General features: G+C 56.7%; 4 protein-coding genes across 4 annotated transcripts; all 4 read left to right on the plus strand.

Annotated features, from left to right (window-relative positions):
- Nucleotides 1-15,858: 15,858 nt before the first annotated feature.
- Nucleotides 15,859-18,329, plus strand: LOC138718502 (forkhead box protein J1-like). The gene is made up of 2 exons (XM_069853011.1): nt 15,859-16,362; nt 17,547-18,329. The coding sequence occupies exons 1-2, from the start codon at nt 15,859-15,861 to the stop codon at nt 18,327-18,329; spliced, it is 1,287 nt and encodes a 428-aa protein (XP_069709112.1).
- Nucleotides 18,330-36,082: 17,753 nt separating this feature from the next.
- On the plus strand, nt 36,083-38,550 carry LOC138718557 (forkhead box protein J1-like). Its single transcript, XM_069853063.1, has 2 exons — nt 36,083-36,586; nt 37,771-38,550. The coding sequence occupies exons 1-2, from the start codon at nt 36,083-36,085 to the stop codon at nt 38,548-38,550; spliced, it is 1,284 nt and encodes a 427-aa protein (XP_069709164.1).
- A 7,178-nt stretch (nt 38,551-45,728) lies between these two features.
- LOC138718503 (forkhead box protein J1-like) lies at nt 45,729-48,197 on the plus strand. The gene is made up of 2 exons (XM_069853012.1): nt 45,729-46,232; nt 47,418-48,197. The coding sequence occupies exons 1-2, from the start codon at nt 45,729-45,731 to the stop codon at nt 48,195-48,197; spliced, it is 1,284 nt and encodes a 427-aa protein (XP_069709113.1).
- Nucleotides 48,198-64,728: 16,531 nt separating this feature from the next.
- On the plus strand, nt 64,729-67,200 carry LOC138718504 (forkhead box protein J1-like). Its single transcript, XM_069853013.1, has 2 exons — nt 64,729-65,232; nt 66,418-67,200. The coding sequence occupies exons 1-2, from the start codon at nt 64,729-64,731 to the stop codon at nt 67,198-67,200; spliced, it is 1,287 nt and encodes a 428-aa protein (XP_069709114.1).
- The last annotated feature ends 1,432 nt before the right edge of the window (nt 67,201-68,632 follow it).

Below are 68,632 nucleotides of genomic sequence, written 5' to 3' on the forward strand. Positions count from 1 at the left end.
GTGAAATCTAGTTTTACTCATTACAACAATAAATGTAATAAATGATTCGTAGGGATTAACAGCGTTAACAGTAACAGCTTTCCAGGCAACTGTCACGGTCCACTCGTGGACGCGTGATGGTTCGTTTCATTTATGGTTTCAGAGCGCAAATAATTCAAAGAGTCAAGGGAGTCAAATTTCAATCTAACCTGGCACTTTATTACTTATGCCTGTAAAGCAACCTACGATGGAAAGAGACAGAGAACAAGGAAAGAGATGGGGAGAAGAGGGAAGGAAAAGGGGTTCATGGCTACCACCACGGGTCCCCAGATGGTCCCCACGGGTCCCTTGTCTCTGGGAGAAAAGGTCCAGAAGGCGTTCTGCTGTTTTGGTCTTTGATGGAGGTGATCCCAGGGTGGGGGGGTCTTCTTCTGTCTCGGTCTTCTGTTCCCCCCTAATTCAGCTGCTCCAGAGCTGTCTTTTATGCCAGTCAATACACCTGTGACCCACCTTTGCCTGTGGAGATGTGCCTTTCTCCACGTAGCAGGCCACAGGTGCCAAGAGAGGAGTGTCTGCAGGTCTCCTCCCCTTGCGCGTGTGCTCCTCCTGGCGCCAGTGGTCAACCTGGGGTCTCCCAATGAAGGCCAGAAGTCATCATCACCTTGCACGCATGCTGTGTTGGTTATGGGTCTGTGGTAAGTCCCGTCATTAATCTTCCTGTCTTTTCCTCCTTGCTTCATGGATCTTTCACAATGGTAGGGAGCAAGGAGGTTTGAAGACAGGTACAAAACATTGTTGAGATAAGGAGGAAGGTACAGGTAGTTAGGTACAAAGTATTCGTTCCGTGCCAGCTCTGGCCGTTTTCCTGAGGCCTGAATTTGTGATTTATACAGTCAAGTTTGGAGGTTAAAAATGAGAAAATGTTGAGACAGAAATCGAACATTTGACCAAATCTTACAGCAACGTGCCCAATCATTGCTACAAGAGACCAACCAGGTTCCAGCTTTCATCCAATGGAGGCATTTTCTTGAGGAGAGCTTCACTCCTGCCCGGCCATCCAGGGCCAGCAGCACCGCGCCCACCGCTTCCGTGGTGACGTTGGCTGCTCCCCTAGAGCTCTCAGAATATGGATGTTCTGAGTTGCCAGAGATGAGACGGAGAGCTGGGGATCTTTCTCCAAAACCTGGAGGGCTGCGACAAAGGAAAGAGAAGGGAGCTGAACCCCACCTCTTTGCAGAGACCCTCAGGCATCTCTGCCAGACCTTGCCAGCCCCACCCTTCCCTTTCCCTGGCCGGGAGGAGCAGGTGGGACAAATACCTCGGCTGGCAGCTGCTGCTCAGGAAGGCCCCCAATGCCCCCGAGATGTTCCTCTGCCCTCGAACCCTGAAGCAGGGCAAGGCGCAGCAGCTCGCTGCCCAGGCTCTGTCCCCTGCCCCAGCAGCCCCGGCACGCACAGCACTGCCCCTACTCACCCTGGCAGATCTCAGGCAGCTTCTCCTCCCGTTGGTGCCTCAGGTGGCGCGCGGCAAGCCCTAGGCACAGAGCTCTGTCAGCCGCCTGCTCCCCAGCGTGCTCCCAGCAGCACAGCTCCCGGCTCTGCCGGTCTGGCTGCAGCCCCTGCTCCCCCCTCAGCAGGGAGACCCCAGGGAAGGGCAGTGCCGGGCTGGGGTGAGGGACTGAGCGAGGCTGCAGCCAAGCCCAGCGTCGTGGGCAGGGGTGGGAGAGGGAGGCACCGAGCCCTGGCTGCCCAGGCCCGTCACGGGGCACCCAGGGCTCTGGCAGCCCCAGGGCTCCTCTTGCTGCCAGCGCAGCGGCGGGGACTGGGGCCAGGCTGCAACAGAGGGACCCCGGGGGCTGTGGCTCACCGACAAACCGCACGGCCGCCTCTCGCAAGGTGTCCTGAGCATCCTGCAAGTATGCCAGGCTCTCGTGCAGGTATTCTGCAGCTCTGCCTTTGGCCTTCACCAGCTGGAGAGAGTAGAGGGGCACAGAGTGTCACGCAGCCTTCCCAGGCAGCTGGACCAGCATCCCCTTTACCCCTGCCACCTCAGGCCATTCCCATCTCCCAGACAGGAGCCCTGTGGCGCTGAGGCACAGAGACAGCTGCAGGCATAGGGGTCTGGAGGTCCTGTGACCCTTCTGTCCCGCTGCCAGGGCCCAGACAGCCTAGGGTCTCCTTCCACACCATGAGAGTGGGGAGGGGAAAGGGGCTTGGAGAAGCAGCCCCGGGGGCTCTGGGCCCAGGGGAAGGGAAGGAGGCTCCAGGCTCTGGGCTCTGGGCTCTAGGCTGGAGCAGAGCAGGAACGGCTGTCCCCTTGTCCAGACTGGGCTCTAGGGCTTGGGGCTTGTCCTCACCAAGTACTCCCCAACTCGGAATATCTGCTGCGTCTGGGTCAGGCGGGTGAGATTTCTCAACTTCAGCAGCTTTGCAGCAACGAGGAGGGCTTCCTGAGCTGCCTGTGGAGAAGGACAGGGGCTGGGGTTCCAGGGACTCAAAGCCCTGGCCTCCAGCACGTGCAGGGACAGCCAGAAAGTCTCTAGGGACTCTCGTGCTCAGGTGTTGGTGGCCATGGACTGCTGCTGAGCCCTGCTGGACCACGTATTGCAGGCGTGGGAGATGTCCGTGCCAGCTTCTCCTTCCTTCCTTTTGATCCTCTCTCTGGGTGCGCTGGAGGAGAGGTGAATGGGGGAAGGAGGGAGAAACAGGAGCCCATCTTCCTCGCCTCTGTGGCAGGAGGCCACAGGAAGGCAGTGGTGGGATCCATGCAGGGAAGCAGGGTCTGCCCCGTCCTCAGTGACTCCAGCTCTTGGACCCTGAGACCACACAGACTCCTCGTGTCGGACTGCCAGCAGCCCTTTTCCCTCCCTGGTGCCCAGGCCACACTTGTGGCATCAGCTCAGCCTTCCCCGCATCCCTGCTCAGGTTCGTAATCTGTACCTTGGCCACGCTCTTGGTCTGGTCACTCATGCGAAAGAACAGTGGGATCAGGCTTCTCCACACATGCTCCTTTGTCTGCTGCTTGTTGTTCCCCACCACCATCTGCATCGCATCTTTGAAGAGGCAGATGGAGAGCTCTCGCAGCTGGCTGCACTCCTGGAAGGGAGGAGGACAGGAGACTTGGAGCGAGAGCCGCTCCCAGAGCAGGGTCGAGGGCAGGGCTGCTGTGAGAGGAGATGCTTTGGAGCCAGACTCCACAGCCAGGAGGGAAAACCCCGGCCCAAATAGCCCTGCGGGGCTGGGCTGATGGGCAGTTGTCCTTGCAGAGGGCCGAGCGGTGGGGCTGAGGCTCCCACAGCAGCCTTACATCATCAAAGACCGGCCGGAGCTTCTCCAGCAGCTGCAGAGCCACGGGGCTGGCCTCCTTCCTCCCCAGATGACGCAGCACGTTCTGGACAACCAGCAGAGCCTTCATCTTGTCCTCAGAGCCGGCATTCTCCTGGGTGCCCATGACGTCCGGCAGCAGGTCTAGCATTTTCCTTGCCTGTATCAAGCACAGAATTCCCTTTCGCAAAATGGGGAAAGAGCACCCTAGCACAAATTCTCTGGCCACTGAGCACTAGCCTCCGCGTTACCCACAGCCCCAGCCCCAGGCTGCCAACGTGGCTGCAGCCTGTCCGTGCCCCACTCACCGTCTCAGGTCTCTGCGACAGTGTCACCAGGCTTCTGAGCTCCAGTGAGAGCAGACCCGGGCTTGTACGCTGCAGGAACCTCTGGGTTTGGTCCTGGCCAGCAATCTCCTCTGCGTTCCCGTAACCTGAGGCCAGCAGCTGGAAGAAAGAGAGCAGTGGGAGACTGGCAGGAGTTGCAGGGTTCCCCACACCGTGAGGCTCCCTGAGGGCAAGGGCTCCGGGGCCCACGCAGCGTGGGGTGGCCCTGGCACAGTTGGCGCAAAGGAACCCAGTGCTGGGCCGGTCCCTGCCGGCCCCAAGGGGCCGTGGCCGTATGTCCTGGAGGAGGTGACCATCTGGAGGCAGGTGGGAGGGGAGATGGCCGGGCCCCTTTTCCCACAGAGGCAGATGCAGCCCAGAGAGCGAGCAAGGACTGCTCTGGCCACTCACAGACAAACGAAGGAAGCAGGCGACCTCCTCTGCGTTGGAGCTGAAGACGCCGTGCAGCCACTTGACCTGGAGCTGTCGGAGCAGCTCGCTCAAGGCCTTCTCCACCGTGTGGGGCTGGGAAAGCAGCACATCCCAGATGGCCAGAGCAGCCCTGCAGGACCAGAGCGCTCTGTCAGCAGAGCTGCCTCGACACCGCGCGGTTCCTGGGACAGCCCGCAGGATCCAGGCAGTCCTGCAGCCCCGGCCCCTTCCAGACCTTTGCTTGGGGGCCGGGTCCCTGCCTGGGTGAGCAGGAGGGGTCTGGGATAGCGTTCCTGTTGCTGCTGGGCATGGAAGAAGCTCACAGGGACTGTTGGGGTCAGTACCTGTCACACGACGGAGACAACCCCAACAGGATCGTGACCACTTCCCTGGGACACCAGTCGGTCACCAGCAGAAGCAGCGAGTCCAGGCTGTGCCGGGCTGATGCCGTGCAGATGCACTCCCTGTTTTCATAGATGCACCTCACGATGTCCGGAACCTGGAGGGCACACAGGGGAGGTTGGGGCTGCTGCTGGAGTGCAGCCATTTCCCAAGAAACCACTGCCCTTCCCATCCGACTGTGCTGCCAGGTGCCTGAGGTGCCTGGGTCAGGGAGAGAGGGATACAGGGACACACAAAGCCTGGAAGCGCTCAAGGGAAGGGCACAGCAAGGCAGCCACATGCCACTTACCTGCGCTAGCCATGAGGCGGGCTCTCCCATGGCCACATCCAGGATGCTGCTCGCCGCCTCCTTGGCATCCAGGCTTGAGTCTCTCAGGGCCTTAATGGCCATGAGGACGAGCTCTGTCTTCTCAGAAGGCTCGAGGTATCTTCCAAGTGCCTGCGGGCGGAAGGAAGGCAGGGAAGACACGTCTCACCGAGTGCCCGGATGGTGCTACTCCGCTGAGCTGGGGGAGCAGCTCTGGGCACAGATGTCCTGGCAGCAGTGCCCGCAGGAAAGCTGGCAGCAGGGGCTACAGTCGGTGCACAATGGAGCACGGGGACAGAGAGCCCTCAGCATGGGGGAGGAAGGGTGGAGGCTGTGGGCACAGCGCTGGGCCCGCGGAGAACCGGGGCTTGCTGGAAGCCAGGAGAGCTGAAGCTGCTGCTGGGTCCCTGCTCGGGGACAGCAGCAACCCCCTCACTGGAGACAGTGAGGCCATTCCACCCCGCTCATTCTGGATCCCTTCGCTCACACGAGTCTCCTGCTGATGTGCTCATTACCATGGCAATGCGGCTTGCGCTTGGTGAAGTCAGCCAGGTGTCCTCAGCTTCCCGCTCCCTTTGTCTCTCTGGATGTTCTGGATCATCCTGTGGACGTGCCGTGCCTAAACACGAGGGGATCACGGAAGAGTGGATAAACGAGAGGCAGGGGACGTCTGGAAGCTGGCAGGCTCTCATGGATGACTTCCAGAAGCACCGGAACAGTCCCTTGCAAGACTCGGGGAAACAACCAGGTGTATGAGGAGAGGTCTGTGTGTGTGTGGAGGGAGGCAGCCCACCCCAGCTCCTCTTACATTTTTGCTGCTGGAAGAATCTGAAGAGGTAATGAAGAGCATCCAAAGCCCCCGATCTGATCTCCCAGTTTTTGCCAAAGCAGCAAAAGATGAGACGTCCCAGCAGCTGTCCCAGGAGGGGGATACGGATCTCTGTGAGGCAGGCACGGCTGTCATCGTCTCCTTCGCAGGTGCTCCAGCCCTGGGTGTGGGAGGCAAGAGAGGTAGAAGGGCTGAGGGGCAGCAGGTGCAATCAAAGTCCTGAACCCAGGAGCTTCCACAAGGAAATATCCCCAGTGAGACAGGATTTGGAGGACCCTCCCAACGGTGCTTGTAGGGCAGCAGGGCAGGGAGAGCTGCAGACCTGGCCTCCCACCATGCTCCTTGGGCAGTCCTGTCCTGCACAGGCCTGGGGACTGAGACGAGTCGTGGCAGAGAGGGCACTGGGGAGAGGAGACCGTGGGAATAGGAAAGAAACGGAGACCTTCTCTCCAGGGCAGAGCCTCACTGAACACCTCAACCAGACTCGCCTCACAGGCATCTCCGAGCTAGGGGCTGCTCCGGTGTGCAGGGAAGGGAAGAACCCCCAGCTGGAGGGTGCCTGTCTCCTTACCTGTGCTGAGGAACCGCTGGCCAGGAGGAAGTCACTCAGCCTCACAATCCGCCCCACCACCCTCTCACACGCAGCTGTGCTCTGGCAGGTGGTGAAGGGCAGAAGCATCTGGGAGGAGAGAAACTGCTGGTGTGTCCTGGGAGCCGGCACCCGCGCCAGCAGAAGAAGCGCTGCCCGTGTCCTGGTGGGACTCACGCAGGTCCCCAGGGCAGCACCTGCTCCTTGTCCTGCCCTCCCCAAAACAGAGCCCTGAGCGCCCTCTCCGTGGAGGCTGGACTTTGGGACAGGAGCCTGCCTGGGGGTCTGCAGAGGGGAATGGCAGTCCAGCCCCCTGAGAAGCCAGGAGTGCAGGGCTCCAGGGTTGGGGTCCCTGTGTGGGACAGGAAGGTCCCAGTGGGTTGCTGCCCAGCAGATGTGGAGAGGAGAGAACAGGGGACCGCGAGGCAGGGGACGGGCAGCACCAGCTGCCGCTGCTGCGGTGCCTGAGGAGAGGGATCAAAGGCCTCCCGCTGCCTCGGTGCAAGGAGAGCTCTGGGGACAGAGCTGGCCCAGAAGTGCCGCGGGCAAGGCTTTGCTGTGACGCAGCAGTGGGATGCAGAGGGGACATCACATGGACTGTGGGCAGGGGACGCTGGGCTCCCAGAAGAGCGTGATGGGCCACCCTTGGCTGCGTAAGGGAGCTGGGCACCCTCCCTGCAGAGTGCTCTGTGTGTGGTACTGGGCTGGGGACCGTCCCCTTAGGACGGTCCCCTCAGGAAGAGGCCTCGTGAACCCCACTCTTTGCCAATGCCAGACCTGTAAGATTGTCTGCAGCTCCACAAAAAAAGCGGCGGAAGAACGGAGCAGTATCTGCAGCATGGTGTCCACGTCCTCCAGGGCCTGCAAGGAGGACAGAGGGTGGTGGCAATCTTTCTGCAGTCCCTCTCACCCCAGGGACAGATCTGACAGAGCAGCCTGCGGTGCTGGACATGGCCAGACCCGTGGGAAGGGGATGAAGGCTTGAGGGTCGGAAGGTAGAGTTGAGTCCCTGCCCTGCCTTGACTGTCTCTCAGCAGGCGGTGTCAGGGAGAAGATCAGAGGGGCGAGGGGCTCCCGTAGCTCAGCCAGCGCTTACCCTGAAGTAGAGACCTTTGAGAGGGGCCGGCATGTCCATTTGTGGTGGAAGGAAGAAGACGCTGCTGAAACAGGCCTGCAAGAGGCGTTTCATTTTCTCGTCCAGCACCATCTGCACTTGGCTGCAAAGCGAGACAGGGCCATGTTGGACACTGGTGCTGGGAGCGGTGCCTCGATGCCTTGGGCAGGTGGACAGGGACCTCTGGAGGAGGGATCACCAAGAGGGATGGAGGCTGTGCGGGAAGCCCCACCAAGGGGCACCTCCTCTGTCCCTGGCATTGCCTTGGCCCAAGGACATCCTGGCAGGCAAGTCTCCTGCCTCCGTCTGTGGGGAACAGCTGAGACCGGGCGTGGAGCTGCAGGATCCCTCTGCTGTCCGCAGAGTTCCCCTCCTGGCACCACTGGGCTCTGCTGGCATGGGGGATGCTCCCAGACGGGGCCGGGGCCACGGGCTGTTGAGAGGTGCTCGCGGAAGCAGGGGCTGGGCACGTACCTCAAGGCAGCGTCGCAAAGCATGGCTTGCTGCCGCATTGCTGTGTTCAGGTAGTTCTTGGGCTCCTCTTTCACCAGCATCTGCAGAGCACAACCACAACGGTTCCTGGCAGCCGCCAGCAGACCCAGCACCAGGCGGTGGAGCAGGAGGAGACCCTCTGCCTCTGCCCCCAGAGAACCCTCCACCACCCCCAGTGCCAGGCTCTCTGCTTGCAGGGCTTCACAGCGGCACCCGAGTCCCCTCGTAGCAGCTCAGTGTCCACGCACACTTGTCCCTGCCCTCCTCACAGTGTGCCGGTGCCCGGAACATTGACCCCATCCCCAGACCCGCTGCCTGTCCGCTCACCTCGAAATTCTCTGCCGGCTCCAATTTGCGGCAGTAGGCGTTCAGGTCCTGGGGCAAGTCCTGGCACTGGGCAGGTTTGCACAGGGTGCAGAGGGACTGTGGAGAATGCATCGTCTGGGCCTCCTCCTGGCAACCAGGGACAGAGAGGCAAACGGGGAGCGTGAGAAGGTTGGCACACGGCCAGCAGGACTGGGGTGCTGGGGCTGCAGTGCTGCCCAGGAGAGCCAGGGGAGACGCTCTGTCCGGCCAGCAGCCCCGGCAGCAGAGCCGGCGGCCCCGTCGGGAGACACGGGCACAGCTCCCATGCAAAGGGATGCGAGTACCTTCACTGAGAAGGTTAGAGACCCGAGGATGAGCTGCACGGGTTCTTCTTGCCCTCTGTCCTGAGTCACCAAGCTGGACGCAGCAGAGGAGTCACCTAGCAAAGGAGGAAAGTAGGGAGGGCTGTAGAGAGGGGCTGCAGGTAAACGTGAGGAGAAGAAGGAGCTCTGCCCTCTGTCCAGACCTGTCCCTGCTCCCCTGGCCCAGTTTTCCCGTGGGTGTCTCATCTGGAGGGTGCCTGGCAGATGGGTTGCAATGCTGGAGCACAGCGTGGAAAGCCACCTCCCGCCCTGGGGGAGGCTGTGCTGGGTTCGGCAGGGCACGAAAGGTAAAGGTAAAGCTGCTCCTGGCTCTTTACGATGCACAGCCAACCAGCTGCTCTGGTACGCTGGGGAAATCCTTCAGCGATGAATGTCAGAAGGCTCAGATTTCTGCCAAAGCTTCCTGGCAGCTCGGCACAGCCTTTTCTGCAAACAACTCCTTGGCTTCCACAGAACTGAACGCTGGGATGGGATGTGCCCAAAGGGACATTAGGAGGATAGCAATCCAAGGCCCCCAGGAAATGAGCCCTCTGCAGAAGTCCCTGTCCCATCACCAGCTCCAGCACCACCCAGCTCCTCTTTCCTAAATCTGGTGCCGATAACATGGTCACAAAACCACACTGTGATGTGGAAATGAGGAGCTGAGCATGAGTGAGTGTCAGGTGGCTGCAAGGGCAGCAGAACAGCCCCCTTCGATGTTGCGGGAAGGAGACTGATCACATCTACATTCCACCAAGGCCAGCAGCATCCCAGTGATGCTCCTCTGATAAGGTTTCTCCTTCCCATTTCCAGGGGCATTTGCTGAAATGCCCTCGCGTGCCCCTTCAAGCTTGACTAAAATTGAAGACCCACAGCTCCAGGAAAGAGGAAGATTGTGAAGTGGAAGAAGTCTCTGGTCAGGTGAGGCAGGAGATTTGGGGCTGGTGTCTGCATAGGGTCACTTGTGGACCAGACAAGAGCCCGTTCCCAGCCCCAAACACGCACTGCTCATCACTGTCCATCAGCTGTGGGTCTTCAGTTTTAGTCAAGTTTTGACTAGTCGAAAATAACAGCCTGGGTTGTTCACTATTGGATCCACAGTTTTTCAATGTTATGGATATTTAAACAATATATGATACCAGGCACATACAACACTTAAAATATGTACATGCATTATCTAATAAGGCTTACATCAATTGTCTAACAAGCATTTCAAGTCCGGTAAAATATTGTTCTCCATTGCTTTGTGAGTATCGTACTTTGCAGTTTAACAGCAGTCATGATTTTTGTAGTTTCCACGTCCAAAGAGTCACGGACTGGTCAGTTGACCCAAAGCCTCCGTCTCCCTATATGCTACTTTCTGCATGGGGTTCAATTGCTGGCAAACAAACCATCTGAGTAATTCTTGTGCCCTTTGGTATAAAGCGAGGAGGCACACGCAATCCAAGCCATCGTTTGTATTGCTCTCGTAAAGTCGGCATCAGTCAATTCTGGTAAAACCAACAAACTTTGTGACAGGTGATCCTGCAATTAACTGTGCACTAAGCCTGGGTTTGCATTCTCTAAGGCTAATTGTTTAAGCATAAACTTCTCGAGTGGCGATATTGCCCGCCTGCCTATTTAAGGCCTCTTGTAATTTGTCTAGAAATATCATGTAATAAATGCCATTTTGCCAGATTTCTTTTTGATCACACATACAGGTGTGTTCCAAGGACTGTTAGTTGGGACTATATGCCCTTGATCTGTTTGCTCCTCCACGAACTTCTGCAACGCACCCAATTTTTCACTCCTTCATGTTTCCAATGCCTTTTCCCATTGCACTTAACACATCTCCCCCCCACAAGATTAGGGGAACGCCCTTGCCCACTGTTGTTCCTGCGTTTCCTCCCTCTGTTAGGCTGCCCCCCAAAAGAAGTCATGTTTGTTAACCCCCCGTGGGAGTCCTTTTCTTTAGGGAGGCAGAGGGCAAAGGATAAGGCACTCATTGAGGGAGAGGGCATTGAGCCTCTTGGTCCCCAGGCTTTCCAGCACTGAGAAGACGGCAGACCCTCATGGGTCCTGCATGGATCCCACCACTGTCTTCCTCCTCCCCCTGTACCTCCTGCCACAGAAGACAGGAAGGTGGCGTCCTCTCCCTCCCTCCCTCCTCTCCCCATTCACCTCTCCTCCGGAGCATCCCAGGGGAAGGATCCCAGCATACCCATCCCAAGAAAGGACAGAGACGCAGGCACAGACGTCCAGTAGGGCTGAGCAGCAGACCACGGCCACAAAGACCTGACCAGGAGAGTCCCCAGAGGTTTTCCAGCTGTCCCTGCTGGTGTTGCAGACCAGGGCCTCGAGTCCCTGTCCCCCCGATCCCTGTCCCACTCTGCAGGCAACACCAGCCTCATCACAAGGAATTTCTTCCTCATGTCTACTCTAAGTCCTCCCCTTTCAAACCTGAACTCACTCCCACTCGCCCTGTCACCATGTGCCATCCCCAGCTTTATTGTAGCCCCTTCAGGTGCCACAAGGCCACTACGAGGTCTCCCGAGAGCCTTCTCTTCTCCAGGCTGAACAACCCAAACTCTCTCAGCCTGTCCTCGTCGCAGAGGTGCCTCAGCCCCAGTCCGTGCTCCAGCTACAGCCACGGCAGGAGGAGCTGCGTGACAGGAGCTGCTCACATCAGCCGCGTTTGCACCTGGCAGGAGACACGGCTGTGCCCCATCCCCACGCCAGTGCTGAGCCCAGCACCAAGGGCCTTCCTCAGCCTTGCCTTCCTGGGTGGTGAGATGTCCTGTCCTGACACCCAGGACATCCTCCTGTGGCCAGAAGGAAGGACGGAGCCCATCACTTGTCCCACAGGGGCTGCACGTGTTTTTCTCGCCTCGCTATTCCCTGCTGTCGGCACAATAAATCTGGACAAGTCTGGTGTCCCACAGGCTCCCAGATCCCATCTGAGGGTGCAGGGGAAGGCTCCTTCAACTCTCACTAAGTGCTGGCACAGCCCTTGCGCTGGCAGACCCCTCAGGGTAGGACACCCACCCCCTGCCCCACGACGCTTCCCCACAGCTGGGACAGACCCCCACCATAACCCCACTAAAACCCCACCCTTTTCAGCAGCAACCACAAGCCATCAGAGATGTCCAACCAACAAGGCTGGGGACATCGAGGACAGTGCCTCTGCTCCCAGCCCCCATCAGCCCCGCCTGCACCCTGCCTCAGCCTCCTCCCTCTCAGGGCAGATGTTCCTGACCGGCACCTCCGGCATCTCCTGCCGGGTAGAGCCAACACCACCAAGAAGCAGGAGGCCTCCCTGCAGGATAACATCCCACTGAAGAAAAAAAAGACAAAGCCAGTGCGCCGGCTGGCCAAACACTAGAGGAGCCTCTGAGAGGTGAATCTGGACAAGGACGGAGCGGCGGTGGGCAGTGCTGGGACACAGAGAGATCCAAAGGCCGGTGCCTGCACTCACCCTCTCCAGCCCCAGCCCTCTCCCAGATCCCTGTTCCTTGTTTAATTCAGTAACAGGATTGTGTGTTCACTTGCCAGCACCTCTCTGCTTGCAGAACTATTTGCATTGGGAGAGGGGGATGAGGGTGTTAACGCAGCCCCTGCCCAGCCCATGGTGACTGAGCTGGGCTTGGGACTGACACTGAGAGGTTGGGGAGACGGGGCATCACTCCAGGTGCTGAATACCCCTGGGAGCCCAGTTTTTACCACAGATTGCCTTTTTTTTTTTGTGTGTGTGTGTGTGAGTGTGTGTGTGTTCTAAGTCCTCCTCTTGCAAAGCTCGTGTCCTGCAAAGACAGCTGTGCCAAGGTCCTGACCTTGCCTCCCAAACGGACCAGAGAGTGGAGAAACTCCAGAAGCTGTGGAGTTGGACAGCCAGGGGCCTCCCAAAAGGTTCTCCTGGAGCTCTGCAGAGAAGCAGCAGCTGTCCCACCAGCGTGCGCAGCCTAAGGGCTCCCTTCCACACGCATGTTCCTTGGCTTTCCCCAAGCTTGCTGCCCCCTGCTAGCAGAGGAGATTCCAGGGAAACAAGGGCTGTCTTTGCTCAGCACTTGGAGCTGCTTCTCTCCACTCAGCTGAGGCACAAAGGCTGCAGCCCTCCTCCATCATGCAAACCTTGTGTGCCTGTCCCACAGGTCCCCCAGACATCGTGTGCAGGGAATTCCTTGGGAAGGACCAAAGGCTGGGGAAAGGAATGGATCTAGGTGGATGGGGGTGGGAAGCAGGGTGGAAAAGAGGAGCACGGAAATCATACGGTCACCAGTTCATGCAAGTTGGGAAGGACGGGGTGGGTAGTCCTTTAGACCTCAAGCTCCAGCAGTGCCAGTGATGATGTCAGGCCAAGATGCTGGGGGGGTTCATCCAGTGGGGTCTAAAAAGCCTCAAAGGATTGAGGCCTGACATCGCACAGCTTCACATCTTCGCGTTGTCCACTCTAGGAATGATGGTGGCCGTAGCGAAGTGTCTCTCTCCCAGCCACCTTCTCTTTAAATCACTATAAAGAGCTTCCACATAGCAGAAAACGGCAGTTGGCTGCAGTTGTGAGACACGGTGACATCAGGAAAGCAGCTCAATCAGCAGCTGGCGTGAAGAAACCCTTGTGGAAGAAGAGGAGGAGAGCATGGCAGAGGGAGAGGTGTCTCAGCCGGCTTCGTTGTGGGGAATGCAGACCTTGAAAGACAACATATCAGACAATAAAAGCTGATCTCCTATGGCAACTGTTATTTTCAAGTTGGGGGATGTCACTCGGACAGGATCAGGGGTGGCAGCGGTGGCAGAAAGCCGCGGGGAGCGTTGGACTCTCTGGGGAGGGAGATGGGACGAGCCCATGGGATAGCAGTGCTGAGGGCTGAGCCATGTGGCTGGAGCGAAGCCGGCTGTCAGGAGCAGTGAGTTTGCACAGAGGATGGTTATTGTTATCACTCTTTTTCTTCTTTGAATTCCCCTGTGCCCCAATCCAGACCACGGCAGCGAGGGCTTCTGGGATCTCCCTTACTGTGGGCACAGGAGCTGGCAGGGGCCGGGTGGTGACCGGCTTAGACCCTGAGGGCTTAGACCCTAAAAACGCAGCCTTGGATCCTAAAATGAGGATTTGGAACCTAAAATCACGTCTTGGGAATTGAGAATGCAGTGAACGTTTCTGCCCTAAAAATGAAGCTCTGCGCCTAAAAGTGAGCTTTGCAAACTAGAAATTAGGCTACATAAATTAGATTTTGACCCGCAGGAAGAGGGTGTTTGACCCAATTACTGACTGTTTGGACCCCCTAAAATTCAACCTCAGACCCATTAAACCCAGCTTCTGACGCATTTCTGAGTAAGAGGCTTGGAATCTGTGGTGTGCTGGAAGCCAGAATGTCTTCCTAGCAGCTCCAATCCCTGTGAACTGTCACCCTCTGGCAGTTCAAGTTTATGGCAGCCAAGTAATGCACAGTCAGACCCAAACCCCTCTGCTTTGTTAAAAAACACCTCCCACAACAGCCTCAACCCTGCGGCTCTAAAATGAAGCTCTGCAGAACAGCTAACCCTTTGTGCCCTTAAGTGATGCTTTGAACCCTCAAACACAGGCTTTTGAACCTCATATTACACTTTGGGCACTGAAATGAGGGTTTCAAAACTAATTATGCTCCTCTGGGGCACAAAACAGAAGACCTGGACCTTAAGGAAAGTGTTTTGGAACCCCATCATTCCCCCCCATGCAACCTAAAAACAAAGCTTTGGCTTCTAAACACAGGGTTGCGGGGGCTCAAAAAATGGGGTTGAGGGACTGAAAATGGATCTCTAGAAACAAAAACTTAAGCTGCGGGGCCTAAAACTGGGCTTCAGAGGAGATATCAGAGGACAGTCCTATGGAAAGTCCTTGGAACAATGCACACACCCACGAGCTGGTACCAGTCACTGGGGCTACACAACACTACTGCACAAATAACCAGAATCTCTAAGGGCTTTAGGAGGTGGGGGAGGATCCTACAGCGCATGTACTCACCTGGTGAAGAGGTGACACCAAACCGCAAGGAGAAGACCAGCCTACGTACTCCTAGCACAGGAACAACCTCCCCCCACACTCCTACTGCTCGAGGAGGCCTCAAAATGGCCTCTGGCAGGGCTGCCTTTAGGCTCAAGGCAGAATGGGATCATGGTCATATATGGTCATGTTGGCAGCTGGAGGGTCCCCAGGCAGCACCAGGGTGGGGTCTGTAAGCTGAGCCCCAGCTCCCCTGCACCCTGCCTCAGCCTCCTCCCTCTCAGGGCAGATGTTCCTGCTACAGGAAGCTTTCCAGAAAGTTCTCCTGGAAGTATGCTGGACACTTTAAAGACAGTCCCCTGGAAAGTGCCTTCTCAGATGTTTTGAAGCGTCCTGCAGAGCGTTTGCCGGCTGTCAGGAGCAGTGGGTTTGCACAGGGGATGGTTATTGTTATCGCTCTTTTTCTTCTTTGAATTCCCCTGTGCCCCCATCCAGACCACGGCAGCGAGTGCTTCTGGGATCTCCCTTAGTGTGGGCACAGGAGCTGGCAGGGGCCGGGTGGTGACACTGGGCACCAAGCTTCGGAACAAGGTGTGGCTGCCCTGAAGCTTCTTTTGGGGAGAAAAGCCTGTTCTGTGGGAGCGGGGCAGGTGGTTCTGCTGGCCCCGCCCCCCGCTGACTGTTGGGCGCAGCGTCATTCGAAAGGAGGAACCTCCAGCCCCAGCCGCCCCGCGCAGCCCGTGCAGAGCTCCTCGTCCCCGGCCGGCCTCGGCGGGCTCGCTCCTTGCCCAAAGACACGGGATCGCAGGTTCGTAGCAAAGCAGGGAAGGCAGACACTGCATCCCCAGCCTGGGAGTAACGGAGGGCTGAACGGGCAGCTGGCTCTGCGTGAGGGTGTGCCTGGGGTGGGTCTGCGCGGTCCCCCACCGCGTTGTGTTGGGGTGCCAGGAGCAGGGAGGAGCAGGAATAACGTGGAAGAGAGGGAAGCTGAAGGCGTTTTGTCCAGGTCTTTCATCTTGACATTTTGTCCTGCTTAGCAACGTGTGGGAGAAACGCCCACTCTGTTTGGGACGACAGGGCTGGATGTTGGTTACGTAAGGGGTGGTTTTAGTCGTTGTTGTTTTATTGATTACTTTCCGAGTCCATGACTTGCTGGGCCCACGAGGGTTGGGTGATACTGGGATGTAGGGGTTTGAGTGAATTTTCCCAAGCTTCCGGGTTGGTAGATCATCCAGGGGAGGTGTCACGGCTCTGGTGCGCAGCAGCCCGGGGATGGATCTCACTCAGCGGCACTGGGAGCACCCAGTCCCAGCCTTGCTCACAGGCCAGAGAGCAGCTGCTCCTCAGAGAGCCTCATCCCTTCCCTGTTGTCATTGCAGGATCTGCTCCGTCCCCTCCCTCCTCTTCAGACGCACCCCGTGAATGCCAGAGCTGCCGATGAGGCATGGCTGAGGGGTGGCAGAGCCACGAGGAGACAGGGAAGGACAGAGGGCAGGAGGGCAGCAGGAGAGACTCGGACGATGTGGACGACAGCCTGCCCAACCTGACGTGGCTGCTGGACTTCTCCATCATCAGCGCTAGCATGGGCAACTCCTCCTGCTGCCCCAGCAGCCCGGACCCCCACAGCTGTCAGGGCATCCCCAGCTTTGCCGCACCGTGCTCACCCCTGGGCACTGACTCAGTGCGCATGGAAACGCCCCACACTCCCCGCATGCCCATCTCCTCCTCCAGCTGGATGACGGAGCACCACGTTGTGTCCACGCACCCTCAGCTGACGGAGGGCATTGACAACCAGACCAACCCCTACATCAAGCCACCCTACTCCTACACCACCCTCATCTGCATGGCGATGGAAGCCAGCAAGGAGCCCCACGTCACCCTCTCCGACATCTACAAGTGGATTACCGACAACTTCTGCTACTTCCGTCAAGCTGATCCCGTGTGGCAGGTAGGACATTTGAGAACTCTTGCCCTGCCCCATCTCCCCTTATGGCTGGGAAGGGCCTTTCACAGCTTCCATCGTGTAAGAGAGAGCTCAGGGTCATTTTTGGAGTGGAAAGGTCCCCATTGCGCTGTTGGTCCCTGCATCTCCTCTTGACTCTGGAGTGAAGGTGTCTCTGTCTCCCACTTCAGCTTCCTGTAGCTTGCTGCCCTGCTCCATCTCAGAGGACACTCTCCAGCACGGGTGGCTTTCTAGAATGTGGTGGGGCAGGAGGCACCTGGGTTGCTCCTCCCTCTGCTCTAGTTATTCCCAGCCCAAATCCAGAGCGTGCCAGCTATCCTGCACCACTGCTCCCCCAGGCAGGGCTGAGCTAAACCTTTCTTAGCCCCCCGCCCAGGAACTGTCCACCACCTCCCTGGGCAAGTGGGTGTCTGGAGGCTATTGAAGCCCACCAGAGAGAAAGGTAGGGAAGCCCTTGGTCCCTCTCCAGGGCCACAGGTGTTCCCCAGACTCCCCGTGCTGGGAAACTTATGGGAGGGACTCTATGGGAGAAGCTGAGTACCAGAATCTTGACTTTCTCTTGCAAACTCATGGCTGGATATTCACCACACTTTTAATTCAAAGTGTTCATTGACAGAAGGAAGAGATGCAGGAGGTACACAAGGTTCTTGCAGGGAGGAAGGATTAATATATTAACCCACCAGGAAATATGGCTGGAAAAGCAGAAAATCCTCTCTTTCTTTCTTTCTCTTCCCCATAGTCTTCCCCCCACCTCCTTTAAGCAGTGGCTGATGAGGATGCAGTGATTTTACCCGGAGCTCCTCTGGGCCAGAAGGCACCTCTGGGGACACACAGGGCTGGGGTGGGACAGCCCCCGTGCCTCTCCAGTTTTGCCCGTCCGGTTTGTGTCAGCCTGGCAGCAGGCAGACATGTGCCTGTATTTTAGCAAACCGCTTTCCCCGCAACACTAACAGGAGGTGTGGGTCAAGCTGGGGATGCGAGGAGGGCCCTGATGGTGCTGTCCACCATGGTGATGCCACATGTTGCCGCTGGTAATGGGGCCACATGGATGTAAAGACCCTCCTCTTCCTCCTGGCTGCAAAGATGCTTCTCCACCAGCCTCCCCACGCAGATAGTTGCGGCACCAGCCGATGATTGTTCCACCTTGTTTTTTTTCTCTTTTTTCACAGAACTCCATCCGGCACAACCTCTCCTCAAACAAGCGCTTCATCAAGGTGCCTCGAGAGAAGGACAAGCCAGGGAGAGGTGGCTTTTGGAAGCTTGACCCGCAATACGTTGAGCAGCTCAAGAGCGGTGCCTTCAAAAAGCAGAGGATGCACCCAGTGCAGATCCACCCAGCCTCCACTGCGAAAGCCCAGCAAGAAGCACAGCGTGGTGCCTCCCTGGCTGCTTCAGCTTGTGCCTCCAATAAAGTCCTCTCTGTCAACCTGGAGTCACAGCTGCTGCTGAAGGAGTTTGAAGAAGGTCTTGGCAACCAGAACTGGAATCCAGTGGATGGCAAAAGAGGGCTCAAGCGCAAGCAGCCCTTGCCCAAGCAAACAGCCAAAGCGTGTCGGCTTTCCAATTCCGCCTTGCTGAGCCAGGAGGAGCAGACCCAGCTGGGATCCCTGAAAGGGGACTCTGACCCCAGCCTGAACAGAGAGGTCTCCACTTTTGGGGATCTGGAGCTCTTATCTCCAGTCAGCCTCAAAACGCTCAACCTGGAGTTGATGGCACAAGGGCACCACTTTGAATGTCCCCAGGGGCCGGAGCAGGTCCTCACTGAGTCCTCCCAGAACAGCCTGAGCCTGGACGAAAGCTTCGTGGCCACTTCTTTCCTGCAGCATCTCTGTGATGAAGGGACAAGCGATCTCCTCTCGGATTCTGCCAATGCGGAGCAGTTGTTTGAAGTCAGCGATGCATCTGTAATAGCGGATGAGAGCAACTGGATCACTCTGGATTCCCTCTTGTAAGAGGCCAGTCACCGATCAAAGCCCACGTGTGCTTTAGCAGGATGCTTCCCCCACGCTACTGGGACTTCCAAGAACTGGATTCTTCACCTCTCCTTCGCTGTAGGTTATTAGAGATAGAGTAGGCATCAGGTAGGAGTGAGCAGAAGCTGTAGTGTCAGTGGTTTGCCTTAGACTTGTTGAGAAGTCAAAGATTGTAGAGAATTTCTGTTTAGTAACAACAGCATTTAGGACCTTTAATGTTAGCCGCAATATTTATTGAGAGAGGTTGTAGCTTATGAATTAATAAAGAAGCCTTTAAAAAATCCCATTATCCTTGTTGCAATTTGTACTCAAATTTGGGGAGGGGGTGGGAGTGTGGAAGTGGGAGAATCATAGAATCATAGAACCACAGAATCGTAGAATACTTTGGGTTAAAGGGACCTTAGAGATCATCTAGTTCCAACTCCCCTGCCATGGGCAGGGACACCTCCCACAAGATCAGGCTGCCCAGGGCCCTGTCCAACCTGGCCTTGAGCACCTGCAGGGATGATGCAGCCACAACTTCCCTGGAAAAGTTCTGCATTCCTTCCCGAGTAAAGCACGAGGCAAGCTGAGAATTGAATATCTTCCGGTCACGCAAGGGGCAGAGCAGGGCCTTGGGCTGTTGCTTTGTCCAGGTGCCACCGCCTGAAGTCCCCTGGGATGCCACCACATTGGTGGGGATAGTGTCCGGTGGGCACAGGGCTACAGGCTCTGGAGTGTGGTGTGGATGTATTTGTCTGTACTGATAAGGCCTCTCTTTATTTGCTGTTCTCATTATATTTCCCTCTGTTGGGGCCTCCATACGGTGCCAAAGGGCTGCAGAGATTTGTGTGTGATTTCACCTTTTAATGGGATGTTATTTACAATTAAAAAGAATAAATAAGAACAAGCCTTTTGCCTCCTTGTTCTCCTCCAGCCCCTCCTGACCCTGTCAGACCCTCTCTCCTGGAGGTGGGGGGACATCTCACCAGCCCAGCCCTGCCTGTACACCCGGCCCGGATACACAGATGCCCTCACGCCGCTCCGCAGCAGCACAGTGATTCCTCATGGGAAAACTGATGCACAAACAGCCAGCTGCGTGACAACGGCTACACGCTCTCTGTGGCACAAGGGTGGCTCTGTCCCGAGGCCTGGGAGCTGCTCCCAGCCCCTGGAGCATCCTTCCCTGTCCCTGCGCGGAGCTCCTGGGCGTGACATGGTGTAAGCACTCGACACTGTCCTTCTGCTCATGCCATGTTCCTACCTGCGTATTCACAGAATCACTAGGTATGGAAAGACCTCCAGGCTCATCTAGTCCAATCATTCCTATCAACCACTAAACCGTGCCCCTCAGCACCTCATCCACCTGCCATTTACATGACTCAATCCCCTCACTGGGCAGCCTCTGCCAGTGCCCAATGACCCTTTCTGTGAAAGATTAGTTGTAGAGAGCAACAAGGTCTCCCCTCAGCCTCCTCTTCTCTATCCCTCCACATGCCCTGTGAAACACAAGTGGCCTTGGAGACCTGGTGGGCACAGGAGTGTGAGCAGAGCTGCACAAAAGCTGCAGAAACAACCAAATCCTTGCAAAATCAACTAAGCTGAGAAGCAGTCGGGCTCTGCCAGGGCTGTGCAGAAAATCGGCACACGCTCAGCTGCTGGGGCAGGCGCGGTGGGGGCAGTGGGTCAAGAGGCAGCAGGTTTGGGAAGCTCCGAGGTGTTTTAACACAGGGTGCGCAGCACAAAGTGCGATCAGCATAAAAGCCCAAACTCTCCAATACTCTGTGAAATCAAGTTTTACTCATTACAACAATAAATGTAATAAATGATTCGTAGGGATTAACAGCGTTAACAGTAACAGCTTTCCAGGCAACTGTCACGGTCCACTCGTGGACGCGTGATGGTTCGTTTCATTTATGGTTTCAGAGCGCAAATAATTCAAAGAGTCAAGGGAGTCAAACTTCAATCTAACCTGGCACTTTATTACTTATGCCCGTAAAGCAACCTACGATAGAAAGAGACAGAGAACAAGGAAAGAGATGGGGAGAAGAGGGAAGGAAAAGGGGTTCATGGCTACCACCACGGGTCCCCAGATGTCCGGCGTCTCTGGGAGACAAGGTCCAGAAGGCGTTCTGCTGTTTTGGTCTTTGATGGAGGTGATCCCAGAGTGGGGGGATCTTCTTCTGTCTCGGTCTTCTGTTCCCCCCTAATTCAGCTGCTCCAGAGCTGTCTTTTATGCCAGTCAATACACCTGTGACCCACCTATGCCTGTGGAGATGTGCCAATCTCCACCTAGCAGGCCACACGTGCCAAGAAAGGAGTGTCTGCAGGTCTCCTCCCCTTGCGCATGCGCTCCTCCTGGCGCCAGTGGTCAACCTGGGGTCTCCCAATGAAGGCCAGTAGTCATCATCACCTTGCACGCATGCTGTGTTGGTTATGGGTCTGTGCTAAGTCCCGTCATTAATCTTCCTGTCTTTTCCTCCTTGCTTCATGGATCTTTCACAATGGTAGGGAGCAAGGAGGTTTGAAGACAGGTACAAAACTTTGTTGAGATAAGGAAGAAAGGTACAGGTAGTTAGGTACAAAGTATTCACTCTGTGCCAGCTCTGGCCGTTTTCCTGATGAGAAATGAGAAAATGTTGAGACAGAAAATGTTGAGACAGAAATCGAACCTTTGACCAACTCTTACAGCAACGTGCCCAATCCTTGCTACAAGAGACCAACCAGGTTCCAGCTTTCATCCAATGGAGGCATTTTCTTTAGGAGAGCTTCACTCCTGCCCGGCCATCCAGGGCCAGCAGCACCGCGCCCACCGCTTCCGTGGTGACGTTGGCTGCTCCCCTAGAGCTCTCAGAATATGGATGTTCTGAGTTGCCAGAGATGAGACGGAGAGCTGGGGATCTTTCTCCAAAACCTGGAGGGCTGCGACAAAGGAAAGAGAAGGGAGCTGAACCCCACCTCTTTGCAGAGACCCTCAGGCATCTCCGCCAGACCTTGCCAGCCCCACCCTTCCCTTTCCCTGGCCGGGAGGAGCAGGTGGGACAAATACCTCGGCTGGCAGCTGCTGCTCAGGAAGGCCCCCAATGCCCCCGAGATGTTCCTCTGCCCTCGAACCCTGAAGCAGGGCAAGGCGCAGCAGCTCGCTGCCCAGGCTCTGTCCCCTGCCCCAGCAGCCCCGGCATGCACAGCACTGCCCCTACTCACCCTGGCAGATCTCAGGCAGCTTCTCCTCCCGTTGGTGCCTCAGGTGGCGCGCGGCAAGCCCTAGGCACAGAGCTCTGTCAGCCGCCTGCTCCCCAGCGTGCTCCCAGCAGCACAGCTCCCGGCTCTGCCGGTCTGGCTGCAGCCCCTGCTCCCCCTCAGCAGGGAGACCCCAGGGAAGGGCAGTGCCGGGCTGGGGTGAGGGACTGAGCGAGGCTGCAGCCAAGCCCAGCGTCGTGGGCAGGGGTGGGAGAGGGAGGCACCGAGCCCTGGCTGCCCAGGCCCGTCACGGGGCACCCAGGGCTCTGGCAGCCCCAGGGCTCCCCTTGCTGCCAGCGCAGCGGCGGGGACTGGGGCCAGGCTGCAACAGAGGGACCCCGGGGGCTGTGGCTCACCGACAAACCGCACGGCCGCCTCTCGCAAGGTGTCCTGAGCATCCTGCAAGTATGCCAGGCTCTCGTGCAGGTATTCTGCAGCTCTGCCTTTGGCCTTCACCAGCTGGAGAGAGTAGAGGGGCACAGAGTGTCACGCAGCCTTCCCAGGCAGCTGGACCAGCATCCCCTTTACCCCTGCCACCTCAGGCCATTCCCATCTCCCAGACAGGAGCCCTGTGGCGCTGAGGCACAGAGACAGCTGCAGGCATAGGGGTCTGGAGGTCCTGTGACCCTTCTGTCCCGCTGCCAGGGCCCAGACAGCCTAGGGTCTCCTTCCACACCATGAGAGTGGGGAGGGGAAAGGGGCTTGGAGAAGCAGCCCCGGGGGCTCTGGGCCCAGGGGAAGGGAAGGAGGCTCCAGGCTCTGGGCTCTGGGCTCTAGGCTGGAGCAGAGCAGGAACGGCTGTCCCCTTGTCCAGACTGGGCTCTAGGGCTTGGGGCTTGTCCTCACCAAGTACTCCCCAACTCGGAATATCTGCTGCGTCTGGGTCAGGCGGGTGAGATTTCTCAACTTCAGCAGCTTTGCAGCAACGAGGAGGGCTTCCTGAGCTGCCTGTGGAGAAGGACAGGGGCTGGGGTTCCAGGGACTCAAAGCCCTGGCCTCCAGCACGTGCAGGGACAGCCAGAAAGTCTCTAGGGACTCTCGTGCTCAGGTGTTGGTGGCCATGGACTGCTGCTGAGCCCTGCTGGACCACGTATTGCAGGCGTGGGAGATGTCCGTGCCAGCTTCTCCTTCCTTCCTTTTGATCCTCTCTCTGGGTGCGCTGGAGGAGAGGTGAATGGGGGAAGGAGGGAGAAACAGGAGCCCATCTTCCTCGCCTCTGTGGCAGGAGGCCACAGGAAGGCAGTGGTGGGATCCATGCAGGGAAGCAGGGTCTGCCCCGTCCTCAGTGACTCCAGCTCTTGGACCCTGAGACCACACAGACTCCTCGTGTCGGACTGCCAGCAGCCCTTTTCCCTCCCTGGTGCCCAGGCCACACTTGTGGTGTCAGCTCAGCCTTCCCCGCATCCCTGCTCAGGTTCGTAATCTGTACCTTGGCCACGCTCTTGGTCTGGTCACTCATGCGAAAGAACAGTGGGATCAGGCTTCTCCACACATGCTCCTTTGTCTGCTGCTTGTTGTTCCCCACCACCATCTGCATCGCATCTTTGAAGAGGCAGATGGAGAGCTCTCGCAGCTGGCTGCACTCCTGGAAGGGAGGAGGACAGGAGACTTGGAGCGAGAGCCGCTCCCAGAGCAGGGTCGAGGGCAGGGCTGCTGTGAGAGGAGATGCTTTGGAGCCAGACTCCACAGCCAGGAGGGAAAACCCCGGCCCAAATAGCCCTGCGGGGCTGGGCTGATGGGCAGTTGTCCTTGCAGAGGGCCGAGCGGTGGGGCTGAGGCTCCCACAGCAGCCTTACATCATCAAAGACCGGCCGGAGCTTCTCCAGCAGCTGCAGAGCCACGGGGCTGGCCTCCTTCCTCCCCAGATGACGCAGCACGTTCTGGACAACCAGCAGAGCCTTCATCTTGTCCTCAGAGCCGGCATTCTCCTGGGTGCCCATGACGTCCGGCAGCAGGTCTAGCATTTTCCTTGCCTGTATCAAGCACAGAATTCCCTTTCGCAAAATGGGGAAAGAGCACCCTAGCACAAATTCTCTGGCCACTGAGCACTAGCCTCCGCGTTACCCACAGCCCCAGCCCCAGGCTGCCAACGTGGCTGCAGCCTGCCCGTGCCCCACTCACCGTCTCAGGTCTCTGCGACAGTGTCACCAGGCTTCTGAGCTCCAGTGAGAGCAGACCCGGGCTTGTACGCTGCAGGAACCTCTGGGTTTGGTCCTGGCCAGCAATCTCCTCTGCGTTCCCGTAACCTGAGGCCAGCAGCTGGAAGAAAGAGAGCAGTGGGAGACTGGCAGGAGTTGCAGGGTTCCCCACACCGTGAGGCTCCCTGAGGGCAAGGGCTCCGGGGCCCACGCAGCGTGGGGTGGCCCTGGCACAGTTGGCGCAAAGGAACCCAGTGCTGGGCCGGTCCCTGCCGGCCCCAAGGGGCCGTGGCCGTATGTCCTGGAGGAGGTGACCATCTGGGGGCAGGTGGGAGGGGAGATGGCCGGGCCCCTTTTCCCACAGAGGCAGATGCAGCCCAGAGAGCGAGCAAGGACTGCTCTGGCCACTCACAGACAAACGAAGGAAGCAGGCGACCTCCTCTGCGTTGGAGCTGAAGACGCCGTGCAGCCACTTGCCCTGGAGCTGTCGGAGCAGCTCGCTCAAGGCCTTCTCCACCGTGTGGGGCTGGGAAAGCAGCACATCCCAGATGGCCAGAGCAGCCCTGCAGGACCAGAGTGCTCTGTCAGCAGAGCTGCCTCGACACCGCGCGGTTCCTGGGACAGCCCGCAGGATCCAGGCAGTCCTGCAGCCCCGGCCCCTTCCAGACCTTTGCTTGGGGGCCGGGTCCCTGCCTGGGTGAGCAGGAGGGGTCTGGGATAGCGTTCCTGTTGCTGCTGGGCATGGAAGAAGCTCACAGGGACTGTTGGGGTCAGTACCTGTCACACGACGGAGACAACCCCAACAGGATCGTGACCACTTCCCTGGGACACCAGTCGGTCACCAGCAGAAGCAGCGAGTCCAGGCTGTGCCGGGCTGATGCCGTGCAGATGCACTCCCTGTTTTCATAGATGCACCTCACGATGTCCGGAACCTGGAGGGCACACAGGGGAGGTCAGGGCTGCTGCTGGAGTGCAGCCATTTCCCAAGAAACCACTTCCCATCCGACTGTGCTGCCAGGTGCCTGAGGCACCTGGGTCAGGGAGAGAGGGATACGGGGACACACAAAGCCTGGAAGCGCTCAAGGGAAGGGCACAGCAAGGCAGCCACATGCCACTTACCTGCACTAGCCATGAGGCGGGCTCTCCCATGGCCACATCCAGGATGCTGCTCGCCGCCTCCTTGGCATCCAGGCTTGAGTCTCTCAGGGCCTTAATGGCCATGAGGACGAGCTCTGTCTTCTCAGAAGGCTCGAGGTATCTTCCAAATGCCTGCGGGTGGAAGGAAGGCAGGGAAGACACGTCTCACCGAGTGCCCGGATGGTGCTACTCCGCTGAGCTGGGGGAGCAGCTCTGGGCACAGATGTCCTGGCAGCAGTGCCCGCAGGAAAGCTGGCAGCAGGGGCTGCAGTCGGTGCACAATGGAGCACGGGGACAGAGAGCCCTCAGCATGGGGGAGGAAGGGTGGAGGCTGTGGGCACAGCGCTGGGCCCGCGGAGAACCGGGGCTTGGTGGAAGCCAAGAGAGCTGAAGCTGCTGCTGGGTCCCTGCTCGGGGACAGCAGCAACCCCCTCACTGGAGACAGTGAGGCCATGCCACCCCGCTCATTCTGGATCCCTTCGCTCACACGAGTCTCCTGCTGATGTGCTCATTACCATGGCAATGCGGCTTGCGCTTGGTGAAGTCAGCCAGGTGTCCTCAGCTTCCCGCTCCCTTTGTCTCTCTGGATGTTCTGGATCATCCTGTGGACGTGCCGTGCCTAAACACGAGGGGATCACGGAAGAGTGGATAAATGAGAGGCAGGGGACGTCTGGAAGCTGGCAGGCTCTCATGGATGACTTCCAGAAGCACCGGAACAGTCCCTTGCAAGACTCGGGGAAGCAGCCATGTGCATGAGGAGAGGTCTGTGTGTGTTTGGAGGGAGGCAGCCCACCCCAGCACCTCTTACATTTTTGCTGCTGGAAGAATCTGAAGAGGTAATGAAGAGCATCCAAAGCCCCCGATCTGATCTCCCAGTTTTTGCAAAAGCAGCAAAAGATGAGACGTCCCAGCAGCTGTCCCAGGAGGGGGATACGGATCTCTGTGAGGCAGGCACGGCTGTCATCGTCTCCTTCGCAGGTGCTCCAGCCCTGGGTGTGGGAGGCAAGAGAGGTAGAAGGGCTGAGGGGCAGCAGGTGCAATCAAAGTCCTGAACCCAGGAGCTTCCACAAGGAAATATCCCCAGTGAGACAGAATTTGGAGGACCCTCCCAAAGGTGCTTGTAGGGCAGCAGGGCAGGGAGAGCTGCAGACCTGGCCTCCCACCATGCTCCTTGGGCAGTCCTGTCCTGCACAGGCCTGGGGACTGAGAGGAGTCCTGGCAGAGAGGGCACTGGGGAGAGGAGACCGTGGGAATAGGAAAGAAACGGAGACCTTCTCTCCAGGGCAGAGCCTCACTGAACACCTCAACCAGACTCGCCTCACAGGCATCTCTGAGCTAGGGGCTGCTCCGGTGTGCAGGGAAGGGAAGAACCCCCAGCTGGAGGGTGCCTGTCTCCTTACCTGTGCTGAGGAACCGCTGGCCAGGAGGAAGTCACTCAGCCTCACAATCCGCCCCACCGCCCTCTCACACGCAGCTGTGCTCTGGCAGGTGGTGAAGGGCAGCAGCATCTGGGAGGAGAGAAACTGCTGGTGTGTCCTGGGAGCCGGCACCCGCGCCAGCAGAAGAAGCGCTGCCCGTGTCCTGGTGGGACTCATGCAGGTCCCCAGGGCAACACCTGCTCCTTGTCCTGCCCTCCCCAAAACAGAGCCCTGAGCGCCCTCTCCGTGGAGGCTGGACTTTGGGACAGGAGCCTGCCTGGGGGTCTGCAGAGGGGAATGGCAGTCCAGCCCCCTGAGAAGCCAGGAGTGCAGGGCTCCAGGGTTGGGGTCCCTGTGTGGGACAGGAAGGTCCCAGTGGGTTGCTGCCCAGCAGATGTGGAGAGGAGAGAACAGGGGACCGCGAGGCAGGGGACGGGCAGCACCAGCTGCCGCTGCTGCGGTGCCTGAGGAGAGGGATCAAAGGCCTCCCGCTGCCTCGGTGCAAGGAGAGCTCTGGGGACAGAGCTGGCCCAGAAGTGCCGCGGGCAAGGCTTTGCTGTGACGCAGCAGTGGGATGCAGAGGGGACATCACATGGACTGCGGGCAGGGGACGCTGGGCTCCCAGAAGAGCGTGATGGGCCACCCTTGGCTGCGTAAGGGAGCTGGGCACCCTCCCTGCAGAGTGCTCTGTGTGTGGTACTGGGCTAAGGGGACGGTCCCCTCAGGAAGAGGCCCCGTGAACCCCACTCTTTGCCAATGCCAGACCTGTAAGATTGTCTGCAGCTCCACAAAGAAAGCGGCGGAAGAACAGAGTAGTATCTGCAGCACGGTGTCCACGTCCTCCAGGGCCTGCAAGGAGGACAGAGGGTGGTGGCAATCTTTCTGCAGTCCCTCTCACCCCAGGGACAGATCTGACAGAGCAGCCTGCGGTGCTGGACATGGCCAGACCCGTGGGAAGGGGATGAAGGCTTGAGGGTGGGAAGGCAGAGTTGAGTCCCTGCCCTGCCTTGGCTGTCTCTCAGCAGGCGGTGTCAGGGAGAAGATCAGAGGGACTCGGGGCTCCCGTAGCTCAGCCAGCGCTTACCCTGAAGTAGAGACCTTTGAGAGGGGCCGGCATGTCCATTTGTGGTGGAAGGAAGAAGACGCTGCTGAAACAGGCCTGCAAGAGGCGTTTCATTTTCTCGTCCAGCACCATCTGCACTTGGCTGCAAAGCGAGACAGGGCCATGTTGGACACTGGTGCTGGGAGTGGAGCCTCGATGCCTTGGGCAGGTGGACAGGGACCTCTGGAGGAGGGATCGCCAAGAGGGATGGAGGCTGTGCGGGAAGCCCCACCAAGGGGCACCTCCTCTGTCCCTGGCATTGCCTTGGCCCAAGGACATCCTGGCAGGCAAGTCTCCTGCCTCCGTCTGTGGGGAACAGCTGAGACCGGGCGTGGAGCTGCAGGATCCCTCTGCTGTCCGCAGAGTTCCCCTCCTGGCACCACTGGGCTCTGCTGGCATGGGGGATGCTCCCAGAAGGGGGCGGGGCCACGGGCTGTTGAGAGGTGCTCGCCGAAGCAGGGGCTGGGCACGTACCTCAAGGCAGCGTCGCAAAGCATGGCTAGCTGCCGCATTGCTGTGTTCAGGTAGTTCTTGGGCTCCTCTTTCACCAGCATCTGCAGAGCACAACCACAACGGTTCCTGGCAGCCGCCAGCAGACCCAGCACCAGGCGGTGGAGCAGGAGGAGACCCTCTGCCTCTGCCCCCAGGGAACCCTCCGGCCCCACCAGTGCCAGGCTCTCTGCTTGCAGGGCTTCACAGCGGCACCCGAGTCCCCTCGTAGCAGCTCAGTGTCCACGCACGCTTGTCCCTGCCCTCCTCACAGTGTGCCGGTGCCCGGAACATTGACCCCATCCCCAGACCCGCTGCCTGTCCGCTCACCTCGAAATTCTCTGCCGGCTCCAATCCGCGGCAGAAGGCGTTCAGGTCCTGGGGCAAGTCCTGGCACTGGGCAGGTTTGCACAGGGTGCAGAGGGACTGTGGAGAATGCATCGTCTGGGCCTCCTCCTGGCAACCAGGGACAGAGAGGCAAACGGGGAGCGTGAGAAGGTTGGCACACGGCCAGCAGGACTGGGGTGCTGGGGCTGCAGTGCTGCCCAGGAGAGCCAGGGGAGACGCTCTGTCCGGCCAGCAGCCCCGGCAGCAGAGCCGGCGGCCCCGTCGGGAGACACGGGCACAGCTCCCATGCAAAGGGATGCGAGTACCTTCACTGAGAAGGTTAGAGACCCGAGGATGAGCTGCACGGGTTCTTCTTGCCCTCTGTCCTGAGTCACCAAGCTGGACGCAGCAGAGGAGTCACCTAGCAAAGGAGGAAAGTAGGGAGGGCTGTAGAGAGGGGCTGCAGGTAAACGTGAGGAGAAGAAGGAGCTCTGCCCTCTGTCCAGACCTGTCCCCGCTCCCCTGGCCCAGTTTTCCCATGGGTGTCTCGTCTGGAGGGTGCCTGGCAGATGGGTTGCAATGCTGGAGCACAGCGTGGAAAGCCACCTCCCGCCCTGGGGGAGGCTGTGCTGGGTTCGGCAGGGCACGAAAGGTAAAGGTAAAGCTGCTCCTGGCTCTTTACGATGCACAGCCAACCAGCTGCTCTGGTACGCTGGGGAAATCCTTCAGCGATGAATGTCAGAAGGCTCAGATTTCTGCCAAAGCTTCCTGGCAGCTCAGCACAGCCTTTTCTGCAAACAACTCCTTGGCTTCCACAGAACTGAACGCTGGGATGGGACGTGCCCAAAGGGAACAGTAGGAGGATAGCAATCCAAGGCCCCCAGGAAATGAGCCCTCTGCAGAAGTCCCTGTCCCATCACCAGCACCACCCAGCTCCTCTTTCCTAAACCTGGTGCCGATAACATGGTCACAAAACCACACTGTGATGTGAAAATGAGGAGCTGAGCATGAGTGAGTGTCAGGTGGCTGCAAGGGCAGCAGAACAGCCCCCTTCGATGTTGCGGGAAGGAGACTGATCACATCTACATTCCACCAAGGCCAGCAGCATCCCAGTGATGCTCCTCTGATAAGGTTTCTCCTTCCCATTTCCAGGGGCATTTGCTGAAATGCCCTCACGTGCCCCTTCAAGCTTGACTAAAATTGAAGACCCACAGCTCCAGGAAAGAGGAAGATTGTGAAGTGGAAGAAGTCTCTGGTCAGGTGAGGCAGGAGATTTGGGGCTGGTGTCTGCATAGGGTCACTTGTGGACCAGACAAGAGCCCGCTCCCAGCCCCAAACACGCACTGCTCATCACCGTCCATCAGCTGTGGGTCTTCAGTTTTAGTCAAGTTTTGACTAGTCGAAAATAACAGCCTGGGTTGTTCACTATTGGATCCACAGTTTTTCGATGTTATGGATATTTAAACAATATATGATACCAGGCACATACAACACTTAAAATATGCACATGCATTATCTAATAAGGCTTGCATCAATTGCCCTACAAGAATTTCAAGTCCGGTAAAATATTGTTCTCCATTGCTTTGTGAGTATCGTACTTTGCAGTTTAACATCAGTCATGATTTTTGTAGTTTCCACGTCCAAAGAGTCACGGACTGGTCAGTTGACCCAAAGCCTCCGTCTCCCTATATGCTACTTTCTGCATGGGGTTCAATTGCTGGCAAACAAACCATCTGAGTAATTCTTGTGCCCTTTGGTATAAAGCGAGGAGGCACACGCAATCCAAGCCATCGTTTGTATTGCTCTCGTAAAGTCGGCATCAGTCAATTCCGGTAAAACCAACAAACTTTGTGACAAGTGATCCTGCAATTAACTGTGCACTAAGCCTGGTTTTGCATTCTCTAAGGCTAATTGTTTAAGCATAAACTTCTCGAGTGGCGATATTGCCCGCCTGCCTATTTAAGGCCTCTTGTAATTTGTCTAGAAATATCATGTAATAAATGCCATTTTGCCAGATTGCTTTTTGATCACAAATACAGGTGTGTTCCAAGGACTGTTAGTTGGGACTATATGCCCTTGATCTGTTTGCTCCTCCACGAACTTCTGCAACGCACCCAATTTTTCACTCCTTCATGTTTCCAATGCCTATTCCCATTGCACTTAACAGATCTCGCCCCCACAAGATTAGGGGAACGCCCTTGCCCACTGTTGTTCCTGCGTTTCCTCCCTCTGTTAGGCTGCCCCCCAAAAGAAGTCATGTTTGTTAACCCCCCGTGGGAGTCCTTTACTTTAGGGAGGCAGAGGGCAAAGGATAAGGCACTCATTGAGGGAGAGGGCATTGAGCCTCTTGGTCCCCAGGCTTTCCAGCACTGAGAAGACGGCAGACCCTCATGGGTCCTGCATGGATCCCACCACTGTCTTCCTCCTCCCCCTGTACCTCCTGCCACAGAAGACAGGAAGGTGGCATCCTCTCCCTCCCTCCCTCCTCTCCCCATTCACCTCTCCTCCGGAGCATCCCAGGGGAAGGATCCCAGCATACCCATCCCAAGAAAGGACAGAGACGCAGGCACAGACGTCCAGTAGGGCTGAGCAGCAGACCACGGCCACAAAGACCTGACCAGGAGAGTCCCCAGAGGTTTTCCAGCTGTCCCTGCTGGTGTTGCAGACCAGGGCCTCGAGTCCCTGTCCCCCCGATCCCTGTCCCACTCTGCAGGCAACACCAGCCTCATCACAAAGAATTTCTTCCTCATGTCTACTCTAAGTCCTCCCCTTTCAAACCTGAACTCACTCCCACTCGCCCTGTCACCACGTGCCATCCCCAGCTTTATTGTAGCCCCTTCAGGTGCCACAAGGCCACTACGAGGTCTCCCGAGAGCCTTCTCTTCTCCAGGCTGAACAACCCAAACTCTCTCAGGCTGTCCTCGTCGCAGAGGTGCCTCAGCCCCAGTCTGTGCTCCAGCTACAGCCACGGCAGGAGGAGCTGCGTGACAGGAGCTGCTCACATCAGCCGCGTTTGCACCTGGCAGGAGACACGGCTGTGCCCCATCCCCACGCCAGTGCTGAGCCCAGCACCAAGGGCCTTCCTCAGCCTTGCCTTCCTGGGTGGTGAGATGTCCTGTCCTGACACCCAGGACATCCTCCTGTGGCCAGAAGGAAGGACGGAGCCCATCACTTGTCCCACAGGGGCTGCACGTGTTTTTCTCGCCTCGCTATTCCCCGCTGTGGGCACAATAAATCTGGACAAGTCTGGTGTCCCACAGGCTCCCAGATCCCATCTGAGGGTGCGGGGGAAGGCTCCTTCAACTCTCACCAAGTACTGGCACAGCCCTTGCACTGGCAGACCCCTCAGGGTAGGACACCCACCCCCTGCCCCACGACGCTTCCCCACAGCTGGGACAGACCCCCACCACAACCCCACTAAAACCCCACCCTTTTCAGCAGCAACCACAAGCCATCAGAGATGTCCAACCAACAAGGCTGGGGACATCGAGGACAGTGCCTCTGCTCCCAGCCCCCATCAGCCCCGCCTGCACCCTGCCTCAGCCTCCTCCCTCTCAGGGCAGATGTTCCTGACCGGCACCTCCGGCATCTCCTGCCGGGTACAGCCCAGATCAGGAGGGGCAGTCAGCAAGAAGGCCAAGCACCATGCTCCAGCCAACACCACCAAGAAGCAGGAGGTCTCTCTGACCGGCACCTCCGACATCTCCTGCCGGGTAGAGCCCAGATCAGGAGGGGCAGTCAGCAAGAAGGCCAAGCACCATGCTCCAGCCAACACCACCAAGAAGCAGGAGGTCTCTCTGCAGGATAATATCCCACTGAAAGAAAAAAAGACAAAGCCGGTGCGCAGGCTGGCCAAACACTGGAGGAGCCTCTGAGAGGTGAATCTGGACAAGGACGGAGCGGCGGTGGGCAGTGCTGGGACACAGAGAGATCCAAAGGCCGGTGCCTCCACTCACCCTCTCCAGCCCCAGCCCTCTCCCAGATCCCTGTTCCTTGTTTAATTCAGTAACAGGACTGTGTGTTCACTTGCCAGCACCTCTCTGCTTGCAGAACTATTTGCAGTGGGAGAGGGGGATGAGGGTGTTAACGCAGCCCCTGCCCAGCCCATGGTGACTGAGCTGGGCTTGGGACTGACACTGAGAGGTTGGGGAGACGGGGCATCACTCCAGGTGCTGAATACCCCTGGGAGCCCAGTTTTTACCACAGGTTGCCTTTTTTTTTTTTTTTTCGTGTGTGTGAGTGTGTGTGTGTTCTAAGTCCTCCTCTTGCAAAGCTCGTGTCCTGCAAAGACAGCTGTGCCAAGGTCCTGACCTTGCCTCCCAAACGGACAAGAGGGTGGAGAAACTCCAGAAGCTGTGGAGTTGGACAGCCAGGGGCCTCCCAAAAGGTTCTCCTGGAGCTCTGCAGAGAAGCAGCAGCTGTCCCACCAGCGTGCGCAGCCTAAGGGCTCCCTTCCACACGCATGTTCCTTGGCTTTCCCCAAGCTTGCTGCCCCCTGCTAGCAGAGGAGATTCCAGGGAAACAAGGGCTGTCTTTGATCAGCACTTGGAGCTGCTTCTCTCCACTCAGCTGAGGCACAAAGGCTGCAGCCCTCCTCCATCATGCAAACCTTGTGTGCCTGTCCCACAGGTCCCCCAGACATCGTGTGCAGGGAATTCCTTGGGAAGGACCAAAGGCTGGGGAAAGGAATGGATCTAGGTGGATGGGGGTGGGAAGCAGGGTGGAAAAGAGGAGCACGGAAATCATACGGTCACCAGTTCATGCAAGTTGGGAAGGACGGGGTGGGTAGTCCTTTAGACCTCAAGCTCCAGCAGTGCCCGTGAGGATGTCAGGCCAAGATGCTGGGGGGGTTCATCCAGTGGGGTCTAAAAAGCCTCAAAGGATTGAGGCCTGACATCGCACAGCTTCACATCTTCGCGTTGTCCACTCTAGGAATGATGGTGGCCGTAGCGAAGTGTCTCTCTCCCAGCCACCTTCTCTTTAAACCACTATAAAGAGCTTCCACATAGCAGAAAACGGCAGTTGGCTGCAGTTGTGAGACACGGTGACATCAGGAAAGCAGCTCAATCAGCAGCTGGTGTGAAGAAATCCTTGTGGAAGAAGAGGAGGAGAGCATGGCAGAGGGAGAGGTGTCTCAGCCGGCTTCGTTGTGGGGAATGCAGACCTTGAAAGACAACATATCAGACAATAAAAGCTGATCTCCTATGGCAACTGTTATTTTCAAGTTGGGGGATGTCACTTGGACGGGATCAGGGGCGGCAGCGGTGGCAGAAAGCCGCGGGGAGCGTTGGACTCTCTGGGGAGGGAGATGGTACGAGCCCATGGGATAGCAGTGCTGAGGGCTGAGCCGTGTGGCTGGAGCGAAGCCGGCTGTCAGGAGCAGTGAGTTTGCACAGGGGATGGTTATTGTTATCACTCTTTTTCTTCTTTGAATTCCCCCGTGCCCCATCCAGACCACGGCAGCGAGGGCTTCTGGGATCTCCCTTAGTGTGGGCACAGGAGCTGGCAGGGGCCGGGTGGTGACCGGCTTAGACCCTGAGGGCTTAGACCCTAAAAACGCAGCCTTGGATCCTAAAATGAGGATTTGGAACCTAAAATCACGTCTTGGGAATTGAGAATGCAGTGAACGTTTCTGCCCTAAAAATGAAGCTCTGCGCCTAAAAGTGAGCTTTGCAAACTAGAAATTAGGCTACATAAATTAGATTTTGACCCGCAGGAAGAGGGTGTTTGACCCAATTACTGACTGTTTGGACCCCCTAAAATTCAACCTCAGACCCATTAAACCCAGCTTCTGACGCATTTCTGAGTAAGAGGCTTGGAATCTGTGGTGTGCTGGAAGCCAGAATGTCTTCCTAGCAGCTCCAATCCCTGTGAACTGCCACCCTCCGGCAGTTCAAGTTTATGGCAGCCAAGTAATGCACAGTCAGACCCAAACCCCTCTGCTTTGTTAAAAAACACCTCCCACAACAGCCTCAACCCTGCGGCTCTAAAATGAAGCTCTGCAGAACAGCTAACCCTTTGTGCCCTTAAGTGATGCTTTGAACCCTCAAACACAGGCTTTTGAACCTCATATTACACTTTGGGCACTGAAATGAGGGTTTCAAAACTAATTATGCTCCTCTGGGGCACAAAACAGAAGACCTGAACCTTAAGGAAAGTGTTTTGGAACCCCATCATTCCCCCCCATGCAACCTAAAAACAAAGCTTTGGCTTCTAAACACAGGATTTCGGGGGCTCAAAAAATGGGGTTGAGGGACTGAAAATGGATCTCTAGAAACAAAAACTTAAGCTGCGGGGCCTAAAACTGGGCTTCAGAGGAGATATCAGAGGCAAGTCCTATGGAAAGTCCTTGGAACAATGCACACACCCACGAGCTGGTACCAGTCACTGGGGCTACACAACACTACTGCACAAATAACCAGAATCTCTAAGGGCTTTAGGAGGTGGGGGAGGATCCTACAGCGCATGTACTCACCTGGTGAAGAGGTGACACCAAACCGCAAGGAGAAGACCAGCCGACGTACTCCTAGCACAGGGACAACCTCCCCCCACACTCCTACTGCTCGAGGAGGCCTCAAAATGGCCTCTGGCAGGGCTGCCTTTATGTTCAAAGCAGAATGGGATCATGGTCATATATGGTCATGTTGGCAGCCATTGGCTGGAGGGTCCCCAGGCAGCACCAGGGTGGGGTCTGTAAGCTGAGCCCCAGCTCCCCTGCACCCTGCCTCAGCCTCCTCCCTCTCAGGGCAGATGTTCCTGCTACAGGAAGCTTTCCAGAAAGTTCTCCTGGAAGTATGCTGGATACTTTAAAGACAGACCCCTGGAAACTGCCTTCTCAGATGTTTTGAAGCGTCCTGCAGAGCGTTTGCCGGCTGTCAGGAGCAGTGGGTTTGCACAGGGGATGGTTATTGTTATCGCTCTTTTTCTTCTTTGAATTCCCCTGTGCCCCCATCCAGACCACGGCAGCGAGTGCTTCTGGGATCTCCCTTAGTGTGGGCACAGGAGCTGGCAGGGGCTGGGTGGTGACACTGGGCACCAAGCTTCGGAACAAGGTGTGGCTGCCCTGAAGCTTCTTTTGGGGAGAAAAGCCTGTTCTGTGGGAGCGGGGCAGGTGGTTCTGCTGGCCCCGCCCCCCGCTGACTGTTGGGCGCAGCGTCATTCGAAAGGAGGAACCTCCAGCCCCAGCCGCCCCGCGCAGCCCGTGCAGAGCTCCTCGTCCCCGGCCGGCCTCGGCGGGCTCGCTCCTTGCCCAAAGACACGGGATCGCAGGTTCGTAGCAAAGCAGGGAAGGCAGACACTGCATCCCCAGCCTGGGAGTAGCGGAGGGCTGAACGGGCAGCTGGCTCTGCGTGAGGGTGTGCCTGGGGTGGGTCTGCGCGGTCCCCCACCGCGTTGTGTTGGCGTGCCAGGAGCAGGGAGGAGCAGGAATAACGTGGAAGAGAGGGAAGCTGAAGACGTTTTGTCCAGGTCTTTCATCTTGACATTTTGTCCTGCTTAGCAACGTGTGGGAGAAACGCCCACTCTGTTTGGGACGGCAGGGCTGGATGTTGGTTACGTAAGGGGTGGTTTTAGTCGTTGTTTTATTGATTACTTTCTGAATCCAAGACTTGCTGGGCCCACGAGGGTTGGGTGATACTGGGATGTAGGGGTTTGAGTGAATTTTCGCAAGGTTCCGGGCTGGTAGATCATCCAGGGGAGGTGTCACGGCTCTGGTGCGCAGCAGCCCAGGGATGGATCTCACTCAGCGGCACTGGGAGCACCCAGTCCCAGCCTTGCTCACAGGCCAGAGAGCAGCTGCTCCTCAGAGAGCCTCATCCCTTCCCTGTTGTCATTGCAGGATCTGCTCCATCCCCTCCCTCCGCTTCAGACGCACCCCGTGAATGCCAGAGCTGCCGATGAGGCATGGCTGAGGGGTGGCTGAGCCACGAGGAGACAGGGAAGGACAGAGGGCAGGAGGGCAGCAGGAGAGACTCGGACGATGTGGACGACAGCCTGCCCAACCTGACGTGGCTGCTGGACTTCTCCATCATCAGCGCTAGCATGGGCAACTCCTCCTGCTGCCCCAGCAGCCCGGACCCCCACAGCTGTCAGGACATCCCCAGCTTTGCCGCACCGTGCTCACCCCTGGGCACTGACCAACTGTGCATGGAAATGCCCCAAACTCCACGCATGCCCATCTCCTCCTCCAGCTGGATGATGGAGCACCACGTTGTGTCCACGCACCCTCAGCTGACGGCGGGTATTGACTACCAGACCAACCCCTACATCAAGCCACCCTATTCTTATGCCACCCTCATCTGCATGGCGATGGAAGCCAGCAAGGAGCCCCACGTCACCCTCTCCGACATCTACAAGTGGATTACCGACAACTTCTGCTACTTCCGTCAAGCTGATCCCGTGTGGCAGGTAGGACATTTGAGAACTCTTGCCCTGCCCCATCTCCCCTTATGGCTGGGAAGGACCTTTCACAGCTTCCATCGTGTAAGAGAGAGCTCAGGGTCATTCATGGAGTGGAAAGGTCCCCATTGCGCTGTTGGTCCCTGCATCTCCTCTTGACTCTGGAGTGAAGGTGTCTCTGTCTCCCACTTCAGCTTCCTGTAGCTTGCTGCCCTGCTCCATCTCAGAGGACACTCTCCAGCACGGGTGGCTTTCTAGAATGTGGTGGGGCAGGAGGCACCTGGGTTGCTCCTCCCTCTGCTCTAGTTATTCCCAGCCCAAATCCAGAGCGTGCCAGCTATCCTGCACCACTGCTCCCCCAGGCAGGGCTGAGCTAAACCTTTCTTAGCCCCCCGCCCAGGAACTGTCCACCACCTCCCTGGGCAAGTGGGTGTCTGGAGGCTATTGAAGCCCACCAGAGAGAAAGGTAGGGAAGCCCTTGGTCCCTCTCCAGGGCCACAGGTGTTCCCCAGACTCCCCGTGCTGGGAAACTTACGGGAGGGACTCTATGGGAGAAGCTGAGTACCAGAATCTTGACTTTCTCTTGCAAACTCATGGCTGGATATTCACCACACTTTTAATTCAAAGTGTTCATTGACAGAAGGAAGAGATGCAGGAGGTACACAAGGTTCTTGCAGGGAGGAAGGATTAATATATTAACCCACCAGGAAATATGGCTGGAAAAGCAGAAAATCCTCTCTTTCTTTCTTTCTCTTCCCCATAGTCTTCCCCCCACCTCCTTTAAGCAGTGGCTGATGAGGATGCAGTGATTTTACCCGGAGCTCCTCTGGGCCAGAAGGCACCTCTGGGGACACACAGGGCTGGGGTGGGACATCCCCCGTGCCTCTCCAGTTTTGCCCGTCCGGTTTGTGTCAGCCTGGCAGCAGGCAGACATGTGCCTGTATTTTAGCAAACCGCTTTCCCCGCAACACTAACAGGAGGTGTGGGTCAAGCTGGGGATGCGAGGAGGGCCCTGATGGTGCTGTCCACCATGGTGATGCCACATGTTGCCACTGGTAATGGGGCCACATGGATGTAAAGACCCTCCTCTTCCTCCTGGCTGCAAAGATGCTTCTCCACCAGCCTCCCCACGCAGATAGTTGCGGCACCAGCCGATGATTGTTCCACCTTGTTTTTTTTCTCTTTTTTCCCAGAACTCCATCCGGCACAACCTCTCCTCAAACAAGCGCTTCATCAAGGTGCCTCGAGAGAAGGACAAGCCAGGGAGAGGTGGCTTTTGGAAGCTTGACCCGCAATACGTTGAGCAGCTCAAGAGCGGTGCCTTCAAAAAGCAGAGGATGCGCCCAGTGCAGATCCACCCAGCCTCCACTGCGAAAGCCCAGCAAGAAGCACAGCGTGGTGCCTCCCTGGCTGCTTCAGCTTGTGCCTCCAATAAAGTCCTCTCTGTCAACCTGGAGTCACAGCTGCTGCTGAAAGAGTTTGAAGAAGGTCTTGGCAACCAGAACTGGAATCCAGTGGATGGCAAAAGAGGGCTCAAGCGCAAGCAGCCCTTGCCCAAGCAAACAGCCAAAGCGTGTCGGCTTTCCAATTCCGCCTTGCTGAGCCAGGAGGAGCAGACCCAGCTGGGATCCCTGAAAGGGGACTCTGACCCCAGCCTGAACAGAGAGGTCTCCACTTTTGGGGATCTGGAGCTCTTATCTCCAGTCAGCCTCAAAACGCTCAACCTGGAGTTGATGGCACAAGGGCACCACTTTGAATGTCCCCAGGGGCCGGAGCAGGTCCTCACTGAGTCCTCCCAGAACAGCCTGAGCCTGGACGAAAGCTTCGTGGCCACTTCTTTCCTGCAGCATCTCTGTGATGAAGGGACAAGCGATCTCTCAAATTCTGCCAATGCGGAGCAGTTGTTTGAAGTCAACGATGCCTCTGTAATAGCGGATGTCAGCAACTGGATCAATCTGGATTCCCTCTTGTAAGAGGCCAGTCACCGATCAAAGCCCACGTGTGCTTTAGCAGGATGCTCCCCCCACGCTACTGGGACTTCCAAGATCTGGATTCTTCACCTCTCCTTCGCTGTAGGTTATTAGAGATAGAGTAGGCATCAGGTAGGAGTGAGCAGAAGCTGTAGTGTCAGTGGTTTGCCTTAGACTTGTTGAGAAGTCAAAGATTGTAGAGAATTTCTGTTTAGTAACAACAGCATTTAGGACCTTTAATGTTAGCCGCAATATTTATCGAGAGAGGTTGTAGCTTACGAATTAATAAAGAAGCCTTTAAAAAATCCCATTATCCTTGTTGCAATTTGTACTCAAATTTGGGGAGGGGGTGGGAGTGTGGAGGTGGGAGAATCATAGAATCATAGAACCACAGAATCGTAGAATACTTTGGGTTAAAGGGACCTTAGAGATCATCTAGTTCCAACTCCCCTGCCATGGGCAGGGACACCTCCCACAAGATCAGGCTGCCCAGGGCCCTGTCCAACCTGGCCTTGAGCACCTGCAGGGATGATGCAGCCACAACTTCCCTGGAAAAGTTCTGCATTCCTTCCCCAGTAATGCACGAGGCAAGCTGAGAATTGAATATCTTCAGGTCACGCAAGGGGCAGAGCAGGGCCTTGGGCTGTTGCTTTGTCCAGGTGCCACCGCCTGAAGTCCCCTGGGATGCCACCACATTGGTGGGGATAGTGTCCGGTGGGCACAGGGCTACAGGCTCTGGAGTGTGGTGTGGATGTATTTGTCTGTACTGATAAGGCCTCTCTTTATTTGCTGTTCTCATTATATTTCCCTCTGTTGGGGCCTCCATACGGTGCCAAAGGGCTGCAGAGATTTGTGTGTGATTTCACCTTTTAATGGGATGTTATTTACAATTAAAAAGAATAAATAAGAACAAGCCTTTTGCCTCCTTGTTCTCCTCCAGCCCCTCCTTACCCTGTCAGACCCTCTCTCCTGGAGGTGGGGGTCACCCCACCAGCCCAGCCCTGCCTGTACACCCGGCCCGGATACACAGATGCCCTCACGCCGCTCCGCAGCAGCACAGTGATTCCTCATGGGAAAACTGATGCACAAACAGCCAGCTGCGTGACAACGGCTACACGCTCTCTGTGGCACAAGGGTGGCTCTGTCCCGAGGCCTGGGAGCTGCTCCCAGCCCCTGGAGCATCCTTCCCTGTCCCTGCGCGGAGCTCCTGGGCGTGACATGGTGTAAGCACTCGACACTGTCCTTCTGCTCATGCCATGTTCCTACCCCTGTATTCACAGAATCACTAGGTATGGGAAGACCTCCAGGCTCATCTAGTCCAATCATTCCTATCAACCACTAAACCGTGCCCCTCAGCACCTCATCCACCTGCCATTTACATGACTCAATCCCCTCACTGGGCAGCCTCTGCCAGTGCCCAATGACCCTTTCTGTGAAAAATTAGTTGTAGAGAGCAACAAGGTCTCCCCTCAGCCTCCTCTTCTCTATCCCTCCACATGCCCTGTGAAACACAAGTGGCTTTGGAGACCTGGTGGGCACAGGAGTGTGAGCAGAGCTGCACAGAAGCTGCAGAAACAACCAAATCCTTGCAAAATCAACTAAGCTGAGAAGCAGTCAGGCTCTGCCAGGGCTGTGAAGAAGATCACCTCATGCTCAGCTGCTGGGGCAGGCGCGGTGGGGGCAGTGGGTCAAGAGGCAGCAGGTTTGGGAAGCTCCGAGGTGTTTTAACACAGGGTGCGCAGCACAAAGTGCGATCAGCATAAAAGCCCAAACTCTCCAATACTCTGTGAAATCAAGTTTTACTCATTACAACAATAAATGTAATAAATGATTCGTAGGGATTAACAGCGTTAACAGTAACAGCTTTCCAGGCAACTGTCACGGTCCACTCGTGGACGCGTGATGGTTCGTTTCATTTATGGTTTCAGAGCGCAAATAATTCAAAGAGTCAAGGGAGTCAAACTTCAATCTAACCTGGCGCTTTATTACTTATGCCCGTAAAGCGACGTACGATAGAAAGAGACAGAGAACAAGGAAAGAGATGGGGAGAAGAGGGAAGGAAAAGGGGTTCACGGCTACCACCACGGGTCCCCAGATGTCCGGCGTCTCTGGGAGACAAGGTCCAGAAGGCGTTCTGCTGTTTTGGTCTTTGATGGAGGTGATCCCAGAGTGGGGGGGTCTTCTTCTGTCTCGGTCTTCTGTTCCCCCCTAATTCAGCTGCTCCAGAGCTGTCTTTTATGCCAGTCAATACATGCCTTGCGCATTCAACTCTGGCTTTGCAGCCTAAAAATGTAGATTTATACTCTTAAAATTGGCTTTCATGTCCTATAGGCTTTGGATCCTAATAAAAAGACTTCGGGCTATATCAATGCGAGTTTTGGCTCTCCACATTTGAGTCTGTAAACTAAAGACTTTGCACCCTAAAAATAAAGCTTCATACCCTAAAATGAGGATTACAACTCTAAAATATAAGCTTAGTACCCCAACAAAGAAGGGTTGAAACACTACAGATGAGGCCTTGTATTCTAAAAATTAGGATCTGGATTTGAAACTGATTCTTTGAGCCTTAAAAATGTTGGACCCAAAATATGTTTGGATGATACAATAAGGCTTTCAACAATAAAAAAATGAGGCTTTAAGGCCTTAAATGAGGTTTAGATGACGAGTCTGAACAATTACATTGCGGCTTTGTACCCTAGAACTCATGCTTTGGACTCTAACTATTACTTTTGAAACTGAAAATGGTACTTTGGACCCTACAGTGATAACTCAAACTCTACAACTGCAAGTCTTAGGAAGAAAGTGGCTTTGGCCCTAAAAATGAGAGTGTAGACCTGCAAGATGAAGCTTTGGGCCTTAAAATAAGATGATGGGTCCTAAAATTAAGACTTGGAGCTGCAAAAGATAGGCTTGGACCCCGTCAATGAGAATTTAGACCCTAAATCTAAAACTTTTGAGTTCTTTAATCTTAGGTTTGGATACCGAAATGAGGATTTAGAATCTGAAATGACCTTTTGTGTCTCAAACTAATATTTGGATGCTAAAAATGAGACTTTGTGATCTAAAACTGAGGTTTTGACCCTGAAAACTGAGCATCAGGCCTAGTTTAATGTATTTGACCTAAAATGAAGGTTTGGACCCTGAAGATGTGGCTTTGGGCTCTACGAATGAGCATTTGGAAATTAATAAAAAGAGCTTTGGGCCCTAAAAATGATGACTTAGGCTCCAAATTGAGGCTTTTGTACCATTAGATTTGTGTTCTGTGCCTTCAAAACGTAGCTTTGGACTACAAAATTTTACAGGCTTTGTGCCAAACCCAGGTAGGTTATGGCTCAAAGCCAAGAACCTGAGCTTTAAAAAAGCTTTTTTTTACCCAAAGAGTGTGCACACCTTGTACCAAGAGAGTGTTCATCCCTCAGTTGGGCATGTCCTTGAGCAGCCCGATGGGATGTGCTCTGAGCGTGAGGTTGGCCTGGGGATCTCTTGATGTTCGCTCTAAACAACACGGACCTGGGCCACGGACCTGTTTTGCTGCCTCAGGTGATGCTCCTGCTGCTCCTGGCACCCCAAGCCCTGATCGCTGCAGTCAGGACCACTCAGTCATGGAGGTGATGGGTGTGGTCTCCAGTGACTGGTGTTTAGACCTGAACTCCAAAAGGGAGGGCTGGAAGCTGTATCCTGCTAATATGGCCTTCTGAGGTTCTTTCAGCACAGACCAGAATGCCTCAGGCCTTGATTTCAGTAATTCTGCTGTCCTAAGTCCTGGTGGCTGTGGAGTGAAGACCTCAGGTTTATCGTACATCCTGGTCACAGAACTTGTTGACAGTAATTTCTGTCTGACAGGAACTTTCTTTTCTCCTTGTCCTCCTCCTCTGCAGCTCTGAGGTTCCCCTGCCTGCATTTGGCTCTGCTTTGCTGCTTGGCTGCCTTGTGTGGGTTTACCCTTGGGCTGGCTAGTCACAACCAGCTTTTTTCCAGCGGAGGTTTTTCCAGCGGAGTCCTGTGGGATGGCTGGCTGCCTCCTGGGAAAGGACACAACAGGGGAAATTTGCCTGAGAATGCAACAAGCCACGTGCCTGTGTGTGCAGCCACTGGCACCTCAACTGATGGCTGCGCTCAGCTCAGGAGAGTAAAATCCCTGCGTCAGGACGCTCGGCTGACAAGCAGCTGTCCCTGAGCAGAACCATGCAGGGGACTCTCCTGAAGGGCCAGAGAGGAACCAACCCTCTGAAATTTGGGTTCACAAAAGGCAGGTCTTGCCAGACTAACCTGATCGCCTTCTATGACAAAGTGACCCGGCTACTGGATGAGGGAAAGGCTGTGGATGTGGTCTTCCTGGACTTCAGCAAAGCCTTTGACACAGTTTCTCACAGCGTTCTGCTTGAGAAACTGTCAGCCTCTGGGCTGGACAGGCACACACTCTCCTGGGTGGAAAACTGGTTGGATGGCCGGGCCCAGAGAGTGGTGGTAAATGGTGTGAAATCCAGCTGGAGGCCAGTGACAAGTGGGGTTCCCCAGGGCTCAGTGCTGGGTCCAGGCCTGTTCAATGTCTTCATCAATGATCTGGATGAAGGCATCGAGTGCACCCTGAGCAAGTTTGCGGACGACACTAAGCTGGGTGGAAGTGTCGATCTGCTGGAGGGTCGGGAGGCTCTGCAAAGGGATCTGAACAGGCTGGACCGCTGGGCAGAGTCCAATGGCATGAGGTTTAACAAGGCCAAATGCCGGGTCCTGCACTTGGGGCACAACAACCCTATGCAGTGCTACAGACTGGGAGAAGTCTGTCTAGAAAGCTGCCTGGAGGAGAGGGACCTGGGCGTGTTGGTTGACAGCCGACTGAATATGAGCCAGCAGTGTGCCCAGGTGGCCAAGAAGGCCAATGGCATCTTGGCTTGTATCAGAAACGGCGTGACCAGCAGGTCCAGGGAGGTTATTCTCCCTCTGTACTCGGCACTGGTGACACCGCTCCTCGAATCCTGTGTTCAGTTCTGGGCCCCTCACCACAAGAAGGATGTTGAGGCTCTGGAGAGAGTCCAGAGAAGAGCAACAAAGCTGGTGAAAGGGCTGGAGAACAGGCCTTATGAGGAGCGGCTGAGAGAGCTGGGGTTGTTTAGCCTGGAGAAGAGGAGGCTGAGGGGTGACCTCATTGCTCTCTACAACTACTTGAAAGGACGTTGTAGAGAGGAGGGTGCTGGCCTCTTCTCCCAAGTGACAGGGGACAGGACAAGAGGGAATGGCTTCAAGCTCCGCCAGGGGAGGTTTAGGCTAGACGTTAGGAAAAAATTCTTTACAGAAAGGGTCATTGGGCACTGGAACAGGCTGCCCAGGGAGGTGGTTGAGTCACCTTCCCTGGAGGTGTTTAAGGCACGGGTGGACGAGGTGCTGAGGGATATGGTTTAGTGTTTGGTAGGAACGGTTGGACTCGGTGATCCGGTGGGTCTCTTCCAACCTGATTATTCTGTGATTCTGTGATTCTGTGAAATGTGGGGCTTCCAGCAGCCCCAGCCCAGCCCTCTGAGCGCTGCCGTCACCACTGTTGGGCAGTGATGAATGGTATGTGTTTGGGGCTGGAAACGGATTCTTCCCTGGTCCAAAAGTGAACCTGTACAGACACCAGCCTCAGATTGCCTGCCTCACCTGACCAGAGACTTCTTCTGCATCACCGTATTCTTCATTTTCCGGAATCCTGGGATTTCAATATGACTCAAGCTAGCAGCAGCAGCTGAGGGCAGTTCAGCAAATGCCCCTGGAAAGTGGAAAGAGAAACCTTATCAGAAGAGCATCACTGGGATGCTGCTGGCCCTAGTGGAATGTAGACCTGATCAGTCTTCAGAGGCAGCCGTGGCCACCTTTGAGTACTTGAGGGGCTCCAGCTCCTTGTGTCCTGGAAAACCACACAAGATGGATGGAGGCACTCATCCAGTGTCACTTCCGCAGGCCTTTCCCAAGGGTGCCCATTGCAACCATTGCATCACCCAAACTGGTCATATTTTTGGACCTTCTCTGCAGACAGGGTGTTGTTTTAAGAGAAGCCTCTCAGATCCGGGGAAGGGATGCAACGACCACGCAGACAGCCAGGGTTTGAACTGCTGTCTTACCGGGCAGGTAATCCTTGGTGTCTATCAGGTTGTGGGCAACTACAAGGTTTCTTGCCAGGCGAAACACTGGCCTCTGAACAGACACGGCCTCATCTCCAACCTGGATCCATTTGGGGATACTGTTGGAGGAACCAAGGGCGGCAACGAGCGCTTCTGGGATCTCCCTTAGTGTGGGCACAGGAGCTGGCAGGGGCCGGGTGGTGACACTGGGCACCAAGCTTCGGAACAAGGTGTGGCTGCCCTGAAGCTTCTTTTGGGGAGAAAAGCCTGTTCTGTGGGAGCGGGGCAGGTGGTTCTGCTGGCCCCGCCCCCCGCTGACTGTTGGGCGCAGCGTCATTCGAAAGGAGTAACCTCCAGCCCCAGCCGCCCCGCGCAGCCCGTGCAGAGCTCCTCGTCCCCGGCCGGCCTCGGCGGGCTCGCTCCTTGCCCAAAGACACGGGATCGCAGGTTCATAGCAAAGCAGGGAGGGCAGACACTGCATCCCCAGCCTGGGAGTAGCGGAGGGCTGAACGGGCAGCTGGCTCTGCGTGAGGGTGTGCCTGGGGTGGGTCTGCGCGGTCCCCCACCGCGTTGTGTTGGGGTGCCAGGAGCAGGGAGGAGCAGGAATAGCGTGGAAGAGAGGGAAGCTGAAGGCGTTTTGTCCAGGTCTTTCATCTTGACATTTTGTCCTGCTTAGCAACGTGTGGGAGAAACGCCCACTCTGTTTGGGACGGCAGGGCTGGATGTTGGTTACGTAAGGGGTGGTTTTAGTCGTTGTTGTTTTATTGATTACTTTCTGAGTCCAAGACTTGCTGGGCCCACGAGGATTGGGTGATACTGGGATGTAGGGGTTTGAGTGAATTTTCCCAAGCTTCCGGGCTGGTAGATCATCCAGGGGAGGTGTCACGGCTCTGGTGCGCAGCAGCCCGGGGAAGGATCTCACTCAGCGGCACTGGGAGCACCCAGTCCCAGCCTTGCTCACAGGCCAGAGAGCAGCTGCTCCTCAGAGAGCCTCATCCCTTCCCTGTTGTCATTGCAGGATCTGCTCCGTCCCCTCCCTCTGCTTCAGACGAACCCCGTGAATGCCAGAGCTGCCGATGAGGCATGGCTGAGGGGTGGCTGAGCCACGAGGAGACAGGGAAGGACAGAGGGCAGGAGGGCAGCAGGAGAGACTCGGACGATGTGGACGACAGCCTGCCCAACCTGACGTGGCTGCTGGACTTCTCCATCATCAGCGCTAGCATGGGCAACTCCTCCTGCTGCCCCAGCAGCCCGGACCCCCACAGCTGTCAGGGCATCCCCAGCTTTGCCGCACCTTGCTCACCCCTGGGCACTGACTCAGTGCGCATGGAAACGCCCCACACTCCCCGCATGCCCATCTCCTCCTCCAGCTGGATGACGGAGCACAACCTTGTGTCCACGCACCCTCAGCTGACGGAGGGCATTGACAACCAGACCAACCCCTACATCAAGCCACCCTACTCCTACACCACCCTCATCTGCATGGCGATGGAAGCCAGCAAGGAGCCCCACGTCACCCTCTCCGACATCTACAAGTGGATTACCGACAACTTCTGCTACTTCCGTCAAGCTGATCCCGTGTGGCAGGTAGGACATTTGAGAACTCTTGCCCTGCCCCATCTCCCCTTATGGCTGGGAAGGGCCTTTCACAGCTTCCATCGTGTAAGAGAGAGCTCAGGGTCATTTTTGGAGTGGAAAGGTCCCCATTGCGCTGTTGGTCCCTGCATCTCCTCTTGACTCTGGAGTGAAGGTGTCTCTGTCTCCCACTTCAGCTTCCTGTAGCTTGCTGCCCTGCTCCATCTCAGAGGACACTCTCCAGCACGGGTGGCTTTCTAGAATGTGGTGGGGCAGGAGGCACCTGGATTGCTCCTCCCTCTGCTCTAGTTATTCCCAGCCCAAATCCAGAGCGTGCCAGCTATCCTGCACCACTGCTCCCCCAGGCAGGGCTGAGCTAAACCTTTCTTAGCCCCCCGCCCAGGAACTGTCCACCACCTCCCTGGGCAAGTGGGTGTCTGGAGGCTATTGAAGCCCACCAGAGAGAAAGGTAGGGAAGCCCTTGGTCCCTCTCCAGGGCCACAGGTGTTCCCCAGACTCCCCGTGCTGGGAAACTTACGGGAGGGACTCTATGGGAGAAGCTGAGTACCAGAATCTTGACTTTCTCTTGCAAACTCATGGCTGGATATTCACCACACTTTTAATTCAAAGTGTTCATTGACAGAAGGAAGAGATGCAGGAGGTACACAAGGTTCTTGCAGGGAGGAAGGATTAATATATTAACCCACCAGGAAATACGGCTGGAAAAGCAGAAAATCCTCTTTTTCTTTCTTTCTCTTCCCCATAGTCTTCCCCCCACCTCCTTTAAGCAGTGGCTGATGAGGATGCAGTGATTTTACCCGGAGCTCCTCTGGGCCAGAAGGCACCTCTGGGGACACACAGGGCTGGGGTGGGACAGCCCCGGTGCCTCTCCAGTTTTGCCCGTCCGGTTTGTGTCAGCCTGGCAGCAGGCAGACATGTGCCTGTATTTTAGCAAACCGCTTTCCCCGCAACACTAACAGGAGGTGTGGGTCAAGCTGGGGATGCGAGGAGGGCCCTGATGGTGCCGTCCACCATGGTGATGCCACATGTTGCCGCTGGTAATGGGGCCACATGGATGTAAAGACCCTCCTCTTCCTCCTGGCTGCAAAGATGCTTCTCCACCAGCCTCCCCACGCAGATAGTTGCGGCACCAGCCGATGATTGTTCCACCTTGTTTTTTTTTCTCTTTTTTCACAGAACTCCATCCGGCACAACCTCTCCTCAAACAAGCGCTTCATCAAGGTGCCTCGAGAGAAGGACAAGCCAGGGAGAGGTGGCTTTTGGAAGCTTGACCCGCAATACGTTGAGCAGCTCAAGAGCGGTGCCTTCAAAAAGCAGAGGATGCGCCCAGTGCAGATCCACCCAGCCTCCACGGCGAAAGCCCAGCAAGAAGCACAGCATGGTGCCTCCCTGGCTGCTTCAGCTTGTGCCTCCAATAAAGTCCTCTCTGTCAACCTGGAGTCACAGCTGCTGCTGAAAGAGTTTGAAGAAGGTCTTGGCAACCAGAACTGGAATCCAGTGGATGGCAAAAGAGGGCTCAAGCGCAAGCAGCCCTTGCCCAAGCAAACAGCCAAAGCGTGTCGGCTTTCCAATTCCGCCCTGCTGAGCCAGGAGGAGCAGACCCAGCTGGGATCCCTGAAAGGGGACTCTGACCCCAGCCTGAACAGAGAGGTCTCCACTTTTGGGGATCTGGAGCTCTTATCTCCAGTCAGCCTCAAAACGCTCAACCTGGAGTTGATGGCACAAGGGCACCACTTTGAATGTCCCCAGGGGCCGGAGCAGGTCCTCACTGAGTCCTCCCAGAACAGCCTGAGCCTGGACGAAAGCTTCGTGGCCACTTCTTTCCTGCAGCATCTCTGTGATGAAGGGACAAGCGATCTCTCAAATTCTGCCAATGCGGAGCAGTTGTTTGAAGTCAACGATGCCTCTGTAATAGCGGATGTCAGCAACTGGATCAATCTGGATTCCCTCTTGTAAGAGGCCAGTCACCGATCAAAGCCCACGTGTGCTTTAGCAGGATGCTCCCCCCACGCTACTGGGACTTCCAAGATCTGGATTCTTCACCTCTCCTTCGCTGTAGGTTATTAGAGATAGAGTAGGCATCAGGTAGGAGTGAGCAGAAGCTGTAGTGTCAGTGGTTTGCCTTAGACTTGTTGAGAAGTCAAAGATTGTAGAGAATTTCTGTTTAGTAACAACAGCATTTAGGACCTTTAATGTTAGCCGCAATATTTATCGAGAGAGGTTGTAGCTTACGAATTAATAAAGAAGCCTTTAAAAAATCCCATTATCCTTGTTGCAATTTGTACTCAAATTTGGGGAGGGGGTGGGAGTGTGGAGGTGGGAGAATCATAGAATCATAGAACCACAGAATCGTAGAATACTTTGGGTTAAAGGGACCTTAGAGATCATCTAGTTCCAACTCCCCTGCCATGGGCAGGGACACCTCCCACAAGATCAGGCTGCCCAGGGCCCTGTCCAACCTGGCCTTGAGCACCTGCAGGGATGATGCAGCCACAACTTCCCTGGAAAAGTTCTGCATTCCTTCCCCAGTAATGCACGAGGCAAGCTGAGAATTGAATATCTTCAGGTCACGCAAGGGGCAGAGCAGGGCCTTGGGCTGTTGCTTTGTCCAGGTGCCACCGCCTGAAGTCCCCTGGGATGCCACCACATTGGTGGGGATAGTGTCCGGTGGGCACAGGGCTACAGGCTCTGGAGTGTGGTGTGGATGTATTTGTCTGTACTGATAAGGCCTCTCTTTATTTGCTGTTCTCATTATATTTCCCTCTGTTGGGGCCTCCATACGGTGCCAAAGGGCTGCAGAGATTTGTGTGTGATTTCACCTTTTAATGGGATGTTATTTACAATTAAAAAGAATAAATAAGAACAAGCCTTTTGCCTCCTTGTTCTCCTCCAGCCCCTCCTTACCCTGTCAGACCCTCTCTCCTGGAGGTGGGGGTCACCCCACCAGCCCAGCCCTGCCTGTACACCCGGCCCGGATACACAGATGCCCTCACGCCGCTCCGCAGCAGCACAGTGATTCCTCATGGGAAAACTGATGCACAAACAGCCAGCTGCGTGACAACGGCTACACGCTCTCTGTGGCACAAGGGTGGCTCTGTCCCGAGGCCTGGGAGCTGCTCCCAGCCCCTGGAGCATCCTTCCCTGTCCCTGCGCGGAGCTCCTGGGCGTGACATGGTGTAAGCACTCGACACTGTCCTTCTGCTCATGCCATGTTCCTACCCCTGTATTCACAGAATCACTAGGTATGGAAAGACCTCCAGGCTCATCTAGTCCAATCATTCCTATCAACCACTAAACCGTGCCCCTCAGCACCTCATCCACCTGCCATTTACATGACTCAATCCCCTCACTGGGCAGCCTCTGCCAGTGCCCAATGACCCTTTCTGTGAAAAATTAGTTGTAGAGAGCAGCAAGGTCTCCCCTCAGCCTCCTCTTCTCTATCCCTCCACGTGCCCTGTGAAACACAAGTGGCTTTGGAGACCTGGTGGGCACAGGAGTGTGAGCAGAGCTGCACAGAAGCTGCAGAAACAACCAAATCCTTGCAAAATCAACTAAGCTGAGAAGCAGTCAGGCTCTGCCAGGGCTGTGAAGAAGATCACCTCATGCTCAGCTGCCGGGGCAGGCGCGGTGGGGGCAGTGGGTCAAGAGGCAGCAGGTTTGGGAAGCTCCGAGGTGTTTTAACACAGGGTGCGCAGCACAAAGTGCGATCAGCATAAAAGCCCAAACTCTCCAATACTCTGTGAAATCAAGTTTTACTCATTACAACAATAAATGTAATAAATGATTCGTAGGGATTAACAGCGTTAACAGTAACAGCTTTCCAGGCAACTGTCACGGTCCACTCGTGGACGCGTGATGGTTCTTTTCATTTATGGTTTCAGAGCGCAAATAATTCAAAGAGTCAAGGGAGTCAAACTTCAATCTAACCTGGCACTTTATTACTTATGCCCGTAAAGCGACGTACGATAGAAAGAGACAGAGAACAAGGAAAGAGATGGGGAGAAGAGGGAAGGAAAAGGGGTTCATGGCTACCACCACGGGTCCCCAGATGTCCGGCGTCTCTGGGAGACAAGGTCCAGAAGGCGTTCTGCTGTTTTGGTCTTTGATGGAGGTGATCCCAGAGTGGGGGGGTCTTCTTCTGTCTCGGTCTTCTGTTCCCCCCTAATTCAGCTGCTCCAGAGCTGTCTTTTATGCCAGTCAATACATCTGTGACCCACCTTTGCCTGTGGAGATGTGCCAATATCCACCTAGCAGGCCACACATGCCAAGAAAGGAGTGTCTGCAGGTCTCCTCCCCTTGTGCATGCGCTCCTCCTGGCGCCAGAGGTCAACCTGGGGTCTCCCAATGAAGGCCAGTAGTCATCATCACCTTGCACGCATGCTGTGTTGGTTATGGGTCTGTGGTAAGTCCCGTCATTAATCTTCCTGTCTTTTCCTCCTTGCTTCACGGATCTTTCACAATGGTAGGGAGCAAGGAGGTTTGAAGACAGGTACAAAACATTGATGAGATAAGGAGGAAGGTACAGGTAGTTAGGTACAAAGTATTCACTCTGTGCCAGCTCTGGCCGTTTTCCTGATGAGAAATGAGAAAATGTTGAGACAGAAAATGTTGAGACAGAAATCGAACCTTTGACCAACTCTTACAGCAACGTGCCCAATCCTTGCTACAAGAGACCAACCAGGTTCCAGCTTTCATCCAATGGAGGCATTTTCTTGAGGAGAGCTTCACTCCTGCCCGGCCATCCAGGGCCAGCAGCACCGCGCCCACCGCTTCCGTGGTGACGTTGGCTGCTCCCCTAGAACTCTCAGAATATGGATGTTCTGAGTTGCCAGAGATGAGATGGAGAGCTGGGGATCTTTCTCCAAAACCTGGAGGGCTGCGACAAAGGAAAGAGAAGGGAGCTGAACCCCACCTCTTTGCAGAGACCCTCAGGCATCTCCGCCAGACCTTGCCAGCCCCACCCTTCCCTTTCCCTGGCCGGGAAGAGCAGGTGGGACAAATACCTCGGCTGGCAGCTGCTGCTCAGGAAGGCCCCCAATGCCCCCGAGATGTTCCTCTGCCCTCGAACCCTGAAGCAGGGCAAGGCACAGCAGCTCGCTGCCCAGGCTCTGTCCCCTGCCCCAGCAGCCCCGGCACGCACAGCACTGCCCCTACTCACCCTGGCAGATCTCAGGCAGCTTCTCCTCCCGTTGGTGCCTCACGTGGCGCGCGGCAAGCCCTAGGCACAGAGCTCTGTCAGCCGCCTGCTCCCCAGCGTGCTCCCAGCAGCACAGCTCCCAGCTCTGCCAGTCTGGCTGCAGCCCCTGCTCCCCCTCAGCAGGGAGACCCCAGGGAAGGGCAGTGCCGGGCTGGGGTGAGGGACTGAGCGAGGCTGCAGCCAAGCCCAGCGTCGTGGGCAGGGGTGGGAGAGGGAGGCACCGAGCCCTGGCTGCCCAGGCCCGTCACGGGGCACCCAGGGCTCTGGCAGCCCCAGGGCTCCCCTTGCTGCCAGCGCAGCGGCGGGGACTGGGGCCAGGCTGCAACAGAGGGACCCCGGGGGCTGTGGCTCACCGACAAACCGCACGGCCGCCTCTCGCAAGGTGTCCTGAGCATCCTGCAAGTATGCCAGGCTCTCGTGCAGGTATTCTGCAGCTCTGCCTTTGGCCTTCACCAGCTGGAGAGAGTAGAGGGGCACAGAGTGTCACGCAGCCTTCCCAGGCAGCAGGACCAGCATCCCCTTTACCCCTGCCACCTCAGGCCATTCCCATCTCCCAGACAGGAGCCCTGTGGCGCTGAGGCACAGAGACAGCTGCAGGCATAGGGGTCTGGAGGTCCTGTGACCCTTCTGTCCCGCTGCCAGGGCCCAGACAGCCTAGGGTCTCCTTCCACACCATGAGAGTGGGGAGGGAAAAGGGGCTTGGAGAAGCAGCCCCGGGGGCTCTGGGCCCAGGGGAAGGGAAGGAGGCTCCAGGCTCTGGGCTCTGGGCTCTAGGCTGGAGCAGAGCAGGAACGGCTGTCCCCTTGTCCAGACTGGGCTCTAGGGCTTGGGGCTTGTCCTCACCAAGTACTCCCCAACTCAGAATATCTGCTGCGTCTGGGTCAGGCGGGTGAGATTTCTCAACTTCAGCAGCTTTGCAGCAACGAGGAGGGCTTCCTGAGCTGCCTGTGGAGAAGGACAGGGGTTGGGGTTCCAGGGACTCAAAGCCCTGGCCTCCAGCACGTGCAGGGACAGCCAGAAAGTCTCTAGGGACTCTCGTGCTCAGGTGTTGGTGGCCATGGACTGCTGCTGAGCCCTGCTGGACCACCTATTGCAGGCGTGGGAGATGTCCGTGCCAGCTTCTCCTTCCTTCCTTCCTTTTGATCCTCTCTCTGGGTGCGCTGGAGGAGAGGTGAATGGGGGAAGGAGGGAGAAACAGGAGCCCATCTTCCTCGCCTCTGTGGCAGGAGGCCACAGGAAGGCAGTGGTGGGATCCATGCAGGGAAGCAGGGTCTGCCCCGTCCTCAGTGACTCCAGCTCTTGGACCCTGAGACCACACAGACTCCTCGTGTCGGACTGCCAGCAGCCCTTTTCCCTCCCTGGTGCCCAGGCCACACTTGTGGTGTCAGCTCAGCCTTCCCCGCATCCCTGCTCAGGTTCGTAATCTGTACCTTGGCCACGCTCTTGGTCTGGTCACTCATGCGAAAGAACAGTGGGATCAGGCTTCTCCACACATGCTCCTTTGTCTGCTGCTTGTTGTTCCCCACCACCATCTGCATCGCATCTTTGAAGAGGCAGATGGAGAGCTCTCGCAGCTGGCTGCACTCCTGGAAGGGAGGAGGACAGGAGACTTGGAGCGAGAGCCGCTCCCAGAGCAGGGTCGAGGGCAGGGCTGCTGTGAGAGGAGATGCTTTGGAGCCAGACTCCACAGCCAGGAGGGAAAACCCCGGCCCAAATAGCCCTGCGGGGCTGGGCTGATGGGCAGTTGTCCTTGCAGAGGGCCGAGCGGTGGGGCTGAGGCTCCCACAGCAGCCTTACATCATCAAAGACCGGCCGGAGCTTCTCCAGCAGCTGCAGAGCCACGGGGCTGGCCTCCTTCCTCCCCAGATGACGCAGCACGTTCTGGACAACCAGCAGAGCCTTCATCTTGTCCTCGGAGCCGGCATTCTCCTGGGTGCCCATGACGTCCGGCAGCAGGTCTAGCATTTTCCTTGCCTGTATCAAGCACAGAATTCCCTTTCGCAAAATGGGGAAAGAGCACCCTAGCACAAATTCTCTGGCCACTGAGCACTAGCCTCCGCGTTACCCACAGCCCCAGCCCCAGGCTGCCAACGTGGCTGCAGCCTGCCCGTGCCCCACTCACCGTCTCAGGTCTCTGCGACAGTGTCACCAGGCTTCTGAGCTCCAGTGAGAGCAGACCCGGGCTTGTACGCTGCAGGAACCTCTGGGTTTGGTCCTGGCCAGCAATCTCCTCTGCGTTCCCGTAACCTGAGGCCAGCAGCTGGAAGAAAGAGAGCAGTGGGAGACTGGCAGGAGTTGCAGGGTTCCCCACACCGTGAGGCTCCCTGAGGGCAAGGGCTCCGGGGCCCACGCAGCGTGGGGTGGCCCTGGCACAGTTGGCGCAAAGGAACCCAGTGCTGGGCCGGTCCCTGCCGGCCCCAAGGGGCCGTGGCTGTATGTCCTGGAGGAGGTGACCATCTGGGGGCAGGTGGGAGGGGAGATGGCCGGGCCCCTTTTCCCACAGAGGCAGATGCAGCCCAGAGAGCGAGCAAGGACTGCTCTGGCCACTCACAGACAAACGAAGGAAGCAGGCGACCTCCTCTGCGTTGGAGCTGAAGACGCCGTGCAGCCACTTGCCCTGGAGCTGTCGGAGCAGCTCGCTCAAGGCCTTCTCCACCGTGTGGGGCTGGGAAAGCAGCACATCCCAGATGGCCAGAGCAGCCCTGCAGGACCAGAGTGCTCTGTCAGCAGAGCTGCCTCGACACCGCGCGGTTCCTGGGACAGCCCGCAGGATCCAGGCAGTCCTGCAGCCCCGGCCCCTTCCAGACCTTTGCTTGGGGGCCGGGTCCCTGCCTGGGCGAGCAGGAGGGGTCTGGGATAGCGTTCCTGTTGCTGCTGGGCATGGAAGAAGCTCACAGGGACTGTTGGGGTCAGTACCTGTCACACGACGGAGACAACCCCAACAGGATCGTGACCACTTCCCTGGGACACCAGTCGGTCACCAGCAGAAGCAGCGAGTCCAGGCTGTGCCGGGCTTATGCCGTGCACATGCACTCCCTGTTTTCATAGATGCACCTCACGATGTCCGGAACCTGGAGGGCACACAGGGGAGGTCGGGGCTGCTGCTGGAGTGCAGCCATTTCCCAAGAAACCACTGCCCTTCCCATCCGACTGTGCTGCCAGGTGCCTGAGGCGCCTGGGTCAGGGAGAGAGGGATACGGGGACACACAAAGCCTGGAAGCGCTCAAGGGAAGGGCACAGCAAGGCAGCCACATGCCACTTACCTGCGCTAGCCATGAGGCGGGCTCTCCCATGGCCACATCCAGGATGCTGCTCGCCGCCTCCTTGGCATCCAGGCTTGAGTCTCTCAGGGCCTTAATGGCCATGAGGACGAGCTCTGTCTTCTCAGAAGGCTCGAGGTATTTTCCAAATGCCTGCGGGCGGAAGGAAGGCAGGGAAGACACGTCTCACCGAGTGCCCGGATGGTGCTACTCCGCTGAGCTGGGGGAGCAGCTCTGGGCACGGATGTCCTGGCAGCAGTGCCCGCAGGAAAGCTGGCAGCAGGGGCTGCACTCGGTGCACAATGGAGCACGGGGACAGAGAGCCCTCAGCATGGGGGAGGAAGGGTGGAGGCTGTGGGCACAGCGCTGGGCCCGCGGAGAACCGGGGCTTGCTGGAAGCCAGGAGAGCTGAAGCTGCTGCTGGGTCCCTGCTCGGGGACAGCAGCAACCCCCTCACTGGAGACAGTGAGGCCATGCAACCCCGCTCATTCTGGATCCCTTCGCTCACACGAGTCTCCTGCTGATGTGCTCATTACCATGGCAATGCGGCTTGCGCTTGGTGAAGTCAGCCAGGTGTCCTCAGCTTCCCGCTCCCTTTGTCTCTCTGGATGTTCTGGATCATCCTGTGGACGTGCCGTGCCTAAACACGAGGGGATCACGGAAGAGCGGATATATGAGAGGCAGAGGACGTCTGGAAGCTGGCAGGCTCTCATGGATGACTTCCAGAAGCACCGGAACAGTCCCTTGCAAGACTCGGGGAAACAACCAGGTGCATGAGGAGAGGTCTGTGTGTGTGTGGAGGGAGGCAGCCCACCCCAGCTCCTCTTACATTTTTGTTGCTGGAAGAATCTGAAGAGGTAATGAAGAGCATCCAAAGCCCCCGATCTGATCTCCCAGTTTTTGCCAAAGCAGCAAAAGATGAGACGTCCCAGCAGCTGTCCCAGGAGGGGGATACGGATCTCTGTGAGGCAGGCACGGCTGTCATCGTCTCCTTCGCAGGTGCTCCAGCCCTGGGTGTGGGAGGCAAGAGAGGTAGAAGGGCTGAGGGGCAGCAGGTGCAATCAAAGTCCTGAACCCAGGAGCTTCCACAAGGAAATATCCCCAGTGAGACAGGATTTGGAGGACCCTCCCAAAGGTGCTTGTAGGGCAGCAGGGCAGGGAGAGCTGCAGACCTGGCCTCCCACCATGCTCCTTGGGCAGTCCTGTCCTGCACAGGCCTGGGGACTGAGACGAGTCCTGGCAGAGAGGGCACTGGGGAGAGGAGACCGTGGGAATAGGAAAGAAACGGAGACCTTCTCTCCAGGGCAGAGCCTCACTGAACACCTCAACCAGACTCGCCTCACAGGCATCTCCGAGCTAGGGGCTGCTCCGGTGTGCAGGGAAGGGAAGAACCCCCAGCTGGAGGGTGCCTGTCTCCTTACCTGTGCTGAGGAACCGCTGGCCAGGAGGAAGTCACTCAGCCTCAGAATCCACCCCACCACCCTCTCACACGCAGCTGTGCTCTGGCAGGTGGTGAAGGGCAGAAGCATCTGGGAGGAGAGAAACTGCTGGTGTGTCCTGGGAGCCGGCACCCGCGCCAGCAGAAGAAGCGCTGCCCGTGTCCTGGTGGGACTCATGCAGGTCCCCAGGGCAACACCTGCTCCTTGTCCTGCCCTCCCCAAAACAGAGCCCTGAGCGCCCTCTCCGTGGAGGCTGGACTTTGGGACAGGAGCCTGCCTGGGGGTCTGCAGAGGAGAATGGTAGTCCAGCCCCCTGAGAAGCCAGGAGTGCAGGGCTCCAGGGTTGGGGTCCCTGTGTGGGACAGGAAGGTCCCAGTGGGTTGCTGCCCAGCAGATGTGGAGAGGAGAGAACAGGGGACCGCGAGGCAGGGGACGGGCAGCACCAGCTGCCGCTGCTGCGGTGCCTGAGGAGAGGGATCAAAGGCCTCCCGCTGCCTCGGTGCAAGGAGAGCTCTGGGGACAGAGCTGGCCCAGAAGTGCCGCGGGCAAGGCTTTGCTGTGACGCAGCAGTGGGATGCAGAGGGGACATCACATGGACTGCGGGCAGGGGACGCTGGGCTCCCAGAAGAGCGTGATGGGCCACCCTTGGCTGCGTAAGGGAGCTGGGCACCCTCCCTGCAGAGTGCTCTGTGTGTGGTACTGGGCTGGGGACCGTCCCCTTAGGACGGTCCCCTCAGGAAGAGGCCTCGTGAACCCCACTCTTTGCCAATGCCAGACCTGTAAGATTGTCTGCAGCTCCACAAAGAAAGCGGCGGAAGAACAGAGCAGTATCTGCAGCATGGTGTCCACGTCCTCCAGGGCCTGCAAGGAGGACAGAGGGTGGTGGCAATCTTTCTGCAGTCCCTCTCACCCCAGGGACAGATCTGACAGAGCAGCCTGCGGTGCTGGACATGGCCAGACCCGTGGGAAGGGGATGAAGGCTTGAGGGCGGGAAGGCAGAGTTGAGTCCCTGCCCTGCCTTGGCTGTCTCTCAGCAGGCGGTGTCAGGGAGAAGATCAGAGGGACTCGGGGCTCCCGTAGCTCAGCCAGCGCTTACCCTGAAGTAGAGACCTTTGAGAGGGGCCGGCATGTCCATTTGTGGTGGAAGGAAGAAGACGCTGCTGAAACAGACCTGCAAGAGGCGTTTCATTTTCTTGTCCAGCACCATCTGCACTTGGCTGCAAAGCGAGACAGGGCCATGTTGGACACTGGTGCTGGGAGCGGTGCCTCGATGCCTTGGGCAGGTGGACAGGGACCTCTAGAGGAGGGATTGCCAAGAGGGATGGAGGCTGTGCGGGAAGCCCCACCAAGGGGCACCTCCTCTGTCCCTGGCATTGCCTTGGCCCAAGGACATCCTGGCAGGCAAGTCTCCTGCCTCCGTCTGTGGGGAACAGCTGAGACCGGGCGTGGAGCTGCAGGATCCCTCTGCTGTCCGCAGAGTTCCCCTCCTGGCACCACTGGGCTCTGCTGGCATGGGGGATGCTCCCAGACAGGGACGGGGCCACGGGCTGTTGAGAGGTGCTCGCGGAAGCAGGGGCTGGACACGTACCTCAAGGCAGCGTCGCAAAGCATGGCTAGCTGCCGCATTGCTGTGTTCAGGTAGTTCTTTCACCAGCAGGTGAAAGAGGGCTCCTCTTTCACCAGCATCTGCAGAGCACAACCACAACGGTTCCTGGCAGCCGCCAGCAGACCCAGCACCAGGCGGTGGAGCAGGAGGAGACCCTCTGCCTCTGCCCCCAGGGAACCCTCCGCCCCCGCCAGTGCCAGGCTCTCTGCTTGCAGGGCTTCACAGCGGCACCCGAGTCCCCTCGTAGCAGCTCAGTGTCCACGCACGCTTGTCCCTGCCCTCCTCACAGTGTGCCGGTGCCCGGAACATTGACCCCATCCCCAGACCTGCTGCCTGTCACTCACCTCTATATTCTCTCCCAGCTCCAATCTGCGGCAGTAGGCGTTCAGGTCCTGGGGCAAGTCCTGGCACTGGGCAGGTTTGCACAGGGTGCAGAGGGACTGTGGAGAATGCATCGTCTGGGCCTCCTCCTGGCAGCCAGGGACAGAGAGGCAAACGGGGAGCGTGAGAAGGTTGGCACACGGCCAGCAGGACTGGGGTGCTGGGGCTGCAGTGCTGCCCAGGAGAGCCAGGGGAGACGCTCTGTCCGGCCAGCAGCCCCGGCAGCAGAGCCGGCGGCCCCGTCGGGAGACACGGGCACAGCTCCCATGCAAAGGGATGCGAGTACCTTCACTGAGAAGGTTAGAGACCCGAGGATGAGCTGCACGGGTTCTTCTTGCCCTCTGTCCTGAGTCACCAACCTGGACGCAGCAGAGGAGTCACCTAGCAAAGGAGGAAAGTAGGGAGGGCTGTAGAGAGGGGCTGCAGGTAAACGTGAGGAGAAGAAGGAGCTCTGCCCTCTGTCCAGACCTGTCCCCGCTCCCCTGGCCCAGTTTTCCCGTGGGTGTCTCATCTGGAGGGTGCCTGGCAGATGGGTTGCAATGCTGGAGCACAGCGTGGAAAGCCACCTCCCGCCCTGGGGGAGGCTGTGCTGGGTTCGGCAGGGCACGAAAGGTAAAGGTAAAGCTGCTCCTGGCTCTTTACGATGCACAGCCAACCAGCTGCTCTGGTACGCTGGGGAAATCCTTCAGCAATGAATGTCAGAAGGCTCAGATTTCTGCCAAAGCTTCCTGGCAGCTCGGCACAGCCTTTTCTGCAAACAACTCCTTGGCTTCCACAGAACTGAACGCTGGGATGGGACGTGCCCAAAGGGAACAGTAGGAGGATAGCAATCCAAGGCCCCCAGGAAATGAGCCCTCTGCAGAAGTCCCTGTCCCATCACCAGCACCACCCAGCTCCTCTTTCCTAAACCTGGTGCCGATAACATGGTCACAAAACCACACTGTGATGTGGAAATGAGGAGCTGAGCATGAGTGAGTGTCAGGTGGCTGCAAGGGCAGCAGAACAGCCCCCTTCGATGTTGCGGGAAGGAGACTGATCACATCTACATTCCACCAAGGCCAGCAGCATCCCAGTGATGCTCCTCTGATAAGGTTTCTCCTTCCCATTTCCAGGGGCATTTGCTGAAATGCCCTCGCGTGCCCCTTCAAGCTTGACTAAAATTGAAGACCCACAGCTCCAGGAAAGAGGAAGATTGTGAAGTGGAAGAAGTCTCTGGTCAGGTGAGGCAGGAGATTTGGGGCTGGTGTCTGCATAGGGTCACTTGTGGACCAGACAAGAGCCCGCTCCCAGCCCCAAACACGCACTGCTCATCACCGTCCATCAGCTGTGGGTCTTCAGTTTTAGTCAAGTTTTGACTAGTCGAAAATAACAGCCTGGGTTGTTCACTATTGGATCCACCGTTTTTCGATGTTATGGATATTTAAACAATATATGATACCAGGCACATACAACACTTAAAATATGCACATGCATTATCTAATAAGGCTTGCATCAATTGTCTAACAAGCATTTCAAGTCCGGTAAAATATTGTTCTCCATTGCTTTGCCTCATCACAAAGAATCTCTTCCTCATGTCTACTCTAAGTCCTCCCCTTTCAAACCTGAACTCACTCCCACTCGCCCTGTCACCACGTGCCATCCCCAGCTTTATTGTAGCCCCTTCAGGTGCCACAAGGCCACTACGAGGTCTCCCGAGAGCCTTCTCTTCTCCAGGCTGAACAACCCAAACTCTCTCAGGCTGTCCTCGTAGCAGAGGTGCCTCAGCCCCAGTCCGTGCTCCAGCTACAGCCACGGCAGGAGGAGCTGCGTGACAGGAGCTGCTCACATCAGCCGCGTTTGCACCTGGCAGGAGACACGGCTGTGCCCCATCCCCACGCCAGTGCTGAGCCCAGCACCAAGGGCCTTCCTCAGCCTTGCCTTCCTGGGTGGTGAGATGTCCTGTCCTGACACCCAGGACATCCTCCTGTGGCCAGAAGGAAGGACGGAGCCCATCACTTGTCCCACAGGGGCTGCACGTGTTTTTCTCGCCTCGCTATTCCCCGCTGTGGGCACAATAAATCTGGACAAGTCTGGTGTCCCACAGGCTCCCAGATCCCATCTGAGGGTGCGGGGGAAGGCTCCTTCAACTCTCACCAAGTGCTGGCACAGCCCTTGCGCTGGCAGACCCCTCAGGGTAGGACACCCACCCCCTGCCCCACGACGCTTCCCCACAGCTGGGACAGACCCCCACCACAACCCCACTAAAACCCCACCCTTTTCAGCAGCAACCACAAGCCATCAGAGATGTCCAACCAACAAGGCTGGGGACATCGAGGACAGTGCCTCTGCTCCCAGCCCCCATCAGCCCTGCCTGCACCCTGCCTCAGCCTCCTCCCTCTCAGGGCAGATGTTCCTGACCGGCACCTCCGGCATCTCCTGCCGGGTACAGCCCAGATCAGGAGGGGCAGTCAGCAAGAAGGCCAAGCACCATGCTCCAGCCAACACCACCAAGAAGCAGGAGGCCTCCCTGCAGGATAACATCCCACTGAAGAAAAAAAAGACAAAGCCGGTGCGCCGGCTGGCCAAACACTAGAGGAGCCTCTGAGAGGTGAATCTGGACAAGGACGGAGCGGCGGTGGGCAGTGCTGGGACACAGAGAGATCCAAAGGCCGGTGCCTGCACTCACCCTCTCCAGCCCCAGCCCTCTCCCAGATCCCTGTTCCTTGTTTAATTCAGTAACAGGACTGTGTGTTCACTTGCCAGCACCTCTCTGCTTGCAGAGCTATTTGCAGTGGGAGAGGGGGATGAGGGTGTTAACGCAGCCCCTGCCCAGCCCATGGTGACTGAGCTGGGCTTGGGACTGACACTGAGAGGTTGGGGAGACGGGGCATCACTCCAGGTGCTGAATACCCCTGGGAGCCCAGTTTTTACCACAGATTGCCTTTTTTTTTTTTTGTGTGTGTGTGTGAGTGTGTGTGTGTTCTAAGTCCTCCTCTTGCAAAGCTCGTGTCCTGCAAAGACAGCTGTGCCAAGGTCCTGACCTTGCCTCCCAAACGGACCAGAGAGTGGAGAAACTCCAGAAGCTGTGGAGTTGGACAGCCAGGGGCCTCCCAAAAGGTTCTCCTGGAGCTCTGCAGAGAAGCAGCAGCTGTCCCACCAGCGTGCGCAGCCTAAGGGCTCCCTTCCACACGCATGTTCCTTGGCTTTCCCCAAGCTTGCTGCCCCCTGCTAGCAGAGGAGATTCCAGGGAAACAAGGGCTGTCTTTGCTCAGCACTTGGAGCTGCTTCTCTCCACTCAGCTGAGGCACAAAGGCTGCAGCCCTCCTCCATCATGCAAACCTTGTGTGCCTGTCCCACAGGTCCCCCAGACATCGTGTGCAGGGAATTCCTTGGGAAGGACCAAAGGCTGGGGAAAGGAATGGATCTAGGTGGATGGGGGTGGGAAGCAGGGTGGAAAAGAGGAGCACGGAAATCATACGGTCACCAGTTCATGCAAGTTGGGAAGGACGGGGTGGGTAGTCCTTTAGACCTCAAGCTCCAGCAGTGCCAGTGAGGATGTCAGGCCAAGATGCTGGGGGGGTTCATCCAGTGGGGTCTAAAAAGCCTCAAAGGATTGAGGCCTGACATCGCACAGCTTCACATCTTCGCGTTGTCCACTCTAGGAATGATGGTGGCCGTAGCGAAGTGTCTCTCTCCCAGCCACCTTCTCTTTAAATCACTATAAAGAGCTTCCACATAGCAGAAAACGGCAGTTGGCTGCAGTTGTGAGACACGGTGACATCAGGAAAGCAGCTCAATCAGCAGCTGGCGTGAAGAAATCCTTGTGGAAGAAGAGGAGGAGAGCATGGCAGAGGGAGAGGTGTCTCAGCCGGCTTCGTTGTGGGGAATGCAGACCTTGAAAGACATCATATCAGACAATAAAAGCTGATCTCCTATGGCAACTGTTATTTTCAAGTTGGGGGATGTCACTCGGACGGGTTCAGGGGCGGCAGCGGTGGCAGAAAGCCGCGGGGAGCGTTGGACTCTCTGGGGAGGGAGATGGGACGAGCCCATGGGATAGCAGTGCTGAGGGCTGAGCCGTGTGGCTGGAGCGAAGCCGGCTGTCAGGAGCAGTGAGTTTGCACAGGGGATGGTTATTGTTATCGCTCTTTTTCTTCTTTGAATTCCCCCGTGCCCCATCCAGACCACGGCAGCGAGGGCTTCTGGGATCTCCCTTACTGTGGGCACAGGAGCTGGCAGGGGCCGGGTGGTGACCGGCTTAGACCCTGAGGGCTTAGACCCTAAAAACGCAGCCTTGGATCCTAAAATGAGGATTTGGAACCTAAAATCACGTCTTGGGAATTGAGAATGCAGTGAACGTTTCTGCCCTAAAAATGAAGCTCTGCGCCTAAAAGTGAGCTTTGCAAACTAGAAATTAGGCTACATAAATTAGATTTTGACCCGCAGGAAGAGGGTGTTTGACCCAATTACTGACTGTTTGGACCCCCTAAAATTCAACCTCAGACCCATTAAACCCAGCTTCTGACGCATTTCTGAGTAAGAGGCTTGGAATCTGTGGTGTGCTGGAAGCCAGAATGTCTTCCTAGCAGCTCCAATCCCTGTGAACTGCCACCCTCCGGCAGTTCAAGTTTATGGCAGCCAAGTAATGCACAGTCAGACCCAAACCCCTCTGCTTTGTTAAAAAACACCTCCCACAACAGCCTCAACCCTGCGGCTCTAAAATGAAGCTCTGCAGAACAGCTAACCCTTTGTGCCCTTAAGTGATGCTTTGAACCCTCAAACACAGGCTTTTGAACCTCATATTACACTTTGGGCACTGAAATGAGGGTTTCAAAACTAATTATGCTCCTCTGGGGCACAAAACAGAAGACCTGAACCTTAAGGAAAGTGTTTTGGAACCCCATCATTCCCCCCCATGCAACCTAAAAACAAAGCTTTGGCTTCTAAACACAGGATTTCGGGGGCTCAAAAAATGGGGTTGAGGGACTGAAAATGGATCTCTAGAAACAAAAACTTAAGCTGCGGGGCCTAAAACTGGGCTTCAGAGGAGATATCAGAGGCAAGTCCTATGGAAAGTCCTTGGAACAATGCACACACCCACGAGCTGGTACCAGTCACTGGGGCTACACAACACTACTGCACAAATAACCAGAATCTCTAAGGGCTTTAGGAGGTGGGGGAGGATCCTACAGCACATGTACTCACCTGGTGAAGAGGTGACACCAAACCGCAAGGAGAAGACCAGCCGACGTACTCCTAGCACAGGGACAACCTCCCCCCACACTCCTACTGCTCGAGGAGGCCTCAAAATGGCCTCTGGCAGGGCTGCCTTTATGCTCAAAGCAGAATGGGATCATGGTCATATATGGTCATGTTGGCAGCTGGAGGGTCCCCAGGCAGCACCAGGGTGGGGTCTGTAAGCTGAGCCCCAGCTCCCCTGCACCCTGCCTCAGCCTCCTCCCTCTCAGGGCAGATGTTCCTGCTACAGGAAGCTTTCCAGAAAGTTCTCCTGGAAGTATGCTGGATACTTTAAAGACAGACCCCTGGAAACTGCCTTCTCAGATGTTTTGAAGCGTCCTGCAGAGCGTTTGCCGGCTGTCAGGAGCAGTGGGTTTGCACAGGGGATGGTTATTGTTATCGCTCTTTTTCTTCTTTGAATTCCCCTGTGCCCCCATCCAGACCACGGCAGCGAGTGCTTCTGGGATCTCCCTTAGTGTGGGCACAGGAGCTGGCAGGGGCTGGGTGGTGACACTGGGCACCAAGCTTCGGAACAAGGTGTGGCTGCCCTGAAGCTTCTTTTGGGGAGAAAAGCCTGTTCTGTGGGAGCGGGGCAGGTGGTTCTGCTGGCCCCGCCCCCCGCTGACTGTTGGGCGCAGCGTCATTCGAAAGGAGGAACCTCCAGCCCCAGCCGCCCCGCGCAGCCCGTGCAGAGCTCCTCGTCCCCGGCCGGCCTCGGCGGGCTCGCTCCTTGCCCAAAGACACGGGATCGCAGGTTCGTAGCAAAGCAGGGAAGGCAGACACTGCATCCCCAGCCTGGGAGTAACGGAGGGCTGAACGGGCAGCTGGCTCTGCGTGAGGGTGTGCCTGGGGTGGGTCTGCGCGGTCCCCCACCGCGTTGTGTTGGGGTGCCAGGAGCAGGGAGGAGCAGGAATAACGTGGAAGAGAGGGAAGCTGAAGACGTTTTGTCCAGGTCTTTCATCTTGACATTTTGTCCTGCTTAGCAACGTGTGGGAGAAACGCCCACTCTGTTTGGGACGGCAGGGCTGGATGTTGGTTACGTAAGGGGTGGTTTTAGTCGTTGTTTTATTGATTACTTTCTGAATCCAAGACTTGCTGGGCCCACGAGGGTTGGGTGATACTGGGATGTAGGGGTTTGAGTGAATTTTCGCAAGGTTCCGGGCTGGTAGATCATCCAGGGGAGGTGTCACGGCTCTGGTGCGCAGCAGCCCAGGGATGGATCTCACTCAGCGGCACTGGGAGCACCCAGTCCCAGCCTTGCTCACAGGCCAGAGAGCAGCTGCTCCTCAGAGAGCCTCATCCCTTCCCTGTTGTCATTGCAGGATCTGCTCCATCCCCTCCCTCCGCTTCAGACGCACCCCGTGAATGCCAGAGCTGCCGATGAGGCATGGCTGAGGGGTGGCTGAGCCACGAGGAGACAGGGAAGGACAGAGGGCAGGAGGGCAGCAGGAGAGACTCGGACGATGTGGACGACAGCCTGCCCAACCTGACGTGGCTGCTGGACTTCTCCATCATCAGCGCTAGCATGGGCAACTCCTCCTGCTGCCCCAGCAGCCCGGACCCCCACAGCTGTCAGGACATCCCCAGCTTTGCCGCACCGTGCTCACCCCTGGGCACTGACCAACTGTGCATGGAAATGCCCCAAACTCCACGCATGCCCATCTCCTCCTCCAGCTGGATGATGGAGCACCACGTTGTGTCCACGCACCCTCAGCTGACGGCGGGTATTGACAACCAGACCAACCCCTACATCAAGCCACCCTACTCCTACACCACCCTCATCTGCATGGCGATGGAAGCCAGCAAGGAGCCCCACGTCACCCTCTCCGACATCTACAAGTGGATTACCGACAACTTCTGCTACTTCCGTCAAGCTGATCCCGTGTGGCAGGTAGGACATTTGAGAACTCTTGCCCTGCCCCATCTCCCCTTATGGCTGGGAAGGACCTTTCACAGCTTCCATCGTGTAAGAGAGAGCTCAGGGTCATTCATGGAGTGGAAAGGTCCCCATTGCGCTGTTGGTCCCTGCATCTCCTCTTGACTCTGGAGTGAAGGTGTCTCTGTCTCCCACTTCAGCTTCCTGTAGCTTGCTGCCCTGCTCCATCTCAGAGGACACTCTCCAGCACGGGTGGCTTTCTAGAATGTGGTGGGGCAGGAGGCACCTGGGTTGCTCCTCCCTCTGCTCTAGTTATTCCCAGCCCAAATCCAGAGCGTGCCAGCTATCCTGCACCACTGCTCCCCCAGGCAGGGCTGAGCTAAACCTTTCTTAGCCCCCCGCCCAGGAACTGTCCACCACCTCCCTGGGCAAGTGGGTGTCTGGAGGCTATTGAAGCCCACCAGAGAGAAAGGTAGGGAAGCCCTTGGTCCCTCTCCAGGGCCACAGGTGTTCCCCAGACTCCCCGTGCTGGGAAACTTACGGCAGGGACTCTATGGGAGAAGCTGAGTACCAGAATCTTGACTTTCTCTTGCAAACTCATGGCTGGATATTCACCACACTTTTAATTCAAAGTGTTCATTGACAGAAGGAAGAGATGCAGGAGGTACACAAGGTTCTTGCAGGGAGGAAGGATTAATATATTAACCCACCAGGAAATATGGCTGGAAAAGCAGAAAATCCTCTTTTTCTTTCTTTCTCTTCCCCATAGTCTTCCCCCCACCTCCTTTAAGCAGTGGCTGATGAGGATGCAGTGATTTTACCCGGAGCTCCTCTGGGCCAGAAGGCACCTCTGGGGACACACAGGGCTGGGGTGGGACAGCCCCCGTGCCTCTCCAGTTTTGCCCGTCCGGTTTGTGTCAGCCTGGCAGCAGGCAGACATGTGCCTGTATTTTAGCAAACCGCTTTCCCCGCAACACTAACAGGAGGTGTGGGTCAAGCTGGGGATGCGAGGAGGGCCCTGATGGTGCTGTCCACCATGGTGATGCCACATGTTGCCGCTGGTCATGGGGCCACATGGATGTAAAGACCCTCCTCTTCCTCCTGGCTGCAAAGATGCTTCTCCACCAGCCTCCCCACGCAGATAGTTGCGGCACCAGCCGATGATTGTTCCACCTTGTTTTTTTTTCTCTTTTTTCACAGAACTCCATCCGGCACAACCTCTCCTCAAACAAGCGCTTCATCAAGGTGCCTCGAGAGAAGGACAAGCCAGGGAGAGGTGGCTTTTGGAAGCTTGACCCGCAATACGTTGAGCAGCTCAAGAGCGGTGCCTTCAAAAAGCAGAGGACGCGCCCAGTGCAGATCCACCCAGCCTCCACTGCGAAAGCCCAGCAAGAAGCACAGCGTGGTGCCTCCCTGGCCGCTTCAGCTTGTGCCTCCAATAAAGTCCTCTCTGTCAACCTGGAGTCACAGCTGCTGCTGAAAGAGTTTGAAGAAGGTCTTGGCAACCAGAACTGGAATCCAGTGGATGGCAAAAGAGGGCTCAAGCGCAAGCAGCCCTTGCCCAAGCAAACAGCCAAAGCGTGTCGGCTTTCCAATTCCGCCTTGCTGAGCCAGGAGGAGCAGACCCAGCTGGGATCCCTGAAAGGGGACTCTGACCCCAGCCTGAACAGAGAGGTCTCCACTTCTGGGGATCTGGAGCTCTTATCTCCAGTCAGCCTCAAAACGCTCAACCTGGAGTTGATGGCACAAGGGCACCACTTTGAATGTCCCCAGGGGCCGGAGCAGGTCCTCACTGAGTCCTCCCAGAACAGCCTGAGCCTGGACGAAAGCTTCGTGGCCACTTCTTTCCTGCAGCATCTCTGTGATGAAGGGACAAGCGATCTCCTCTCAAATTCTGCCAATGCGGAGCAGTTGTTTGAAGTCAACGATGCCTCTGTAATAGCGGATGTCAGCAACTGGATCAATCTGGATTCCCTCTTGTAAGAGGCCAGTCACCGATCAAAGCCCACGTGTGCTTTAGCAGGATGCTCCCCGCACGCTACTGGGACTTCCAAGAACTGGATTCTTCACCTCTCCTTCGCTGTAGGTTATTAGAGATAGAGTAGGCATCAGGTAGGAGTGAGCAGAAGCTGTAGTGTCAGTGGTTTGCCTTAGACTTGTTGAGAAGTCAAAGATTGTAGAGAATTTCTGTTTAGTAACAACAGCATTTAGGACCTTTAATGTTAGCCGCAATATTTATTGAGAGAGGTTGTAGCTTATGAATTAATAAAGAAGCCTTTAAAAAATCCCATTATCCTTGTTGCAATTTGTACTCAAATTTGGGGAGGGGGTGGGAGTGTGGAGGTGGGAGAATCATAGAATCATAGAACCACAGAATCGTAGAATACTTTGGGTTAAAGGGACCTTAGAGATCATCTAGTTCCAACTCCCCTGCCATGGGCAGGGACACCTCCCACAAGATCAGGCTGCCCAGGGCCCTGTCCAACCTGGCCTTGAGCACCTCCAGGGATGATGCAGCCACAACTTCCCTGGAAAAGTTCTGCATTTCTTCCCGAGTAAAGCACGAGGCAAGCTGAGAATTGAATATCTTCAGGTCACGCAAGGGGCAGAGCAGGGCCTTGGGCTGTTGCTTTGTCCAGGTGCCACCGCCTGAAGTCCCCTGGGATGCCACCACATTGGTGGGGATAGTGTCCAGTGGGCACAGGGCTACAGGCTCTGGAGTGTGGTGTGGATGTATTTGTCTGTACTGATAAGGCCTCTCTTTATTTGCTGTTCTCATTGTATTTCCCTCTGTTGGGGCCTCCATACGGTGCCAAAGGGCTGCAGAGATTTGTGTGTGATTTCACCTTTTAATGGGATGTTATTTACAATTAAAAAGAATAAATAAGAACAAGCCTTTTGCCTCCTTGTTCTCCTCCAGCCCCTCCTTACCCTGTCAGACCCTCTCTCCTGGAGGTGGGGGTCACCCCACCAGCCCAGCCCTGCCTGTACACCCGGCCCGGATACACAGATGCCCTCACGCCGCTCCGCAGCAGCACAGTGATTCCTCATGGGAAAACTGATGCACAAACAGCCAGCTGCGTGACAACGGCTACACGCTCTCTGTGGCACAAGGGTGGCTCTGTCCCGAGGCCTGGGAGCTGCTCCCAGCCCCTGGAGCATCCTTCCCTGTCCCTGCGCGGAGCTCCTGGGCGTGACATGGTGTAAGCACTCGACACTGTCCTTCTGCTCATGCCATGTTCCTACCTGCGTATTCACAGAATCACTAGGTATGGAAAGACCTCCAGGCTCATCTGGTCCAATCATTCCTATCAACCACTAAACCGTGCCCCTCAGCACCTCATCCACCTGCCATTTACATGACTCAATCCCCTCACTGGGCAGCCTCTGCCAGTGCCCAATGACCCTTTCTGTG

This window comes from Phaenicophaeus curvirostris, chromosome 3, assembly GCF_032191515.1.
Source record: "Phaenicophaeus curvirostris isolate KB17595 chromosome 3, BPBGC_Pcur_1.0, whole genome shotgun sequence".
Lineage (NCBI taxonomy): Eukaryota > Metazoa > Chordata > Aves > Cuculiformes > Cuculidae > Phaenicophaeus > Phaenicophaeus curvirostris.

Bases quoted from the DNA above. Each gene is read 5' to 3' on its own strand.
- LOC138718502 (XM_069853011.1), top strand. From the start codon at position 15,859: ATGGCTGAGGGGTGGCAGAGCCACGAGGAGACAGGGAAGGACAGAGGG. The intron at 16,363-17,546 runs GTAGGACATTTG...CTTTTTTCACAG, and splicing joins AAGCTGATCCCGTGTGGCAG to AACTCCATCCGGCACAACCT.
- LOC138718557 (XM_069853063.1), top strand. From the start codon at position 36,083: ATGGCTGAGGGGTGGCTGAGCCACGAGGAGACAGGGAAGGACAGAGGG. The intron at 36,587-37,770 runs GTAGGACATTTG...CTTTTTTCCCAG, and splicing joins AAGCTGATCCCGTGTGGCAG to AACTCCATCCGGCACAACCT.
- LOC138718503 (XM_069853012.1), top strand. From the start codon at position 45,729: ATGGCTGAGGGGTGGCTGAGCCACGAGGAGACAGGGAAGGACAGAGGG. The intron at 46,233-47,417 runs GTAGGACATTTG...CTTTTTTCACAG, and splicing joins AAGCTGATCCCGTGTGGCAG to AACTCCATCCGGCACAACCT.
- LOC138718504 (XM_069853013.1), top strand. From the start codon at position 64,729: ATGGCTGAGGGGTGGCTGAGCCACGAGGAGACAGGGAAGGACAGAGGG. The intron at 65,233-66,417 runs GTAGGACATTTG...CTTTTTTCACAG, and splicing joins AAGCTGATCCCGTGTGGCAG to AACTCCATCCGGCACAACCT.